Source organism: Vicia villosa, unplaced genomic scaffold, assembly GCF_029867415.1.
Source record: "Vicia villosa cultivar HV-30 ecotype Madison, WI unplaced genomic scaffold, Vvil1.0 ctg.000684F_1_1_3, whole genome shotgun sequence".
Classification (NCBI taxonomy): domain Eukaryota; kingdom Viridiplantae; phylum Streptophyta; class Magnoliopsida; order Fabales; family Fabaceae; genus Vicia; species Vicia villosa.
The window spans coordinates 302,377-374,465 of record NW_026705306.1 but is presented as its reverse complement, the minus strand read 5'-3'; the positions used below and the strand labels follow the sequence as shown (position 1 = coordinate 374,465).

Genomic DNA, 72,089 nt, shown 5'->3' with positions numbered 1-72,089 from the left:
GGGGGGGGGGGGGGGGGGGGGGGGGTGGAGGGGTTGGGAGAAAAATCTGAACTTTGATATGTAAAAATATCATTATATTTACTAAAACATCCTCAATTTTTTTTTTGTATTTTAAATTTATTCATTTTCTTCTGTTTACTACTTCTCTTTTGTGTGGTTTTTCGCTATTTCTTCAATCAATCTATTATAATTACCTTCAAATTATTTTTTTTCGTATTTTTATTATTTAATATAAATTATAATCACTTCATTTTTTATTTTTATGTTTATTAAGATTCAATTTTTTTTTCTAATTTTGTTATCCTATTATATTTTTTATATCAAATTTAAACCATTCATTTTATATTTTTGTCAATTATATTGTAATATATACAATATTTAGTAATAAATTATTTTATGTATTTTTTTATTCGATGATTCATCATGATTTAATTTTTTTTATCAACATATAATATAACTTGTGTCGAAGAATTATATTACCAATCAAATGTACTAATTTTTTTTAACATTATGTAGTAAGGAACTTTTTTAATCACTCAGTAATATATATATTTTCTATTTAGTTATTTATGCATATGTTATTACCAAAAAAAATATTTATGGAATTTTTACTTTTTGAATATCATTTGACTTATATAAGATCATAAGGACAAAAATGTAAATTACTAATAAAATCACTCAATTTCCCTTATGAATCAAACATATTTTGAATTAAAATATCTTTCTTCCTCTCCCTTCTTTTGAACCAAACATATATATATAATTTTAAAAAATTTCACCTCCCCACCCCTCCTCTCCCCCTTCCTTTATTAAAAACTCTCCCCTTCCTCCCCCTCCCCCCCCCCCCCCCTCTCTCATTTGAACCAAACAGACTCTTAGGAGCTAGTCAGGAGTCTCAACAAGGCATTGGTTGCGGTCAATGTGGTTGTATGTAATCATTTTGGTTATAGTAGATTAAGTCCTTATTGAGAATGCAAAATCACATTGGCGGGTGGACTGAAGTAACTTTATTAATAGTGAACCAAGTTCAAATAATTGTGTTCATCTATCTTTATTCACTTGTTAACCTTGTGTTTTGAGTTGCAAAAAGATTAAATTTAGTGCTACTAAATTCAAACTCCCCTTTCTTATGTTTCTCGCACCTTTAATTGACATTAGAGCTCCGATTCTGGTTTTATACACTTAACCGAGTCAGATAAAGATTCAGACAAGTTTTAGAAACACTATGGTTGATCCTACGCCACCACCGCCACCAGTTATCAATGAAATAAATCACTACAATGCTAAACCTCCAATCTTTGATGGAGAAAAATTTGACTATTGGAAATACATAAAAGAAAGTTTCTTTCTGGGCTATGATGTTGATCTACGGGATATGGCAGTTGATGACTACGTACATCCTCTCAATGCCAAAGGAAACAAAGTCGAAAGATGAAGAATGTAAGACCAACAAAAGAAGGAGTATAAGAATCATCACAAAGCTAGAACCATTCTGTTGAATATGGTCTCCTATAAAGAGTATGAAGAAATAACAAATAGAGACTATGTAGAGTCTATATTTGAATCCTTAAGAGTGAATCATGAAGGTAATGCACAAGTCAAAGAAACCAAGGCCCTTGCCTTGATTCAAAAATATGAAGCCTTCAAGATAGAGGATGATGAAACAGTTGAGACAATGTTCTCAAGGTTTCAAACCTTAGTTGTTGGACTGAGTGTTCTGATCAAGGTTTAATCAACTTCATATCACATGAAGAAGATTATCATAAGCTTGCCATATAAATGGAGGCCTATGGTAACTGCACTCAAGCTTGCAAATGATCTGAACAACACTTCTCTAGAGGAACTAGTAGTTCTCTAAGAAGTCGTGAGATTGAGCTAGAGCAAAATGAACCTCAGAAGAGAGGAAAATCTGTTGCGCTCAAATGTGTCAGAAGTTCTAAGAAGTCCAAAGCTCTTCAAGCTAAAGAGATTGAGGATTTAGAAGAAGATTCTGATGGAATCGAAAATGAGGTATCTCTACTGCCCAAATGGGTTAATCTCCTATGGAAGAGAAATAAAGTCAACAAGTTCAGAGGTACTAGAAGGAATTATGGTCGCTTCAAGTCTACTTTTAGCCAAAGGAAGTCTAGTGGCAAAGAGGTCAATTGTTATGAATGTAATGAGCCAAGACACTTCAAGTACGACTATCCTAAGTTGCAAAAGGGCAAGAAGAAATGGTTGATGACAAATTGGGAAGATTTTGATTCCTTAGAAGATAAGTTTCAAGAAGAACAGGCCAACGTAGCTCTAATGGCTTGTGTAGGGACTTTAGAAGCAAAGATCCCTTCAGAAGGCAAAGCAGGCTTAGAATCAAGTGCAGAAGAGGTAATCTTCAAAGAGGTATTCTCTAACTTTTCTCATTTAGAATTATCTTCTTCCTTAACTGAAATTCTGGAAAGACATGAGTTACTCAAGATTGAATTCAAGGAACTTAAAAAATCTCATGAATTTATATCCTCTGAAAACAACAAGCTCAAGGAAGATCTTTTCATTCTAAATGAAGAAATTTTCTTTTTAAAAGATGAGAACTATGTCCTTAATGGCACAAGGGCTCTTCTAGAAGCTTATAAGAGTATTGATGATATCATTAAAAAATTGATAAAGCTTTTCAGAAGTTTCTAGCCAGAAGCATAGGGAGAAGCACAATGGCTTCTATGATCTATGGAGTGAGCAGAAATGTGACAGATGGTATTGGCTATAACTCCTATGACGAATCTATTTCTGATAAGGAAGACAAACCTAATACCCTTCATTCTTATCTTGTTTCTGTTGGGTCGGTGCCAAAAGACAAAGGAAAAGAAAAGGAGAAATCATATTCTAATCTTAAGGCAAAACCTTCTTGTTTCAAATCCTGTAAACATGACTATTTTACGGGTAAACCAAAAGTTAGTAAAATCTCTCGAAAAGCTACCATAGACATCCTTACCTTAAGTGCTTGTGGTGGGATTTAATGGAACACAAATATGGACCATTTGAGAAGTTTTAACTTTAACATTGACTTACGGAATGTCTTTCAAGTCGAGCTTACTAGTGCTATGTATGCGGTGGAGTTTGACGTTCATAAAATTGGAGGAATATTTGGTTAGAATCTAATTCTATGTTGGCAGTGCAAGCTTTCTTAATTCCTTCTTTGGTGCCTTGGCAACATAAATCTAGATCGCTCAACTACATCCATCACACTACCACCATGAGTTTCATAGTCTCTTGCATATTTAGAGAAATGAACTATTATATTGACAAACTAGTTAGCTTAGGCCTTATAATTAGGAATTTTACTTGGTTGGATACCTTGCATGATACTCTTACTATAGATTTCTTGATAAACAAGTAAGGGTTACCAAACGAGACCGACCTACCGAGCATGCGTGTTTGCCCATATTTTTTGCAAGCAGTGCCAAGGTTTTAGGCCCTTGCGCTTTAATGTGTATTACTATCCATTTTTTAGCAGGTTTTTGCGAGCAAGGGCTTAAAATATTTTTTTTTGTTGCAATTTTTAAGTTTTAGGAGTATATGATCCGCCATGTCCGACCCATCCCATCTTTATTTTTTGTGGAACAAAGCAAGATTTTGAACTTGTACTCTCTATTATGTCCACTCCGTCATTTTTTTTCTTCAGAATTTTATAAATCGAGATTGACATATCCATTTATCACTCATAAGTCTTTATTTTAGGGTTAGATTCTAGTTTGGGTTCTGGCATATCCCTTCTTCGTCCTCTTGTGTGTTTGATTCTTTTGTATTTAATTTATTCTTCGCCTTGAACTTTTGTATTTAATATACTGGATTAGCCATTAATTAAAGTTTTCTAGTGCGTTACATGCTCAGTTACCTATCTTGTGATGGTTTTGATTGAGTAATCAAGCTTCATTATAACATATGGGCATGCGGTGCTACAATTCTATTAGTCATAACTTATATAAATAAATAAATTATCCATGTGATGATACAAAACACCAACTAGAATATTTTATCATAAAATAATTTGCATTTCATCATAAAAACACCAACTAGAGTGTACAACAATTTTTTATCATGAAAATAATTTATATAGTTACAAAATTAGTCGTGTACGAATTGGTACTACGGCAAGAACTAATAGTTAATGTACAACATGAATGAATATAAGGATAATATATAGTTTTATAGATTGATAAAAAAATAGTACGGAATTCGTTCTCTAACTTCTATACATAGAAATTTTTAAATCTAAAGAGAATAACTAATTTTATATGTTGCACACAATGTTTTAAAAACCAGAACCCGTCATCAAACCCGTGAGGGTACTGGGTTACTGGTTCCCACTGAGTCACTAGTCGAACCGCATGACCAAACCGGACTAAACCGGATTAAACCGGATTAAACTAGTCATTATAATAAAACTATATAATTCATTAAACCAATATAAAACCGGTCGAACCGGATCATTCGATCTCTAAAAAAATTATAACTAGCACTTTAAAGCTGATCTATTCAACAAAAAAATTTATGTATTCATTATTTAATTTTTTTTATACACATTTTGAATATTATTTTATATTCTATTTAAAATTGGTACAATTTCAGTATTTATTTTAAATAATAGAATATGATTTTATATAAAGAAAATAAAAAAAGTAAATTTGTTTTAAAATAAAAAGAAGTTTTTTTCTAAGAATCTTGATTGGTTTTATAAAAATTATTTAGAATCACGTTTTCTTTTTTATAAAATATTTAGAATCAAGATTTATTTTAAAAAATGAAGAGTAATTTAATCATTAGAAAAAGTAGGAGAGATCTTTTTAATTTTATGTGAAAAATAAATTATGATTTGATAAAATAAAAAATTATTTATTACCAAAAATAGGAGGAAATTATTTTAAGAAACAATGATGAGTCACTAAGTGGTGTAATTTGATCCCTCCTCATATATATATATATATATATGAGGAGGGATCAAATTACACCACTTAGTGACTCATCATTGTTTCTTAAAATAATTTCCTCCTATTTTTGGTAATAAATAATTTTTATTTTATCAAATCATAATTTATTTTTCACATAAAATTAAAAAGATCTCTCCTACTTTTTCTAATGATTAAATTACTCTTCATTTTTTAAAATAAATCTTGATTCTAAATATTTTATAAAAAAGAAAACGTGATTCTAAATAATTTTTATAAAACCAATCAAGATTCTTAGAAAAAAACTTCTTTTTATTTTAAAACAAATTTACTTTTTTATTTTCTTTATATAAAATCATATTCTATTATTTAAAATAAATACTGAAATTGTACCAATTTTAAATAGAATATAAAATAATATTCAAAATGTGTATAAAAAAAATTAAATAATGAATACATAAATTTTTTGTTGAGAATTAAAAAATTTATAAAATGAAATTGTTTAAAAATAATAGAAAATTTATTTGTTTTATTATTCTCTTCATATATATTTTTTCGGGTTAATAGTTACTCATTATTTGTTAATTATTTTTCTATTATACGATTTTGAATGATTTTTAAAAATATATCAATTTTGTAATGTAAAATAAGTAAATACAATATAATTTTATTTAAATAAAATAGTAAAATTTGTTTAAAGTTAAGAAAAAAATATTTGTTTTTAATTTATAAATAAATTTTTTTATTAATAAATATTAAAAATCACATTATTATTTTTTAAATTAATAAAATTAAGTGAATTGAATGTAATTTTATTTTATTAATAAATTTGAAAAATCACATCAAGTTTTTTTAATCAACACGTTTTATTTTAAATAATGAGGAGTAATTTAATTGTTAGAAAAAGTAGGAGAAATCTTTTTAATTTCATGTGAAAAATAAATTATGACTTGATAAAATAAAAAATTATTTATTACCAAAAATAGGAGGAAACTATTTTAAGAAACAATGATGAGTCACTAAGTGGTCATTTTTAACCATTAGATTAAAATCATATCAAGGGTCATAAATTAAGTGTAACTATTAGTGTAACATATTGGTGTAATTTGATCCCTCCTCTATATATATATATATATATATATATATATATATATATATATATATATATATATATATATATATATATATATATATAATATATATATATATATATATATATATATATATATATATATATATATATATATATATATATATATATATGAGGAGGGATCAAATTACACCCCGAAGAGTTACACCACGAGTTACACTCGTTCCATAACTACATCTCGAAATAATATTTTTTAAATTCAACCGTTGGATTGAAACATAATATCATATAGATCATTCCTATAAAGTTTGAGCTTAATCTATAATGATTTACTATGTCATTGAATAACATCAAAATTAACGTTATAGGAAAGCTCATTTTGACGTTAATCTTTGGATATCTTGATGATATAGTAAATCATTATAGATTAAGCTCAAACTTTATAGGTATGATCTATATGATATTATGTTTCAATCCAACGGTTGAATTTAAAAAATATTATTTCGAGATGTAGTTATTGAACGAGTGTAACTCGTGGTGTAACTCTTCGGGTGTAATTTGATCCCTCCTCTATATATATATATATATATATATATATATATATATATAATATATATATATATATATATATATATATATATATATATATATACAGGGTCGGTCCTTTGAATTTGGGTGCCCTGGGCGAATTAAAAGCGTCCCAAAAATTGTTTTTAACAATAAATACAAAAGGATAAAAGAAATAATTGGATAAAAACACTTTTTCATTTGACATTGTGCAAAATGAATACAAGTATGGATCTTTAAATCAATGTTTATACTACATCAAAACATAAATCACTATAAAGAGACTTATTCTTCTTCTTCCTTATCCGATCTTTTTTTCTATAAAAAAGTTTACCAAACCTTTAAAATTATTTAAATATCATCCTCTTAGTATTTTTTATTGCAAAATCATTAATAATTTGCTCATACTCAATGTTCTTCAAAAAATTATTTTCAATTGAAATCAACGCAAGACTATTTAATCTAATCTTGTGACATAGTATATCTCAAATAAGATTTTAATAATTTTAATTCAGAAAAACTTCTTTCAGCAGATGCAACACTGATAGGAATAGTCAATATTATTCTATAAGTTATGCGTGCATTAGGAAAACAATTAAATGTATTTAAAGAACTCAATATCATATAGCTTGATTTTGATTCAATTGTTAAAACTTTTCTAATAACTTAAATTCTTCAAACAAAATTCCACCATCATTATCAAAAGAATCGCCATGTTTTAAACAAGTTTCACGATGTTTACAACATGCTTTCAAGTCCCTACCAGATAATGATCTAAGCCTTTCGATACTAAACAAGAATTCAAAAATATTTTCATATGTACTATACTACTCAAATCTTCTATCAAGTGAACCAATTGTTTGATCTACAATATATAACAAATAGTTATTTCGAAAAGACTCTTCAGCGGACTCAAGATTCAGTTGCGTGAGTTTAGACGGATTTTCATCATAGTGTTGTTTTTAGGGGATTTTCATCATAATATTAATTAATTTTATTTTAGGTGAATTAATTGATTTAATTCTACTTTATATTTTATTTATGGGAAATTACATTCTTTTATTAATTTTAACATTGTAGTGCCCCTATAATTTTGCTAGTCAGTATTTTTCAAATATAAAATTCTAACAAGTATTTTTATAATAGAGATAAAAAAAAATTTGGTGCCCATAAAATTATGGGGCCCTGGGCTCCCGCCCCACGAGCCCGTGCTCAGGGCCACCCCTATATATATATATATATATATATATATATATATATATATATATATGTATATATATATATATATATATATATATATATATATATATATATATATATATATATATATATATATATATATATATATATAGTATCTGTTTTCTATTGTTTTCTATGAACATATTATAAATACCAAGTAAAAATGAGAAAGAAAAAAGTGACAATGAATGCCAGCTTATTTTCTTTCTCTCACCGTCACGGCACCAACCAACAACATATAGTCTATGAACAAAAAAAAAAACCATGTTTACCGTGAAAGAAGCCAACAAGGCCGGAGATAAGGGCTGTGTAGTCTATCGACGGCGGGAAGAGTTGACGGCGCGGCGCTGCGGCGAAACGGCGAGGCGAGGAGGAAAACGGCGAAGCTTTTATTTAGGGACTAGGGTTGCTCGTCCAAACTTGAATCTAAGGGTACTGGTCTGAGAGTGAAGACTGAAGAGAATGAATGAATTTTGTTTTTAATTTTTAAAACTAATATGCAAAACGACGTCGTTTTGCTTTAATTAAAAAAAAACATTTCAACCACCGGTTTGCAGGAACCGCCGGTTCAGCGGTCTGACCCGGTTTTTAACGTTCCACACTGGTTTAGCAACGAAAGCGATCCAAGCATTAGACCGGGACCGGCCGGTCCAGTCCGGTTTTTGCACATATTGTTTGTTTAATATGAGAGAGAAAAATATAACACGCAATATAAAATATTTTTATACCGTTAATAATTAATCATAAATGTATATTCAACTAAATTACATTTTTAATTTAAAAATATTAATATGATATTATACAATATTATAATTTTATTGAATGGTAATGTAAATCTAATTTACACTAATAATACATTATTTTTAACCTCTTAATATCATAGCAAAGAAATTTATCTAATACAAAAAGTCCAACTTTATTACTCTATTAAATATTTTTTGATAATTTTACTCAAAAGATTCGTCTTATTTAAAATGTCTTATTTATAATAGGGAGACTAAATCGATAAATTGGATAAATTTTGATTGAATTATTCTAAAATAATATTTTATTTTTATTTTATGTTAATTTAAATATATATAACTATTTTTTTTTAAAAATAACTCACATTTAATTTATTGTTGTTTTAAAAAGTTAATGCGATTATAGTCCAACAAAATAGCCACAAATATATCTTTAGCTTATCTTAGAATAGACGATAATATTGCATATAATACTAAAATTAAATAGAAAATTAAGAGTTAAATAAGTTTTTAGTTCTTTAAAATATTTCAACCTTCATTTTTAAAGAATGATTTTTTTAATATTTTTCGTGCACACTTTTGATCTCTCCATTATCAAAAGTTGATGTAGTACACCATGTGGCAGTGATAGCGTGGCAACATGCTGACGTGTCATGTCACATGGTTAAATTCAACATCATACTTAAACTCATAAAAATTCATAGTTAATCCCAATTTAAAATTGTAACTAATCTCTAACAAATTCATTATAAAAATTTTGATATGAAAAAATGCATAAAAATGCATTGCGGAATTTCTGGTTATATTTCCTAACCTCAATTATATTTTAAAGAATACAACATTCAAATTAAAACTGATTTATAACCAGAATTTCAAAAAACTTGTAGAATAATTTCAAAAAAGCATATAGAGAATAGAGAATATGGCAGCTCTATAGCACTATGGCATAGTGGAATTTTAACAAACCACTATTATTCAGCTAGACATGATCTAATAATAGAAAGTGTTGTCATATAGCGGCATTAGCATTTTAGTATAGCAAAATTCGAACAAATCAATAATTTTCGCAATTGCAAGTGACAGCATGGGAAAGGCTGCAAACTTGTTTGTTATGGTCCTAAGAGTTTACTTAATACAAAAAGAATATTTGGCGATGAGCACGACCAGCATCCTACAAAATACAATATAATCAAACTGCTAGATTCAACAGTCATGAAGTAACAAAAAAAAAACTTGTAGAACAATTTTTACTTATTAGCCAATTCCTTCAAAGCAGCTCCTGAATCCGACATATTTCCATTTTTCATATAGAAAGCTAATCACAGACGTGAAAGAATTGTAACAAAGGGGACAAAGTGAACATACATTTATATTAAAAAAAAAACATTTAACCTTTGAAATTGTCCAATATTCATACCAAAAACCTATTTAACGAGAAAATTAATGAACACTTAGTATTAGGGGGCAAACGGGTATGTCCGCCCCGTTTAGGCCTGTCCCGCGAAAAAACGGGGCGGGACGGGAATGTTTGAGAGTGCGGATCTAAAACCTTATCCCGTCCCGCAAAAAAAATAAGTGTGGGGTGGAGAATGCCCGCGGGCATTGAATCTTTTAGGTCTAAAAATAGTAAAATTGTATGAAAAAACTCATGTCCGCAAAAAAAAAGGGACGGGGCGGACACATTAAAGGGAGTGGGCCTAAAACCTTTTCCGACCCCAAAAAAATACGGGCAAAATGGGCTTTCCCCGCAGGCCGAGCCCGTTTTGCCACCCCTACTTAATACATATGGATTGTAAAAAGAAAGAAAGTGAAAGAAGGTAAATTAGGAGTGGTGTGGATAGCGATAGTGTGAATAACACGGTGTGGAACATTAAATCCTTGATTTGGAAGTGGTCTTTTATATGAGAAATTACTCATCCCATTTGTAGCTTTTACGAATTTAACAAAAATCCTTTGTTATTTCTTTCGTAATTTTAATTAGTCTGTAATTGTTTTTTTGTTGGCGGGTTAATCCTATTTTATGTGTAATCAGATTTTGAGAACATTTAGTTCTCCGTTATATTGATATTTTGCTTAAAAAAAAAACAAAGATCTTTAAAATCAAAAAATATTTTAACGAGATGGTAATAGTCTCTTTTAACTTAATTAAAAATCATTACTTCAAAATTATTTTATATAAAGGTAAAAAATTTGAGAGAAGTTTTGTTGTCTATTATAATCTATATGAATTTAAAAGAATTGTCTCTATATTTACACAACATAAACTTGTTTAAAACGCGTTTGGATACAATTTCTTTATGGAATAGAGAACTAAAATTTATCATGATGCGAAGAAGAACATTTAATTTTTTTAATATTATTACGCACATCAACACTTTTTACAACCTATCTATTTATACATTTTTACAAGTTTATACAATTACTTTTTCATATTGTTTCAATAAATAAATTAACAGTACATATATATATATATATATATATATATATATATATATATATATATATATATATATATATATATATATATATATATATATATATATATATATATATATATATATATATATTGATACCAAGATCTTAATCGTTAAAAGAATTGATTAAACGATGATACTAAATGTAATAAAAATATGTGTAGCATATTTTTCTCCTAAAAATAGGCTATTTAGTATCACCGTTTGATCAATTCTTTTAACGGTTGAGATTTTGTGTCAAATTAAACTTTGACACCTTGATGTCATTTGATCCCATCCCTATATATATATATATATATATATATATATATATATATATATATATATATATATATAATTGACTAAATATCTACTGCACAAGAATAAAATTTTAAAGATATGTAAGAAAATGATGGAAGAAAAGATGAAATTTTGCAGCACAAGAAAGATATGACTCTTGAAGACTTATTAATAGTCATAAATGACTTATCTCGGACAAAAAGAGAAGGGAATTAACCCATATTGAATGACCTCAAGGAGAAAGAGTGACACATGCATTTATGACTCATAAAACAAATTTACAAAAGTTGAACTTACAAAGTAGTATATAAACAAATTATATTCTAACAGTTAGAACATCTAAACATACATCACTCACAACAGAATAACCTTGCGACCCTGACCGACTAGCTCTGACAGGGTTATTGAATACTGCATTCTACATGTCGATTCGGCACCCACCATGAGCTTCGGTAAAAACTTGTCTGAGCCACACTCTCTCATTCCAACGACAATCCAACCTCATTTCACGATGACGATGGCTGCCACTAATGGAAATAACCACAACCACAATAATGCCAAACTTCCATAGAAGAAACGTTGGCTGTTATGGAAGAACTATGTCGCCAAAATGAAACACTGCAAGATAACGTGCGAGATCTGCAACAACAACAAATGCAACCCATAATAGACGATCAAGAAGACCTACTAAACTGCTAACCCCTGTCTGTAGAGATTTAGGTTGTACATATGTCATTGACAAAATTAAAATTTGATTAATAAGTCTCTAGAGGTAACGACTCCCTAAAATGGTAAGTTCATGGAAGGAACACTGAAAGTGGCGGTCCTTCGATGGTACATGAGTGTCCAGAGGTTCTCTATCACCAATTCACGTCTCTCTGCTACATCAAGAGAGAGACAATTCACGTCTCTATTAAATGGTTTTGTAGCATATCCTTTAAGCTTTGGTTTGGTTTTAATTTATACCATTGAATATCCTCTTCAATTGCACTTTTTTTAATCGAGTTTTAGATTTGTATATTTTAGTATGCATAATTCAAATTGTTTGAGTTTGAGTATGGCCAATGTACTTTAAGTCGATTAGTTGATTTTTTTGGATCAAGACCCATATTTGAGATCGATTCCAGTATTACATCAGTGGAATCTAAAAATAACTTTAAAAATTGAAAATTTTAGATTTTAGGTGTGTGGTTCGAACCACACACCCTGTGAGTCGAATCACAAGTTATATATGAATCGAATCATGAAACACTATGACTCGAATTACAAGTTGTTCGTGAGTCGAATCATGAAAAGTTGGTTTGCCATTACCTTGCTTGAGTGGAATCGTAGTTTGTTCTTGACTCGAATCAAGCTATGCATGACTGAAATCATAGATTTTGCTTTGACTCACATAATAATGAAATGGATTTCTCATATGTATAGATCTTGATCCAAACTACTTTGCCACTTGACTCAAATCACTCAAGTGCTTATGATTCAAATCGAGCATGTTTTTTTCACTTTTTTTTGCTTAATCTCTAACACCTATAAAATCATTTTTCTCTCAAAATCTTTCACAATGTTAAAAAACACACATTTCCATTTCTGATTTGTAAACTCACAAATCACTTATTGTTTCATCTTTCAAAAGAATTTTGGATATTTTGTGAACACTTGCAAACGGTTTCTTTCATCTGCTACCTTATTTTTTTTTTTTGCATTTTTGCATGTATTTGAATATAATCTTTAAAGATTCGTGATTGTTGAGGAGATTCATTTTTAAATTTAATGTTTATTTAAATATTTGATTAAGATTTTAGAAGTTTGGAAGGTGTATGGTCCTGTGACCTGTTTCTGACAATTCCAGTGGAAAAAAAAGAGGTTCTTCTCTCCAGGTAGACCTTGGTAGTGCGGTGTGGAAGCCTACAAACAGGGTAGAAGTTCTTCTAAATTATTAGAAAGATTAACACTCAAGATAATGGTAAAATAGAGTAAATATTATCATAGCACAGAGACTTAGGATGTGTTTGGTTCAGGGTAGATTGAGGAGAAGGGAAAGGAGAGAATATTTCTAATTAAATGTATTTGGTTCAAATTTTATGAGGAAAAGGGAGGGGAAAGAAAGGGAGCAAAACCCCTCCAAAACACATTTTTTGCGTCCCCCCAAATCGGGGGGGGGGGGGGGGGGGGGGATTTGGAGGGGTTGGGAGAAAATCTGAACTTTGATATATAAAAAAATCATTATATTTACTAAAACATCCTCAATTTTATTTTAGTATTTTAAATTTATTCATTTTCTTCTGTTTACTACTTCTCTTTTGTGTGGTTTTTCTCTATTTCTTCAATCAATCTATTATAATTACCTTCAAATTATTTTTTTCGTATTTTTATTCTTTAATATAAATTATAATGACTTCATTTTTTTATAATTTTTTATTTTTATGTTTATTAATATTCAATTTTTTTTCTAATTTTGTTATCCTATTATATTTTTTATATTAAATTTAAACCATTCGTTTTGTATTTTTGTCAATTATATTATAATATATACAATATTTAGTAATAAGTTATTTTATATATTTTTTTATTCGATGATTCATCATGATTTAATTTTTTTTATCAACATATAATATAACTTGTGTAATACCCGGTATTATATTTATTCGATCATTATTATTACTAATGTGATTGGTATTAAAGAAGATGGATAAATATGATACATATTTCTACTAATTGGTCTATTGTGCTAACTAAACCTATTAGTGGCAATGGGAGGGGTATAATAGTACTTTCACCCTTAAATAGGAATTGGGACATGTTTGGTTGCTCATTCTCTTCTTTCCCCAAAATCAGAATTTTGTTTTAGTAGAGGAAGAAGAACAAAACGTGGAAGGAGAGGAAGAGAGGAGATAGAGTCCCAACTTGGTCCAAGCCCTATTCTTGCATGCAGCAGAATCCATCCAAAGCTTCAACTCAATCATCTTCATCTGCTCTCAGCTTCATCATCATCACCTTCTTCATTTCTAAGGTGAGTCCCTAGTTAGCAACCATGGGGTTTTGCATGTGGGGATTTAATTGGGGTTTAGGGATTGTGAGTAAATTATGAATCAATGATGCTAACTATGTTTGTTCTGCTATAATCCTTGCATGCCGATGTTCCTAAATGTGTTTATATGATGCAATTTCGTTGGGACTGTATTGAGAGTGAAGGGAATCAATTATAGGATGTTTGGGACTGGTTTAGAGCTCTTAGAACGCAGAAAATTGATTCTGCTTCAGAGTAATCGGTTACTGGATCCTGAGTAACCGGTTACCCTGTGTAAATTTGCGTGGCTGGGCATTTTTCATGCCAGTAATCGGTTACTGGTTCCAGAGTAACCGATTACCCTGGGTGCAGAGGGAAAAATCATCAATCTTTGAAAATTCGTAACTCCCGTTTCGTGTATCTGTTTGACGCGTGCCATATACCGTTAGAAAGCTAATAAAGTGTACTATCTAGGAAAATTAGCCTTGATGCTTAAATAATATTTCTCGATATATCTGACGCACCTTCAGTTAAGTGCGACACTTATAGCATGTGGATTATGTATAAGTTAGACTGAATTTACTTCATTATTCTTAACTGCTATGTTATGCCATTATGTGTTATACACAAAATAATAAAATCTATGAACACCATCGTTTTGGTTAAACGATTGGAATTGATTGTATTGTGTGTGATTCTGACCTTATGTCATATTTCCGTATGCTTGAATCGAAGTGGCCGGAGGGCTAGGTTGGGATGCTACTCCGACTATATGGTCAATGAGTCTTCCCGGACCGTGCGGTCCAATGGAATAGCCCGATCATGTGTATTGTTCGATAAGGCGTGCATCTGAGCTACCGTTGCAATGTGCTCGTGAGTGTCGTACGGGGCTTTTTACTCACTTGGCGTTGACACACTTGCGTGCTCGGTATGGTGGGGTTATGTAGCCATGTAGTCTAATACATAGTGATGCAACTCACCTCTAGTGAATTCATGTAGACTAATACTAGGCTTTCGCCCGATGGGCTCATGCGTCAAGGTGGCGGTTTGTACTCGGCGTAACTCACTTGCGTGAAGAAGGTTAATGGGACAATGACGCCAATTAGGCTAAGGTCATCTCGCAGCCATCTAGGCTTGTGCGAACCCGTTTAACCGTCTTGCAGTGTGCTTGTACAAGTCTCTTGACAATAGGCATGGGGTTACTCATCGAGGATGCATTTATTCCATAATCTAGTCGAGGTATTATTACACTTCTGGATTCCCCGTATATGGATGCGGGTTTGCATACTTGTTTGTTATTCAATGTGTATTTGTTTAAGGCAAGTCCAATGGCGGACGAGTCACTTTGTTTGCTCCGTGTTTGTACCGGAAGTGAGAATAACCCCGAATCAATGGTGGATTCGTTCATTTTTGTATGTTCCTTTTAGATCCGAGTGGACTAATAGGTTAGGCGGACTCACTGAGATTTAGTAATCTCATCTCATTCCAATTATATTTTTTCAGGTGGTTCGAGACAAAATCGTGGTAAGGGAAAGATGGATTAGATCTTTTGGAGATGCTTGGATGTCCCTCTTAATCCTTTATCGTGCTTATTAGTTCTTGTGTTTTGGACATGTACTCTTATGATGTACTTATATTTTGGCCATGATACATTCGGCTTATGTATTCGTGTACTTCTATTTCTGCTGCAAACATTATGTAATTGTTATCTTATGAACCATATTTAATACTTTATGCATATTATTCTAGACATATATGTGTGGGGTGTTACAGTTGGTATCAGAGCAGGTCGATCCTCGGCTTTGCTAAGACGCATCATAATGTAGTACAATTCTGCCTCATATGTGTATAGTCAGCATGATTCCTTATGTCTTATTTATGGCATTGAGCCTGATCAACTTGATTCCATGCGTAGGACAGACATGGAGATGACTGAGCAACGTAGAGGTCCCGGAAGGCCCAGAACTAGGAATGTGGAGCCCGAGCAAGAAACCGGAGGTGCAGGCGTGCCTTAGCAACAGATGATGCAGCAGATGCTACAGCAAAATCAGATGATGGCTCAAATGATACAAGGCATGCAGGGACAACAACCTCCTACTCAAGTTCCCGTACCTCAAGCTGCAGCTGGACCAGACTTTCGTGCCTTCTTCAGGATGGATCCTCCAGAGTTTGTTGGTGGTCTTGATTCTCTTTTGGCTCATGATTGGTTAGCTGGTATGGAAAGAGTGTTTCAAGCTATTCAGTGTACTAAAGAAGAAAAGGTGATTTTTGCTACTCAGAAGATGAAGGGACCGACTCTTAGGTGGTGGAACACTGCATCTACTTATTTCACCACACAAGATATTCCTAAGGATTGGCAACATTTCAAAGTAGCATTCTTGGAGAAGTATTTCCCTAACAGTGTGAGGACTCAGAAGGAGCGAGAATTCCAGAACTTCAAGCAAGGAAACATGTCTGTTTTAGAATATGCAGAGAAGTTCGAGGACTTAGCTGATTATTCCCGATAAGCTGTTTATGCTCCGGATGAACTATGGAAGATTGACTAGTTCATGATGGGTTTAAGGGCCGACATTGCTCATAGTGTATCCCAAAGAGAGTTCACTACTTATGCTGAATGTTTAAGGCAATGTTATGTTGCTGAATACAGTTTGAAGAGGGTTCAAGAAGAGAGGAACCAGAACAGGACTAATTTTAGGGAGCAAGGAAGATCTACTCAACACTTGAGGCCCCGTAACCCTCCATCAAAGAAGAAGCAGGTTTATGGTGACCAATCAGTTCAACCGCCTTATTGTCACAAGTGTAAGAAGAAGCATACCGGGGAGTGCAAGTACGCCTCAGTGACTTGTTTTGGATGTGGTGAGCAGGGCCACATAGCCCTACAATGTCCACAGAAGAAGATTCCTGAGAAGACTGCAGGTCGTGTCTACACCTTGGATTCAAGAAAGGCAAAAGGGAACCACAATCTAATTGCAGGTACGTGTTATGTTAACAACCAACCTTTATGTGTTTTAGTCGATTGTGGAGCTACTCATTCTTTTGTCTCTACCGAGTGTGTTTACCGACTTGGTTTGGAGGCTGTTCCATTACCTGAACCCATGATTATTTCTTCGGCGACGGATGATAGCGTGGAAGCTCGACTAATTTGTAAGGGTTGTTCGGTGTCTTTTAATGGTCGTGACTTCCCGATTGATCTAATTTGCTTACCCCTCAAGAGGCTTGACGTTATTCTAGGGATGGATTGGTTGTCTCTTAATTCGGTGTATATTGGTTGCAAGGAGAAGGCCATATTCATTTATGCAGAAGAGACTTCTTCTGATGATGCAATTACCAAGTTGATAGAAGGTACGATCAGCGCAGTCAATTATCTCTTTTCTCAAGAAAAATCCTTTCTTCTAGTTCTTTCTAAGGAACCTTCTGTAAGGGTGGAATTGTCTGAGATTCCGGTGGTGTGCGAATTTCCTGATGTGTTTCCTGAGGATATCACTTCTCTTCCTCCGAAGAGGGAAGCGGAATTCTCAATTGATCTTGTTCCTGGAACTGCCCCAGTTTCTATCACTCCTTATAGGATGTCTCCTATTGAACTCAGAGAATTAAAGAGTCAGTTAGAAGAGCTTCTCACTAAGCATTTTATTCAACCCAGTGTTTCTCTATGGGGAGCTCCTGTTCTTTTGGTAAAGAAGAAAGACGGAAGTATGCGCTTGTGCATCGATTATCGTCAGCTGAACAAAGTTACCATAAAGAACAAATATCCATTACCACGGATTGATGACCTCCTAGATCAGTTGAAAGGAGCCAGTGTGTTCTCAAAGATTGATCTTAGGTCAGGATACCATCAGATCCGAGTGAAGAGCTCAGATGTACCTAAGACTGCATTCAGGACCCGATATGGTCATTACGAGTTTTTAGTTATGTCGTTTGGTGTGACTAATGCTCCGGCAGTTTTCATGGACTACATGAATCGAATTTTTCAACCATATCTGGACCAGTCTGTAGTGATCTTCATTGATGACATTCTGGTGTATTCCCGTACTTCCGAAGATCACGAAGAGCATTTGCGGATTGTGTTGTCTACTCTTCGAGAGAAACGATTGTATTCCAAGTTCAGTAAGTGTGAATTTTGGCTATCCGAAGTAAGTTTTCTTGGTCACGTCATCTCTGGTGGAGGCGTGGCAGTAGATCCTTCTAAAGTAGAAGCGGTGGTGAATTGGGATCGACCAAAGAGTGTGACTGAAGTCAGGAGCTCCCTAGGTTTGGCAGGTTATTACCGGAGATTTATTATGGGGTTTGCTAAGTTAGCCTTACCGTTGACGAAGCTTACACGGAAGGAGGTTGCTTTTGAATGGAATTCCGAGTGTGAGTAGAGTTTTCAGAAACTTAAGAAGAAGCTGACTACTGCACCTGTGTTAGTGATTCTGGATCCAAACCGATCCTATGAAGTGTTCTACGACGCTTCTAAGAAAAGTTTAGGCGGAGTATTGATGCAAGATGGTCAGGTGGTAGCTTATGCGTCTCGGCAGTTGAGACCTCATGAAGAGAATTACCCGACCTACGATCTTGAGCTTGCTGCAATAGTTTTTGCACTCAAGGTGTGGCGACATTACCTGTATGGCATTCACTTTGAGATGTTCAGTGATCATAAAAGCTTTAGATATCTTTTCAATTAGAAGGAGTTGAATATGCAACAAAGGAGATGGATGGAGTACCTTAAAGATTATGACTTTTAATTGAAGTATCATCCAGGAAAGGCTAATAAAGTAGCAGACGCCTTAAGTAGGAAGGAATTTTCGAGTTGCGGAGTTGATGATGTTAGAGCATGGATTATTAGAAAGGTTTCGAAATCTTAACCTCCAGTTTGAATGGACGCCCAATGGTGTGTTGATTAGTAACTTGAGCATCCAGAATGAGCTACGAGAAAGAATTCGGATATCACAAGGACATGATGAACAATTACAAGCGAACGAAGGCATGTCTAATTTCGTGAGAGCACCTGATGGAGTTATCTTGTTTAAGCAGAGAATGTGCATACTGAATGATTCTGAGTTGAAGCGTTTGGTTCTTGATGAAGCACACAAGAGTAGATTTTCTATTCATCCTGGATCGACCAAAATGTACCAAGACTTGAAGAAAGACTTTTGGTGGCCAGGAATGAAGAAGGAGATTGCACAATATGTGGCACAATGTTCCGTTTGCCAACAAGATAAGATTGAACATCAGAGACCAGGAGGAATGTTACAACCACTGGAGATACCAATGTGGAAATGGGATTCTATCTCCATGGATTTCATTGTGGGACTACCTCATGCTCGAGGTGGGTATGATTATATATGGGTGATAGTGGACAGGTTGACTAAGTCTGCTCACTTTTTACCTATAAAGACAACTCACAAGGTGATTCATCCCGCAAGGCTTTTCATAGCAGGGATTGTAAGATTGCATGGCGTGCCATCTAGTATAGTGTCCGATCGTGATCCAAAGTTCACTTCGAGATTTTGGAAGATGTTTCATAAGGAATTGGGGACTAGACGGGATATGAATACATCTAACCATCCTCAATCCGATGGGCAGACGGAGAGGACAATCCAGACGATAGAAGATATGTTGAGAGCCTGCATTCTAGAAGAAGGTGGGAGTTGGAAGGATCATTTGCCGTTGGTAGAGTTTGCATATAATAACAGTTATCATGCTAGTTTGGGTATGGCTCCCTATGAGGCTCTATACGGGAGAAAATGTCGATCACCACTATGTTGGGCCGAAGTAGGGGAGAAGAGTATTCTTGGACCGGAGATTATACAAGAAACTACCGAGAAAGTCAATATGATCCAAGATAATCTTAAGAAAGCCCAAGACCGACAAACGAATTATGCGGACAAACGAAGGAGACCCTTAGAATTTGAAGTTGGTGATCACGTGTATTTGAAGGTCATTCCAAGATTGAGGTTGGGAGGACTGTTCAAAACGCGTAAGCTCAGTCCGAGATATGTGGGACCATATTAGATTATGAGTCGGGTAGGCGAAGTGGCTTATCAGTTAGCATTACCACCTTCACTATCTGGGCTGCATGACGTGTTTCATGTATCTCAGCTCCGAAAGTTTGTGCCCGATACTTTTCATCCCATTCTCCCAGATTCTGTTGATGTAGAACCAGATCTTTCCTATGATCCTCAACCTTACCGTATCTTGGAGCGTACTAGCAAGTCTCTACGGAGTAAATAGATACCTATCGTGAAAGTGATGTGGGATGAGACGCGTCCTGAGGAAGCTACGTGGGAGCTTGAGTCAGAGATGCGGGAATCCTATCCTCACTTGTTTTGGTAAGTTTTTGAATTCGAGGACGAATTCAATTTAAGGGGGGAGAATGTAATACCCGATATTATATTTATTCGTTCATTATTATTACTAATGTGATTGGTATAAAAGAAGATGGATAAATATGATACATATTTCTACTAATTGGTCTATTGTGCTAACTAAACCTATTAATGGCAATGGGAGGGGTATAATAGTACTTTCACCCTTAAATAGGAATTGAGACATGTTTGGTTGCTCATTCTCTTCTTTCCCCAAAACCAGAATTTTGTTTTAGTAGAGGAAGAAGAACAAAACGTGGAAGGAGAGGAAGAGAGGAGATAAAGTCCCAACTTGGTCTAAGCCCTATTCTTGCATGCAACAGAATCCATCCAAAGCTTCATCTCAATCATCTTCATCTGCTCTCAGCTCCATCATCATCATCTTCTTTATTTCTAAGGTGAGTCCCTAGTTAGAAACCATGGGGTTTTGCATGTGGGGATTTAATTGGGGTTTAGGGATTGTGAGTAAATTATGAATCAATGATACTAACTATGTTTGTTCTGCTATAATCCTTGCATGCCGATGTTCCTAAATGTGTTTATATGATGCAATTTCGTTGGGACTGTATTGAGAGTGCAGGGAATCAATTATAGGATGTTTGGGACTAGTTTAGAGCTCTTAGAACGCAGAAAATTGATTCTGCTTCAGAGTAATCAGTTACTGGATCCTGAGTAACCGGTTACCCTGTGTAAATTTGCGTGGCTGGGCATTTTTCATGCCAGTAATCGGTTACTGGTTCCAGAGTAACCGATTACCCTGGGTGCAGAGGGAAAAATCATCAATCTTTGAAAATTCGTAACTCCCGTTTCGTGTATCTGTTTGACGCGTGCCATATACCGTTAGAAAGCTAATAAAGTGTACTATCTAGGAAAATTAGCCTTGATGCTTAAATAATATTTCTCGATATATCTGACGCACCTTCAGTTAAGTGCGACACTTATAGCATGTGGATTATGTATAAGTTAGACTGAATTTACTTCATTATTCTTAACTGCTATGTTATGCCATTATGTGTTATACACAAAATAATAAAATCTATGAACACCATCGTTTTGGTTAAACGATTGGAATTGATTGTATTGTGTGTGATTCTGACCTTATGTCATATTTCCGTATGCTTGAATCGAAGTGGCCGGAGGACTAGGTTGGGATGCTACTCCGACTATATGGTCAATGAGTCTTCCCGGACCGTGCGGTCCAATGGAATAGCCCGATCATGTGTATTGTTCGATAAGGCGTGCATCTGAGCTACCGTTGCAGTGTGCTCGTGAGTGCCGTACGGGGCTTTTTACTCACTTGGCGTTGACACACTTGCGTGCTCGGTATGGTGGGGTTATGTAGCCATGTAGGCTAATACATAGTGATGCAACTCACCTCTAGTGAATTCATGTAGACTAATACTAGGCTTTCGCCCGATGGGCTCATGCGTCAAGGTGGCGGTTTGTACTCGGCGTAACTCACTTGCGTGAAGAAGGTTAATGGGACAATGACGCCAATTAGGCTAAGGTCATCTCGCAGCCATCTAGGCTTGTGCGAACCCGTTTAACCGTCTTGCAGTGTGTTTGTACAAGTCTCTTGACAATAGGCATGGGGTTACTCATCGAGGATGCATTTATTCCATAATCTAGTCGAGATATTATTACACTTCTGGATTCCCCGTATATGGATGCGGGTTTGCATACTTGTTTGTTATTCAATGTGTATTTGTTTAAGGCAAGTCCAATGGCGGACGAGTCACTTTGTTTGCTCCGTGTTTGTACCGGAAGTGAGAATAACCCCGAATCAATGGTGGATTCGTTCATTTTTGTATGTTCCCTTTAGATCCGAGTGGACTAATAGGTTAGGCGGACTCACTGAGATTTAGTAATCTCATCCCATTCCAATTATATATTTTCAGGTGGTTCGAGACAAGACCGTGGTAAGGGAAAGATGGATTAGATCTTTTGGAGATGCTTGGATGTCCCTCTTAGTCCTTTATCGTGCTTATTAGTTCTTGTGTTTTGGACATGTACTCTTATGATGTATCTATATTTTGGCCATGATACATTCGGCTTATGTATTCGTGTACTTCTATTTCCGCTGCAAACATTATGTAATTGTTGTCTTATGAACCATATTTAATACTTCATGCATATTATTCTAGACATATATGTGTGGGGTGTTACAACTTGTGTCGAAGAAATATATTACCAATCAAATGTACTAATTTTTTTTAACATTATGTAAAAGTAACTTTTTTAATCATTCAACAATATATATTTTCTATTTAGTCATTTATGCATATGTTATTACCAAAAAAAATATTTATGGAATTTTCACTTTTTGAATATCATTTGACTTATATAAGATCATAAGGACAAAAATGTAAATTACTAATAAAATCACTCCCTTTCCCTTATGAATCAAACATATTTTGAATTAAAATCTCTCTCTTCCCTTCTCTTTTTTTGAACCAAACACACACATATATATATATATATATATATATATATATATATATATATATATATATATATATATATATATATATATATATATATATATATATATATATATATATATATATATATATATATAATAATTTTAAAAAATCTCTCACCTCCCTACCCCTCCTTTCCCCTTTCCTTTATTAAAAACTCTCCCCATCCCCCTTCATTTGAACCAAACAGACTCTTAGGAGCAGATTTTTAGGGTTGGAAGATTCTAGAAGCAAATTCGAGTAAATATTTCACATAGAGTTCAGTTCGTGAACTCCATTCAAGTCAAAGATCCAGAAATAAAAAATTTACTTTTTATCGTTTAGTTTGAATATTGTGATTGTACAAACTCTTGTAATTTTCTCACAAAGATAATTGGATGACTAACAATTTTCAATGGGCACCCATTGAAGAATGGATTAGGAACAAAGCAAGAACGAACGTGATAAACCATTATAAATCATGGTGTACTCTCTTCTCTCTCTCTCTCTCTATCTATCTATCTAACTCCTTTTTAATTTACATAGAACATTACCTGATAAGCTTAAGAGACTTTTTTATTGCCTGAGGCCTAGCCTTTTTAACTAAACAGGCTTATAAAAAGCTCAGGCCTTTTCTATTTAAAAAAAGTCTGGCCTGTGTAGGCTAGGTCTTAGGCCTCTGTTGGTCAATCTGGCATATTCCCACCCATACGTGTAACTGAATGTGTGTTGTTGATTTGTGTATAAATTATATCCTTGCTTCTTTACACTATTAATATATTTAAGTGTATTCTAACCCTTTTCTTGTTTGTTTTTTGTGGCCTTATACAATATTGTACAATTACTCAAGAGAAGTAAGTATTGAAGTGAGTTGGAAGATGACTTTGAAGTTCTTTTTATTTATTTATTTATTTATCTATTTATATGTTTTCTCTATTAGATGAATTTTTCTATGATTTGTAACATCGAGGAACGAGACATTTAACTGTTTTGAGTTGATGTTGAATTTTGTTAATTTAAGAATTTTAATTAAAGAGATATTGAAAATTTATGTTATTTATTTGATTTTCGATGCAAGTTTTGAAATTATCCAGAAAGTGTGCATGTGTGTTTGAGTAGCATGCTAAAATAATGATTTTATTCTTTTAAATTAAGAGTCGGGATTTTAGGGTGTTACACCCCGCTCCTGGAGCCGCAGTTGTGAACCACCATCGACGATATAGGTGGCAAAACGGACCGACCACCCCGCCTTAAGCCCGCCAAAAAAAGAGCGCCGACGGACAGGTCCGCCAAGTGGAAATGAGAATGAAAATCTAGCCCACCCCACAAGGTGGCAGGTTGGCGGACAACTTTTTACCTTTCAATTAGATTTTTCACTTATTTTTTAGAATAATTTTTTATAAAGTGTTTTTTAAACAAATTTTACTTTAAAAACTATTGCATATATTTACAAATAAATGTATATAATAAAACTATAAAAAATTGGAATGACTAGAATTAACTGAAAAATGGCGGGTTTAAGGCAGGACGGGTTGAACGAATAAGCGAAGCGGGCTTTGGCGGGTGGCGGGTTTTTGCAGGGCAAGCTTCGACGGACGACGATCCTAAAATTCCAACCCAATTCTTCATTTTTTGGCGGATGTGCGCGGCCCGCCATGCCACGACTCATTTTACCACCCCTAACCGATGCAGCCCCGTCGCACAACCCTCTTACTTGATTTTTCTGGTTTTTCAATTTATCTTATTTTTGACTTTTTGACTTTTTGACCTTTTTATTATTTTCGCCTTATTGAACATATTTATAACTCAGTGACAAACAGCCATAACAAACATGGTACAATTATTTTAATTTTATATTTTTGTCTTATGGCACCACCACTGGTCATCAATCAATACCAAGGCATCAACAAGGCAAACCTGTTTACGAATTATACAATTTCATATGATCTCGCCTTATGGTGTCCGCAACTATCGATACTCAAACAACTCTGTCTTATCAAAGACATCAATTCATAAACACACCAGTATACTTAGTCAATGATAAACCATAACTCAACAATAACAATAACATATCACTTCATACTAAAAAAAGGAAAATATTATCATTGATCACCTGAAAGGTTTTGCCTAAACCTTTTTGGTCAGAAACATCAAACACAAGTAAAGGAAGGAAGAAGGCAGGAGGGTAAGAACCCCTCATTATCCCTCTATTTAGTCACTCATACATGAATCATTCCCCCTTACCTCGAATTTGCAGATCAACAAAACTTTTAGATTTTTCCTCATTCTCCAAGGTTTCTCGTATGTCTGTCTCTTTTTCCAAGTTTTGCACGTATGGTACAAAACTATACCTCACTCTCTATATTTATTTACCCTAACATATCCTAATTTCTTCCCAACCCTCAATTCTCTTACACCCCTAACTTTCTAATTTTAATAAAAAAATTATTTTTCTCCCAACTCTAAAATATCTCTAATTTTCTATTATTATTATTTAAATAATTCAATTAAAATTAATATTAATTTTAATTATATCTTTACCCCTCCTCAAATAATTAAATAAATCAATCTAAATTAATAACCCACAATTTTTCACTTCTACATTAATTTTAATATCATAAAACTTTAGTAAAAAAATTTAAATTAATTAATTAAACTAAAATACTCAAAACTCTATTAAAAATAAAATATTAAAGTTAGAGTGTTATAGAAACAATCAAACAGTTGAAAACTCCTAATATAATATCTCATCCACTATTATCCTAAGATCTTAATCTATCAATTTAAGAGATCTTTTTATTGGATCAAAATTTGTGACTTTAGCGAGATCTTGATGTTTATCTCAAATTGCTAAATCTATTTTTTACCGTCTTATTTATTATTGATGATTTTTTATTGGACGACATGGTAAAACTATTTTTACACTTTCTATGTTCATTAAACTCCTAATATTAAAGAGAATGTTAAAAGTAAAATCTATAGTTGTCATTCTAAGTGTATATTTGGTTACTCTCATATAAAATAATTGTTATATAAACAAACTACAAAATTTTCCTTATTTCAAAATTAAATTTGAATCCATAACCATCCAAGTTGTCAAAATCAATTTTAATGTTTTTGGTGTACCATATATTGGTTTCTTGGGCATGATCATTATTCTTAACTTGTTATGTATCTGTCTCAATGTCTGTCCCTAACTTGGCTTGGCATTTTCCATTTAATGGACGTGGTTCTGATACAAATCTACAATAAACAATAGTAGTAGGGCATCAATTTTGTATAAATGCTACCATAGTGGGAGTCCTGAAAAAGTGTCAGTATATGTATTTTAAAGGGGTGTGTGATTGTGATATGTCAGGCACAATCTCCCGTTAATGCCCAACAACACATGTAGTATGTACCATTGGTAACCTTATATTGCTTTGGACACTTTTTCCTATTTCTAGTGCTGCCACTTTCCATAGACTTAATTGGAAGCATCCTAGCAATAAATTAAATTCTACCTCCATTATGGAGGAAAGGTATCATCATGGGGTCCCCTTACAAATTGTTGAATATGTCCTCACCTTTTATAGTGGTTGTTCTTGAAGAAATGTTTATATTTTAATGAAAAATGTAGTACTTCAAGTATTTTGAATTGGATGAAGTAAGTAAATGTAATTGAGTGTTGAGATAATGTTCATAGAGGATTGAAAAGCACTTGAAAAGATGTGGGATGTGTGATGAAACAAAGAACAATTTATTTCTTTATAGTGGCAGAATCGTGTATGTTGGATCACCTTGAGTCTTCTTAATCGTAGTGTGATGGACTGTGTGGCAGCCTAGGATAAGGCCATAGTGTAGGCAAGGACAAACACAAGTCTAGATGTATGGGGACACGTGCCTCACTATGTTTCAAACTAAATTCGACTGGTTGTATTATCCCTACGCCGTCTATAATATTACTCCCATCCTATTTATAATTTTTTTTTTGAATAATATAGTATATATATATTTTAAGTCTTTAGATATATTAATTATTCAGAAAAATTATAAAATAAATTCTTGTTTATAAATAGAATCAAAGAAGGTATTATCTTAATTGTTATTAATATTCATGAAAACAGAGAATGCATTATGTGTATCATACAAAATTAGGAAGATATTTTTTAAATTCATAACAGATAAATAATAATAGAACTCTCGGCATTAATATAAAAAAAAAAAATCTTAAATCTTGATCATTATATAAGTAAAAATTATTATTACATTTGTCCATAAATATAAGATTCCATAGAATAAATTGTGAGAATTGAAAAACAATTGTGAGAGTAATAAATTTATTGATTATTGAATATAATTTTATAAATTTATCTTTAGGAGAAAGAAATAGTTAATGTGTATGTAAATATATTTATTATATATTGCAGAAAAATATGTAATATTATTAAGGATATGTTTAAAAAAAATTAATTAATTCACTTTAAAAGTTTAAAAGTTGAAGATTGTATCATAAAAAAAGGACACACGAATTTTTTTTAGATGATCTTATAATTAATGACAGGGTAGTAATTTTTAGACTAATTAATTCTTGTATTACTATTCTATTCTTAATTTAATTCAAAAGTATTTAAAATTGTTAGTGATTCATCAAAAATAATTATGTTAGTTTATAATTGTGATCGAAGGGAATATTTTATTACATGACAATATTTAAAAATATTTTAACCGCTAAAATATGTCTATTAAATTCTTCTTATTAGAGTAATAATATTTTTTTATTAATATATATATCTTCTTCCTTAAATAAGAGATTCTATAAAAAAAATTATTGAAATTAAAAAGGTTGATTGTAAAAATAAATAAATTTAATAACTATTTTCATAATTTTATAAAATTACTGATTTTTAGGAAAGAGAATCATTTATTATTTCCTATTTATTAATTGTATACAAATATTTAATACAAATTGTAAAAAATACACAAATTTACAAAGATATATGGCTACAAAAATTATTAATATAATTTGAAATTTAAAAAGCATCTCTTGTAACCAAAAAAATAAAGAAATTTAAAAAGAATCTTATTAAAAGCGACAGAGAAATATTCAAAGTGATATATTTAAGAACAGAGTATATGGTAAGTGTTAACCTATTTAAATTTTCAATTAATTAACTTTAGGATTAAAATCAATAAACTGTTACAGTACTATTTTTTCAAAAGTATTGCGCACTGATAATAAAACCGTGTGGAATATGAAAAATTATCAAACCGTGTGGATTATGAAAAGAAAAAAAATCCAAAAACGACAGAGACTAGTACTAGCAAAAAGAAAGACGCAAGCGGAGAAAGCATCCCTTTAATGGGCGCAGCGGCACAAGAAACAAAACGGTGCGATAGCTTACTAGTATGGGCATTAAAAACTTTTTATCCATCGATGCTCGTGTTATGATGTTTACACATCTCACCAATCTGCAACAATCAACACAGACTTATGTTGAGTTTTCTTTTTCCTATGTTTTGCTTTCACTTTACGAGGATTTTAGGTCTGTCCCAACTCAACTTTAAACACTTTTCATTATGAAAACAAACAAAAGGAAAACCACTCATCACTATCACACCCGTTTCCTCAATGGATGCCTCATGCCTCTTCATAGCCATTTCTTTTCCTATCACCTCTTCTGCTCTCTTGTTCCCTTTTCATTCATATCCTCCACCCTTTATTCCATTGGACAATAAGGATCCTCTCTTCTTTCTCTTCCTAAAGTGGGAGACACGTCTCTCTTGCTTCCTGCTTTGTTTTTGTTTCCCATTCTATCTAACTTTTTTACTGCATCACTATTATTCTCCTACATTTTTTCTATAAAAATATCACTCTTCTCCTTTACTATAATGCTTAAATTTTTATTCTAAATGAACTAACACACCAAATATAAGTTCAAATATAATTATATAGAAATATTAAACGGTAAATATAAGTTCAAATTTTCCGTATCCATTTTTGAATGGTAATAAAATAAAATACCAAATTCAACTTTTTCCGAGCATTATGCTTCAATGTAAGCCTATCAATTTTGAATAGGACAAAATCTAAGTAAATCAACAACAAATAATAACAAATACCGTATCAAATATTTCGGTGGAGTTATGAATAAATCATCAATAAATAACAATAACCGTTTTTTTTTTTAATAAACAACTCACCACAACCGTTTTTACCAAATCCAATTTCAACAATTTTATGCTAATCCATTTTTAACCATTATTTATGCTAATATTTGCTGGCACCGGTTATTAAGTAATTAAATTGCATCAATGAATCAAAATAAAAGACTACAAAATCAAAATCATGAATTCAAAATTCAAAGTTTCCCTAACAAAAAAAGTTGATACTAAAGTATATTGAATAAAGTCATTAACAGAAATTAACCTGAACACTAGCATTAACAGCAGAAGCACAAAGAGGGCAATTGAGAATCCCGGACCCACAAACTGTACACAGACACAAATGCCTACAAGGAAGTAAAAGCAATTCTGACCTATTTACCCCACATTGCTTGCACATCCATTTTCCCGCCACTTTTTTCTCAACCTCCACGTGGCAGTTACTCCTGCAACTAGATTCCGCTTCTTCCGCATCATCGCAACCGTTACGCTGCTGGTGGCTCTCGCTATCTTGCATCACTTTTTCCAATTCGATACGTAACGAATTTACAGTAGTTTCGTTCGTCATCGCCATCTCCCTCCAAATCTGATTCTCCGATATTAACGTTTTCACTCTTTCTTGAAGCATTAACTGCACGTTTGCAAGGTCCTCGATCGCTTCGTCTTTCTGCTTCAGTTTCTTCACCATTGAATCGTGGATCACGCACTGTAGCATTCTTGCTTGCTTCATTGTTAGCTTGTGTATTTCCGTTCGCAAATTCTCCGTCTGTTATTCAAAAAATTCGTGTCAGTTGTTGTAACTTCCTGTGAACAGTTACTACAAAAAATTTTAAAAATTAAAAAAAGAAAAAAAAGAAAAAGAAAGAAGGATTACATGTTGTGCGATTAAAGAGTTGATTTCGGATTGCTGTGAATTGTGAAGATGGAGAATGGATTGGTCAAGAAAATTTGATTGATTTGGGAGTTGAAATTTCTGTTGTGGTTGAGGTTGAGGTTGAAGAGTGTTTGATTCGGTTGTGGAGTTTCTGAGTCGTTTCCTAGAATCGTGAATATGGAAGGTAAGAGTAGAATCAGGTTTATAGGTTGAGATTTGTTGATAGAAAGGAAATTGATGAAAAGGTGAGAAAGATTCATACATTGTTGAAGGCTGCATAGGCATGGCCATATCGTAGAAAGGTTGATTGGATCTCATGGTAGGTAACTTCTTATCTCTCTGAAGAAAAAAAAAGATGAAAAGTTTAAACCATGTAACAGAAACTTGAAGAAGATGAAGAAGAAGAAGGTAAAGAATGCGTTGTAGAATGATAACTAACCGTTGGCTGGTAACTGTGGAGGAAGAGATTCTGAATGAAAGGGGTTTGTTGTGTTGTATTTAAGAGTTTGTTGGAGGAGTTTTTGGTGACTATAGAGACAATTTTGCAGGAAAAGAAGAGAATTAGAATATGAAAGGGTGAGTATACTCGTGAACCACGGAATGAATGAGTCTAGTTTATTTAAGGCTTTGGCTCTTGTTAGAGATGGACAGAAAAGGTCAAAACTTGTGAAAATTTCTTTTTTCCTTGATTTGTGAGAAACCTAATCTATATTTACTCTTTTATTTTATGCTATCATAATGTACTTTTATTTCATATCATTATATAGGCCTGTTGTTTTTTGTTTTTATGGAGTAATAATGAATCAATTTATACAATTTTTTTAAACATAATCAAGGGCATTGATTTCAGATAACATAAAATAACGTATTTTTTTAAAAGATATTTTTCAAAAATAGTTTTTATAGAAAGTTATTTAAAATAGATATAAATTTCAGTGATTTTTTTTAAATAATATAAAAAACTATAACAAAAGGATATAAATATAATATCCAAAATAATATTTTATATAGTATTATTTAAACTAAATTTGTATTTATTATTTTATTAATTTTTAGTTTTTTTACTAAAAATATAAAATACTATAAAAATTAGTTTTAAAAAACAAATGTGGAACAAACTGACGTATATTTTAACAATAAATTAGTGTAAATGTTAAGGGATTTAGAGCTTTAAATAAGTAGTTACCTATTTAATCTAGGGATTTTACATTTTAAAAATAACGGATTTCAAACATGTGGACATGTGGGGTCCACGTTATTTTTTTATAAATTCTTAATCGTTACTCTTTCCAAATATTATTATAATAAAAACTTAATATTTTTATTTATTGAATAAAAAATCTATATACAAATTAGATATATTAATTATTATAAGATTTTATTATAATATATTTTTATAGATATTTTTTTGTAGTTTTGAAATTTTGAAATTAACAAAATTTGTTTGTTTATTTAATTTTACAAAATTATTTCATTTACAAAATTTGTTTGATTAATGGTAGTATAATTTTATTTAATGACATATTTGTAACGTTGTGCAACTTTATAAATATATATAGGGGACGACTCAAGTGAAAACTTGGTTAACGTAAAAAATGAGAACAATTAATCTTAGCCAATAAATTTCGATTCATTGAAATTGATGGATAAGATTGATTTTTCTTTCCATAGTCCTCTTTACTAGTAATATATATAATCTTCAAAGAAATTAATTCACATTTATATTTTAAGAAACAAAATATTTAATTTATTATTTTTTGGAAATAATGAAAATTGATAGAAAATAATTCTAAAGATGATATATTTTATTTAATAATTAATCTTTGAATAAATATTATCATACTATTACAAATTTAATAATAATAATAATAATATATTCATCCAACAAATTATTTACGGCTAATATAGTTATAAATATATAATTTATTTATATTTTAAAAATAAAAATTAATATAATTATGAATCAATAAAATTAAAAATATTATCATATATTAATTTGCATATTAATAATATTGTTATATATTTATTATAATCCTTGGTATATTTATATGAATTGTTTCTTTATAGAAGAGTGAAGTCCTATTTTAGTCCCTTACAAAAACTGTAGAGGTCAGATTAGTCCCTGAGAAAAAAAAAGTCTCTGTTAAATCCTTTACAAAATTTAACCAAGCCATATTAGTCTCTCAACTAACATTTTTTTAAAATTGGTTTTTTTTGTTACCTTTGAACCGTTACTGGACTGCTAATAAAGACTCATTTTAGTTCTTCACAAAAAAAGGAAGAGTCCAAATTAGTCCTTAAGAAAAAAATGTCTATATTTAATCCCTTACAAAACTTAATCAAGCCATGTTAGTCCCTCTTTTAGAATTTTTCTCAAATCATTTTTTTAAATTGTGACTGGACTCCTATTTTACAACTGTTGAATTGAAATTATTTATGAAGGGATTGTGGATAAATCATCGCGATACCACTACGTTCTTTTCTTTGTTTGGTTTATTATCAGTCTTATGGGTGGGTGACTATGGTTTTTGATGTTATGTATTCTTGTGTATTAGGTGTCGTTAATGTTTTAGTTGTTAATGATCTTTTAGGAAGGTTTAGTTTTGTTACTAAGGTGATTTAGGATAATTTCTTGCTTTTCTAAATAATACTTGTGGCGAAAATAATACACATGGTATGTTGAAAGAAAATTGGTTTATACCATATCACTTAGGTTTTCATGATAACAAAGTATTTAATGAAGGTACTAACATATGTTTAAGTGTGCAAGATCATTAAGTCAAAGAATTTATGGGACTCTAACTCTGATAGGAACATATGAAGAGAAGCTTGAGACTCGGATTATGAAATATCAGAATATGATGACTCAAATTTTGAATGATAAGATTTTAATGTCTCACATCTAGGGAACCCAGCTTCTGGTGGAAACTTAGACTCTGAAGACCATGTGCAAAGGAACTCAACCTCTGACCTGTACTCAATTTTTGAAAGCAAGTCTATTTTGTCAAGTCCAATCATAGTTTAAAAATACGAAAAAAATCGTTTGAAAAAAATATTAAAAGAGGGACTTACATGGCTCAATTAAATTTTGTAAGGGATTAAATAGAGATTTTTTTCTCAGGGACTAATTTGGACTCTCCCTTTTTTGTGAGGGATAAAATGGGTCTTCACTGGTTGTACAGTCACGGTTCAAAAGTAAAAAAAAAGATCGGTTTGAAAAAAATATTAGTAGAGAGACTAACATGGCTCGGTTAAATTTTGTAAGGGATTTAATATGGATTTTTTTTTTCTCAGGGACTAATCTGACGTCTACAGTTTTTGTGAGGGACTAAAAGGGGACTTTACGCTTTATAGAAATACTAATTATTTTCAATCGTATATCATTATTTTAAAAATACAACAATTCAAATATTTTCAGGACCGGTCCCGACTTTTTAGAGGTCCAGGACAAATAAATAGATGGACCCCTAACTAAAAAAAATTAATGTTTTACTCTCCTCTAAAATAAAGAAGAATCTCGGAGACAAGATCAAAAATACGAAGTCTTGGTTGTTTCTAACCATAAAAGGAATTTCAATGCAAATAAGTAGTCATATGCAAATCATTAAAGAATTTAAAATCGAAATATGATTAACTGAATTAAGAATGAGAATTTTTTAAGTGTCTTAATTGCTCTAATTTCTAAGCAACATCCACATCTCAAAGAAATAAAAGTGGCGTTTTTTCTTGCTTTAATTGTAGAAAATCAAATGCTAGAAAATATAGGAATAAACTTAAATCATATTGTGGTCCTAATATGCAAGTTTACCTAATTGATAAAAAGATTATTTCTATGATAAAAAAATAATAAATCAAAGCATAAGTGATAATAAATTTGATTTCATCATAAAAATTTGATAACAAATGAGTTAATTGATGACAAATATATTTAATTATAAATATAAATAGTTTCTGAATTTTACACTAAAGTAAATTAAAATAAAATTATAAGAGTTACAATAAACAACTATGAAAAATAAAATTTGATTATAAATTTAATTGATTATATATAAAAAATTTAATTAAAATTTAAGAAATGTTTATTGTCACAAAAATTATATCTTTTTAAAAGGATGACTTTACCTCTCTATTATTTCTAAATGATCCGTAATCAAATATTAATTAAAATTATATCTTTTTAAAAGGATGACTTTACCTCTCTATTGAAATGAGAATTTGCATTCTCTTATTTTGTTTTTTTTTGTGTAAGCAAGAATTTAATTAATGAGAGAACTAATTTGTGAAAAGAGAGTATTTATGTAAAAAATCAACGTTTTTAAAATATGAAAGTTATACAAGTTATGAAAGAGAGTATTCTAAGTGAAAATTTCTTTATCCATTTTCCTATCTTTTTGGTCATTTCTGGCGAAAAACCCAAAATACCCCTAACTTCGGAAATGCATTTCCGAAGTCACTTATTTTATGAGAAAAAATGTGGTTTCGGAAATGTACTTCCGAAAATATATATTTTTTTTTATGAAAAAAATTGATTTCGGAAATGTACATCCGAAATAATGTTTTTTTTCCAGAAAATAGGTGAACTCGGAAGTGCATATCCGAATTCACCCCCTTGGAAGAATTCGGAAATGTACTTCCGGAATAAGGTCTGATACAGAAGAAAAATAACAAACAACAACGATTCGATTTATTTAAAGGATTAAGATTACAAAGATCACATTACATAAAATTAAAATTACATAAAATTAAAATTGCATATTGTTAAACACGGGTAGGTGAGGATGAGTCAACATTTTGATAACGTCGGCCCCCGATCTTTGAAGTTTCGCATCCGACTCGATCGAACCCTTCGATGAAAATCGGTCGAAAGTTGACCACAAAACCTCTAGATCCTCGTCGTTCTTGACTTCAAATGGGGTGAACTCAACGTCTCCCTCGTCGTTAAGCGAAGGCGAGCGGTACTCAAGCTTGAAAACCTTCCGATTTTCCGGATATTGCAATAGCGTGTTGAGCGAAGTTACCAGTTTCGCAAACGGCGTGTCACGCGATAAATCCGAAATAACATTCTTCTCTTCGCGGGAAAACCGACACGCCATTGGATGCCCATGTAGCTTGGCATCCAAGGCATGATTATGAATTCCACAAATGACGCTTAAACGCCACAAATCATCAACCCTCCGAGTCACGCGCAACTTAAACGGACACCCACACTTTCTCGATCCCGTGTCTTTGTGTTTTAGCAACCGGTTTGTTGGTACATGCCTCTCACCCCTCTCACAATTCAAAACGATAAAAGCTTTCCGTCTACTATTTCCATTGTCGAACCTTAAAATAACAATGCCAAATCCAAGTTTACTAGCTTCGCTACGAACCCAATCAAGCAATTGTTCACGACAAGCGAAGCTCCGATCATTTGTAAATTGTTGTCGTACATCTACCGCATCGATCATGGATTTAACATCGTTAACCAGATCGTTATTAACGTTTACATATTCCGGGACTACTAAGTCATCGTCGACAATGTTGTCCGGATGCACCATACCTAACATATGCAAAAATTAGCGAAATTGGCCAAAACTATTTTTTTTACTGCCAGACATAATTTCGGAAGTACATTTCCGAAATTTGTTAGGTAAGTTATTTTGGAAATGAACTTCCGAACCATCGCAGTTTTCTTCACAGAATGCACAATCAATGTAGTGAAATAGGGGATGAAATGAAAGATGTTTACCTTAAATTGTAGCTTTCTATGCTCCCTTTAACGTGATCAACGGTTTGAAACTTGATTTTGAGACGAAAAATGGATTAATATTGATGGAAGTTTTGGAGAGGGTTTGGGTTTGTTTTGGAGAAAAATGATGAAATAGTGAATGAAGGAAAATGGTATATCAACACTTTATTTCGGAAGTGCACTTCCGAAATAATACCTGACTGTTAAAACCAACGTATTTTTGAATTTTCATGCATTTCAAAAATGCATCTCCGAAAACACCAATTTTTTGTGTTTTCGGAGATGCATTTCCGAAGTCTGAAAAAATTATAAAAAAAATTACTTCGGAGATACATCTCCGAAGCAGGGGCAAATTGGGGTTTTCGCTGGGGGTCAGCCCCATAGGGAGGTGGATAAAGAAATTTCCTTCTAAGTTTCGAACCGATACCACTAGGATTCTAAGAAAAGTGTAAGTCGCTAGGCTACAGGCCACGAGATGTTAGATATTTACGCTAGCCATTATATATTTTATTATTTCAGTGTTATATTTTTTTAACTACACCTCTTAAATTTGAGGCCCCCTATTTTTTGAGGCCCTAGACTGTGGGCCTGCTTGCTCGGGCCCAGGGTCAGCCCTGGATATTTCATTTCTTAAAGGCTTAATTACACTTTTGGTCCTCGTGTTTTAACCAACTCACGAAAATGGTCCTGCCTTTTTGAAATCCACGAATTTGGTCCTAACCTCCACTTCCCCCTCCCAAAATGTTGATTTGTCATTAAAAAGGCTTATGTGGCATGGCTGACATGGTTATTTACAATTTAAATCACTTTTTATCATTTGTAAAAATTCTGAAATTTATTTTAATTGAATTAAATTAAGTAACCACTAAGCCCTAATCCCTAACAAATTAAACCATTTCATTGCACTTCTTCTTTTCATTCTCTTCACTCCAACCAAGAACACAGAACATCGTCTTCTTCACTTAAATGGTTTAATTTGTTAGGGATTAGGGCTTAGTGGTTACTTAATTTAATTCAATTAAAATAAATTTCAGAATTTTTACAAATGATAAAAAGTGATTTAAATTGTAAATAACCATGTCAGCCATGCCACATATGCCTTTTTAATGACACATCAGCGTTTTGGGAGGGGGGAGTGGAGGTTAGGACCAAATTCGTGGATTTCAAAGAGGCAGGACCATTTTCGTGAGTTGGTTAAAACACGAGGACCAAAAGTGTAATTAAGCATTTCTTAAAATATAACATATATATCTTAAATTATAGAAAAGTTATATAAATTACAAATATAAAAGACATTAGAAAGAGAAATCAACAATTACGTTTTTAATTTCTTAAAAAAATTGTGATTTTTATCTAAAAATTACTAATATAATTATATGATAATTAAAATATTATATATTTAGTTTTATATAAAAAACAATTAATATAATTATATATTAATCATTGGTTCGATAACAACAGTTTCATCGATGCCAGTGCAAGGGGCTATACTTTCACCATAACATGGGGTTCACCTTTCAACTCTTCTAGGTCACTTTTTAAATTAGGTTCGATGCCACCTCCATGGTATTATCAATATGGCATGCCACAGTCAATGATGGTTGGCCTTCAGTCAAACTTGTCAACATATGGTGATAATACAATGGTTAGGGTGTAACACCCGTATATTTTTAATTTTAATTTAATTTGGAAATTTAATTAAAAATTAGAAGTATTATGAGTTTTATGAAAATAATTGGAGAAAGATGATTTATGGCATTTGGGCCATGCGAGAGGTTAGCAAGGGAGGGGGTGTTGTGTAGTAAAGCCCGTTACAAAATTAAAATATTACTTTTCATAAAATAATAAGGAATTGGGAACAAAAGAGCAGAACGTGAAAAAGAAGAAGTTGAAGGGAAGAGCTGAAGAACGTAAAGAGGAACGGAAGAGGAAGAGACCAAAATCAAGTATTTTGCTAAGGTAAGGGGGGGACTCTCCAGTTAACATTTTTTATCGTGTTTGGATAGTAACATGGATTAGGGATATTGTCTAGGTTAATTGGATTATATGTTAGGTTTAGGGAGGTTATAATTGATGAATTGCATAGGTTATTGGTTAATAATGTGTTGTTTTGATGTGTGATGATGAATAATGACGCAATTGATGATTAGCTGTCTGTAAATGATGTTTAGAATCGATTTTGGACCTAGTAGGTGTGAGATCGCAGGGTCTGTCGCAGACCTGAAAATTGGTAAGATCGTAGGTCCGCTAAGCGGAGGGGGTCCGCTAAGCGGAGGACATGGCATAGCTAGTTTCTGTTCAGGGTCGCTAGTGGTCTACTGAGCGGAGGTCTGAAGGAAGTTCGCTTCTGTCTAACGTAGCTAGTGGTCCGCTGAGCGGACCTTGCTGTGTAGAAAATTGTCCAAACTAGACAATGATGTATCTTTTGAACCGTTGGTCTGTTTTTAGTGTCGTTTCGAATACGGTGAACCTCATGAGATGACCTATGTGTATAAATGATGAAATGAGGTGTAACTCGAATTATTTTGAAACATGATTTATTTCTTGACGAATGATGTATTATACATATATGTGATGAGATATGTTAATTACATGCTATGTTTGAAGTAATATTCGTGTGATGACTTATGAATTGTATGATGATGATAATTGGATGATATTTGAATGATGCTAATATATATTTAAACATACTTGATGATGATGATGATCATGAGAGGATTCAGTGAAGGGCATAATTCCCATTGTGTGGAATTTGTGCTGGCAGGGCCGTATCTTGAAGATGTTGGATCGGTTAGTGGGTTATTCCCATTGATGATGTTTGGTACCACATGCATAGTGTCAGTTCATTCATATGCGTGATTTTCTTAACATGATTGAATGCGTTTCAGTGTTATAAAGTGATGATGTGTTGGTTGTGTATTTGTGGAGTTGTCTGAAATATAATGCAATTGGGTGATTAATATAACTATGATGTGTTATTATTTAAGATGCAATATTATCTGTTAATTGCGATGAGACTCACCCTTACACACTATTTTTCAGATTAAGGATAACGGCTTCGACTTGGTGAGGATTAGCTCATGAGTCTTTGTTTAGTTAGCGTCAGGTATCATGCTCTGATAGATGTAACACTGGGGAACGTTATGTTTTTGAAATTGATTTAATAACTTTGTTTGTAATGTTTTGGCTCATATCTCCCAAATGAAGCATTTCTGGCCTTGGCTTTAGAGAGACAAAGTTGTAGAGAATTCAATTTCCTTCAAAATAGGCTTTGGTCGGGAAATTTATGATGTTCCATGTGAAAATTATGGTTGGTCAAAGTTCAGTTGACTTTTAGGTCAAAAACCCTAATTTAGAAACTTTGGATTTTGTTGATTTCTGAACTTTCCTTGATGAATCATGATCAATCCTTGATCAAATGATGAATGAAACTTCAAAATGTCGATGTTGACCAAAAATCAGGAATTTTGGCTGTGGTTTGACCATGGTTGGCTTTTAGGTCAAATAGATCGACTGTTGACCATCTGAGCAATTGACTGAGCAATCTTATGAATCAGAGCTTGAAACTTGGCACGAGGATCCTTTGAAGCATATGAGAGGTCATGGGATCCATGTGAGGTCTTAGAACTTGATTTGATCTTGAGAGAAGCAAAATCCTAGTTGGAGGCTTGTTGCTTAGGAGAGAGATAGTCAGACTTATTTCTTAGTGATTAAGCCAAAATATTTTAAAATATGATGGGCAAATTTTGGGGTATGACACCAGGACCAATGTAAAAGTACTTTATGCACTAGTGAATCTAAATATAACTCCTTTTTTAGTAGAGGATATTACACCTTCTTAGAGTAGGCAACCCTAGTTAAATCTGTAATTTCATATAGAAAAGAAAGGTATTAGTAATTGAATTGTCACATTCATGGAATCAAACAATGAATTCAAGGACCACCATAAAACCTTCAACCCTAGTGGAACCTACATTATCATATTCTTCACACATAAAAATCGATATCATTTGTATGATATCACAAAAAATATTAAAAATGTCAATACTAAGATAAGGATGGGTGTAAAGACCGTCGAGGCTCACTCAAGATACTTGGGCTTACCGGCCTTTTTTGGTAGATCCAAGAAAGCTATTTTCTCTCAGGTGATCGAAAGGGTGTGGAAAAAGGTGAAAGGATGGAAGGAGAAGTTCTTGTCAAGGGCTGGGAAAGAAGTGCTGATAAAATCCGTGGCTCAAGCAATTCCGACATACGTCATGAGCTGCTTCAGACTGCCAGTGGACTGTTGCAAGGAGATTGAAGCTCTTATGGCTAGGTTCTGGTGGGGATCCTCAGTAGAAGAGAAGAAGATTCACTGGTTGAGCTGGTCCAAATTGTCGAAAGCTAAAGGCGAAGGTGGATTGGGTTTCAGGGGCATTAGTGATTTTAATTTGAGCCTCTTGGGAAAACACTATTGGAGACTGTCAGTTGGAGGAGATTCCTTACTGAAGAGAGTGTTTAAAAGTAGGTATTATCCAAGGACTTCCATTAGTGAGGCAAAGTTGGGCTTTGCTCCTAGTTACGCCTGGCGGAGCATCCTAGAATCTAAGGAAATTGTTGAGTATGGTTCAGGTTGGAGAATTGGGAATGGAAGAAAAGTCAGAGTGTTGAAAGACAAATGGATTCCTACAGGAGGAGGCTTTAAGACTGCTGAACTGTCAAGTGGAGTTGGAGATGATGTCTTAGTTAGTGACCTTATTGATCCTATCGCCGGATGCTGGGATCATAATTTTCTTAAATCCTGTTTCAGCCCTCTGATTTGTTCTCAAATTGCAAACATCCCTATTTCCTGGAGCCAACCAGAAGATAAACTCATTTGGCACAGTGAGAAAGATGGCAATTACTCCGTTAGGTCGGCGTACCATCTCATTGCAAGGAAGAGAGATAGTTCTGCCCCTGGTCCATCGCGGCGTGTTAATGATAACTTGTGGAAATTGTTGTGGAATGCTCCTATCCATAATAGAGTGAGGAACTTCCTTTGGAGAATGGCCAAGAATATTCTTCCCACTCGGATGAATTTGGTTCGTAAAGGTGTCAAAACAATACCGGATTGTCCGCTATGCAACAAAAGTCCTGAAAACAATGAGCATTTGTTTATGCAGTGTGATTTCTCCAAACAGGTTTGGTTTGCCTCCCCCCTTGGTCTAAGTGATTTCCACATCAATGATCTCAATTCTTGGCTGGAACTGTTTTTAAATGCAAAGGATCCTTATGGCTCTCAACTGGTGTGTGCAACTCTGTGGAAAATTTGGGATGCCAGGAATAAGGTTGTGTTCAAGGAGGCCCCTGTTGATCCGAAAGATGTGGCGGACATTGCTAGAGAGTGGGTTGAAGATTTTAACTTGGCTAATCCGAAGACAAAAAAACGAAATCAAAATCAACATCTCGCTATTGAAAATGTATGTCCTCAAGACATTAATATCATTCATGTGGATGCAGGTTGTTTTCCCGATGGTTCCGTAGGCATGGGCTGTGTTTTCCAAAATCAGAATGGAATTGTCAAGCTTGCTGCAACAAACAAGATGATCATGGATACGACTCCCGCTGTCGCAGAAACTCTGGCTATTCGTTGGGCCCTCAAGCTAGCAGAACAACTCAGCATAAAGAAGTTGATCTTGTATTCGGATGCGCTCTCGGTGATTGACTGTTTAAATGGTGTGTCAAAAGTGGCTGAGTTGGAGCCCTTGGTGTTAGATTGTCTGTCATTAGCTATTTCCTGTAATGTTTTATCTTTTGCTTTTGTCGGTAGAAATCAAAACCAAACAGCCCATAATTTAGTTGGTTTAGGCCATAGGATTGGTGCTAGGACTTGGAATGGGATTATTCCCTCTGCCAATTTTTCATTTGCTGTACAAGACTCTTTATCTATCTAATGAGTGAGTCTTTCCATCAAAAAAAAAAAAAAAAAAAAAAGATAAGGAAAGGCAGGTTGAATAAAATGGAACAATTGATTGCCCCATCTTGTCCCAAGTCATCCATCATACATGCACTATATCCGTTTTAAATTCCCTCACAAACACGCACAAACATATGAAAAGGTATGTATAGGAAAAGCAAAAAGTAACGTGTGGTGTGGCATATAGTAAAGAAAATGTTAACGCAAAAAAGTAAAGTGGCATATAATATAGTAAAGAAAATATTAATGTGACATATAGATTCTTATTTTATTCACCTCTCATTTCCACTGCTGCGACTTTGTTATTATCGATTGTTTCCATTCTCAACATGTCACATATTCCTTTAAGTCACTCTTATCGATTGTTTCCAACCTTTTAAGAATATGAAATTTGGTTTTCCAACCTTGATCATATCGACAACTCCATAACCTTACCATATAAACAAAATGTGGTTGCTTATTTTCTTTTGCATGTGGGTTTGAAATTCGTATGGAATCAAACAAAATTCCAAGTGTCCTAATCCAATAAGTATAAGTACTTTTACTACTTTGAATTGGATGTCAAGAATCCTTAACGTGGAAAGATCGCATACATCTTCTCAATTGGCATAAAATAGAGATTTTCCTTATAGCTTCCAAACAACATTTTAACTTCTACTTCTAGAATTATAATATAGTTTTTCTCTCTCAAGAAACATCAACTGCCACTAATCAATTGTTTGCTTTTATGTGAATGCGTGTGTGAAAGATAAAGTTGGATTTTTTTATGCCAACCAAATTGGAAAATTTATGTGGTGGTGATTCACAAAGTCCTTCAAGAATCCGTGTGTTGTACAGTGTGTATTAATTTGATGTTGAAATAAAGAAAGAGAAAGAGAATGGAATTTTCATTAATATAATTAGACAAAAAGGATGACTATGGCTCTTGGCAAAGATAACCATGCATGGTGTTTCATGTGAAAATAATTTTTAAAATATATATTTAAATTTTTTCGTTTAAATATATATAAAAATAAATAAATAATATTTTATTAATAAAGTGGTGACTGGATATAGAAAGAAGTATTTGGTTACAATTTTTATGACAAAAATATTTTAAATATTTAAAAATTGTCACCGTAGAAATTTATAAATAATATATAGATTTTATAGTCACCAAATACTTCTTTTTGTCATTATTAATATTATAAATAAAAAAGTGTTTAAAATTTTGGTGACTATGATAAATATAAATAACTATTTTTTATAATTTAATTCAAAAAAATTTAATACTCATAATTAATTGATTTTTTTAAAAATATTTTTTTTAGTAAATCAACATAAAATTGATTTAATAAATTAATTGTAGTTAACAATAGTTCTTAATCATTACAAGAAATAATTAATTTTATTTATAATTATTTTTACTTATAAATAATGATAGTTCTTAATTGTAGTTAACAATAGTTCTTAATCATCACAAGAAAAAACAATTATATTCTCAAAAATAAAAAATATATTTAATAATATTTTTATAAAAAATATTTTATTTTGAAAACATGAAAAATCAAGAAGATACTCTATTGCAATTTTCGTAAATATCATTTTAAAGCAAAAATTATTAAAAAAGAGAGAGAGTATACATCCTTAGCCGTTTCCATCAAGAAAAGATGAAATTCAAATAAAACCGCAATTAATTAAGCTGGCCTAGAAAATGGACCAAAAGAGAGAACAATAAAAGAGAACCGAACTGATGGCAATTGCTTTGTGTCACTTTGCTACAATTTTTCTTTTGTAGACAAGCCAGATGAGCACAATAGCTAAGAATTTGTGCATATTATACAGATAAGGTTAAGAAAAACAATACAAATTCCTAGTGTTGTCAAAAGGTGGACCAATCTCAACATCTATCTTTTATTGTGTGATGTAGATGGATGATTGCTAATTTTCTGTCTTTTTTCTGAGTTTGAATCTGCTTCTCAATTTATGATAGCGTATTTGATTGGCTTTAATGATGAAATTAATAAATTTAAATACATTTTGTTAGCTTAATACGTCCTGGTTTATGACACAGTTTGAATACTATATTATTGGATTCTTTCATAGACTAATCACATGGTTTAAGATAAATTATAAAAGTCGGAAACCTGTTTTGTTATAGTTTCAGATTGTATTGTTAGCGTGGGGATGGAAACAATATGACATATTTGCATGCAAGTGTCATAAGCTTAATAAACATTAATAAGTTATATAAAATAATGAAAGTAGGAGGGGCTTAAATCATCATGCATGTTCAAGACATTTTTATATTTATTTTACATGTGGTAAAGTACAGTGCAACATGCATATAGAAATTTTCAATTGTTAAAATTGCTATAATATTGTTAAAAAATTTCAATAGTATTTAAGGAGGCATTTCGCGATTGTTGGCAATGTTAAATTATAGAAACACATTCAAAAAGTATTTTAAGAAATATTTATAATTTTTTTTTTTTGTTTTAAGCAAGATATATGGATAGGAGTACAACGGATAATCAATCTTATTATAAAAAATTTAGAGATATCTTAAGAACGAAGAAATTATCAATCAATAAATTTAAGATAAATAAAACAAAGAATTTTTTGTTAAACTCGTATAACTTGCAATTGAGGTAAGTAATATTTTCTATAAAAGACCATCTTGTGTGTGAATTGTCTTGACAACAGATAACAATAAATTATTTTGTCTTGTTTTTTTTAGACAACAATATTTATATATTATATAAAAAAAGTATTTTCAAAAACAGTATTTGTAGTGAGGATGCAACTATTTAAAATTATAGTTGACCACAATTCGTCTGATGATGGGAAAGAGGAAGAAATCAATAGTGCAGATGATACGAATACTGATGTTGAAGTTGAAGTTGACACTGATACTGAAGCTAGTGATGACACTGCTCCTTAAGATCTTTTCTCGTTAAATGCCCTTGATATGTTTAACATTCTAACTATATGCTACTATTGGTGGGGCTGTTTTTTTGTGTGTGGTTACTTACAAACCCTGATTTGTCCTATTATGGCTAAAAGGGGGAGTAATAGGTGTGTGTGATTTTACACTAACCACTGACTGAGGGAGAAAGAAATAGGTTCTTTTTGATGTGTTGCTGATTAATTGTTGTTGTTGAGGGGAGTGTTTTATTTGTCTTTAGCAGGTGTGAAGAGTTGGATTGGCATGTATGCAGTGATGTCGTATACCAACATGTCTTGATATCATACTGGTTGGTTGGGAAATTACATCTCTCAACTTCTGAGTAGATTCCACTAGACAACTAACATGTGGTTGCATGTTTGTTTCTGTTGCATCTTTGATTGTAGAACTGCTGGTGTGTATTCTCTACAGGGCTGAGAATTGTTTGGGTGTTTGATTTATTTTCATACACTAGTTTGATAAGTTGTTTTAGCCAAAATAAGCCAAAGGAGGAGATTGTTAATTTTCTGATTTTTTGTTGGCATTATGTTTGGTAAAACTAACTTATTTGAAGATGTTGAAAAAGATGCCCTATCTTCAACTAAGAAGACATGTCGAACAAAGATGTCCTATTCTGGATCATTCGACATTGCGTCCAAGACAGTTGGGCTGGGCTTTTTGGATATGTTCGTTACAGTTGCATAAGATTCAAGGAATATTATGCAATCATATGTGGCTCTTAATTTGAGGATAAAAGATTTTATCTGTTTTTAACATATTTGATTGGTTTCTAAATTTTGAGAAGATCTAGGAAACTAATATTTGAATCCCTATCTTGATGGAGAAGATTGTAGAAGATTTTATGGAGGGCCCTGCAGCTATTTGAAGCTCAAATCCAGACCAGAAGATTATTATATATAGCAAGCATCAAAACTATTACTTTGTGGAAACTTACATTGTAGTTTGTGTTAGGGTTTGTGCAGTCTTGTCTATTGTGAACCACTCCTATATCACATTGATAGAAGAGTTTGGTGTTTTCATCGAGTTGTAAGTTATGTGTTTATTCATAAGCTTTTAAGCATTGAATGACTGTGTTTTAAAAGTGAGTCTTCTAATATTTGTAATTGTATTGAGGGGGATTTGAGGTGGGCCTCATACCTAGGTGAGTCTTAGGTAGAAGTTAGCATGGGTAGTGATTAAGTGAAAAGTCAGTAAACCAGAGGTTTTTTACGTGTAAACTGGAGGTTGTTTGCATAGTACTTTGAATTGACATTATTATAATGGACTTATCCCTAGCTTAGTAGCCCCCATAGTAGATATTGTTGATACCGAACTGGGTGAACAATTACTTGGGTTCTTTAAAGTTTCTACACTTTTATACCTTGTCATTGTGTGTGTTTGGAAAACGATGTCTCGACATCTTTTAGGATATCTTTAATCAGAACGCCAAATGTTTAAAAGTGTCTACAACATTCCGAATCATTTGATCAACCATGGACTTTTGAAGATCAAAATCATGAATATGAGATTATTGAAGTCATTTGATCAAGAAAAATCAAGAAAACCGATCAAGGAATCAAAAGTCAAAGATTAAGGTTTTTACTTTTTTTCATAAAGAAATCACATGTTTGTTTGCTTAACTTTGAAAGTTCATAACTTCTTCAATAAGTAACCATTTTTTGTGCTCCAAAGCCTCAATTGAAGAGGAAGTCATGATCTATATCTTTGTCCATGTGAAGATTTTTCCAAAAATGAAAGGATTTCAAGTTATGAAGTTATAAAGTTGTTGACTTTTTGAAACACTTAGAAAAATTTTATGAAGGCAGGTTTGTTCTCTAAAAATAAGCAACTTTGAGGCCAATTTCCATCAAGATCCTTTGGGAATTTGAGAAAACACCAAACATGAAAGTTGTAGAGGATGTTTAGGGCTTTCTAAAAAGTATAAGAACTCCTCCACAACATGTTCTAAAATGGATTAGGCACATAATTGAACTTCAATTAAGCTTGCACAACAAGTTTAATTGAATTTGGTGTTTTAAAATTGGACATTTCTTCACATTCAAGCAACTTGCTTTAAACATAAGGTTCTTTCAATGCATGAAGCTTTTTGGAATGAGACCAAATGCATTTGAAAGAGGAAATTCCCAAATTTGTAATGTGACTTGAAAGTTTTCATTGGGCATGTTGAGCAAAATTTTATGTTCCTTCAAAGTTCAAAAAAAATAGTGTACAAAACACATAGCCATTTCAGCATTTTTTGACACTTCTAGGCAATCCTCCTCAACCTTAGGCCCCAAGCAATTGGTGTGTACGTTTTGAGGGATCTTTAGGCCATTAATTCTCCTCATTAAGATGAACATGATGCAAAAAGAATCACCTCCATAGGACTCGTGGATTAAGAGATATGAATTTGGCAACTTGGGCAAATATAAGGCAATTTTGCAAGGGCATTTCATCAAACACTTCTAGGTATGACTCAAATGAACACTTTAAAGCTTGAATTGATCAAAAGTCCCAACATGAAAGTTGTAGAGAATGGAAAAATAAGCTAGTAGCCAAAAGTTATGCGAGAGAAAGTTAAAATTCAGCAATTTAGTCCTATGTTAATTTTTTTGCACACAAGGCATGCTTTAGGCCTAGGCATCCAAAAAATGACTTGTAATGTTTTCCACTCTTGCATGATCCTCCACTCAAAATTGGCCATTGACCCTAAAATATGAATTGAATTAGACTCGTTCAAGATTACTATGCAAAAATAGTGGGCTTAAAATGATAAAATTTAAGCAAGTTATTATTCTTTGAAGTTGACACAAACTTATTTGAACTTTCAAAGGAGAACCTATAATGTTTTCAGATCTTTGATGACTTTCTTTACAAAATTTTCTCTTGAATTATGGAGAAAAGTTGTTGATGATGTCAAGGAGAGTCATTTGCAAAAATAAGCACTCAAAAATGTTAAAAATTGAAAGAGTTATGCCCTTTTGATCATAGGATCAAGAACTTGCCAAATTAGGTCAAACATCATAAATCAACTTTGCATATATTGAACTTTTCTTGAATTATAAGGCATGAAAATGTACATAGGACCTTGAAATGATGTTATCTTGGAGCATACTTGATGATAAGGCCCATAGCTAAATAAAACTAGTTGAAGAAGGCATGGAAATAAACACATGAACCTATGGAGTTTATTGAAGAATCAAGCCACATGATCTTGAGATGAAATTGATCAAATGAAGTTGGAATATACTCAAGACATGACACTTTTAGAATGAGAATGTTTCTTTGAATTTTAAGCCATTGAGATTCAATGGATAACCAGTTGATTGAGAGTAGATCCTCAAAACCCTTGTTTAGGAGAGGAGATGAATACACTTGGCTCAACACCTATAATGTATAGAGCTTTGAAGGCAACAAGATATCTTTTTGTATTTTGATTAGTATAACATAGAAAGAAGCATTCACAAGACAAAACTTGGGTGCTTGGTGATTCCCCCAAAGGTAAGATGAGCACAAAGCTAAAAGTGAAACTCAAGATTGTGATCTTGATATGTGGTAGGAATGAAAAATGATTGGAGAATCTTAGGGTCAAAAAATAGGGTATGACAGATGCCCCTACTTAAATTTCTTCTATCCGGGAATATGAAGATTGAAATCTTCGTCTCAACATGATCGAAGGAATTTAAATATAAAATGCATGATTTTTGGCTCTAAGATGCCATGTGATGCTCATGAATGTATTGGATATGGTTACCTTCAGAAGGAAACACAACACCACTGAGGAGAGAAGGATGGACTCCGTCGGGGAAAGAATACTCCACTAGGGAACACACCTTGCATAGATGTAAAAACTTAAAATTATCACCGAGTCGTAATCGATGTAAAAAATATAAAATGTTAAAAGAATAATAATCATCATCGAGTCGTAATCGATGACAAAAACTAACAACTTTCACTAAAGATAAGGAAACAAAGAATACACCACCTTTCACTGAAGGTGAACTGGTGACTTTCACTGAAGGTAGAGGAATATCTTCGTCTACATCAACTTTTCACTTGGAGATGCAAGAAGAACATAATAAGAACCTAAATACCCACTTTTCACCTGAAGGTAGAGGAATAACTTCATTTGAACATCAACTTTTCACTTGAAGATGCAGGAAAACTTCATCTGAACATCAACTTTTCACTTGAAGATGCAGGAGAAAATAATAAGACCCTGAATACACACTTTTCACTTATAGGTACAGGAAAAACTTCGTCTTAACATCAACTTTTCACTTGAAGATGCAAGAATAATGGGATAACTTCTTGTGAACATCAACTTTTCACTTGAATATGCAGGAAAACTTCATATGAACATCAATTTTTCACTTAAAGATGCAGGAAGAAAATAATAAGACCTTGAATACCCACTAATTCTAGTTTATTTTAATTAACATTTTTTTACAAATCTATAGACTTTCATATTTTCTAAATAATATAACGATATGAATTAACTTTATCAATAATTAAAATAATTTATGACATAATATTATGTTCTTACATATGTCAAAGAATAAACCAACCAATCAGGATTCCGAATGCATGTTTTGGATTAGTAATTTTTAAATAGTATTTAAAAATATAAACAAAAGTTATTTTGATATTTTGAACTCTATATTCGAACTTGATTAAGAAACATAAAAATTGGAATGGTGCTCCTAAACATGACAACACAACTTAATACCAAATCATTGACAATCCTTGTTTATGACGAGGGATAAGAATAATTCAGGTCGAACTACAGGGGTCTATAGTCTAAAATATTTAAGGTTAGTTCAAGTCAAGCCTATTTGATAAAAAAAGTCAAGTTTATATATATTTTTTAAAAAGCTCATTTAATTAAATAGGCCAGACTTAGGCTATTAAACAAACCTATAAAGTCTTATAAGCCGATATATATATATATATATATATATATATATATATATATTAAAAATAGTCTAAATATGTTGGCCTATATATGCATATATATTAGAAAAATGCTAAATAGATTGGTCTATATATGCATATGTATTAAAAAATGCTAAATAGGCCGGCCTAAATATTCATATATACGCCGACCTATAAGACTTCTTAAGTAATATGAATTAATTGAAAACCTTAATGAGAAAGATACTTTTAAATAGCCTTTCAGGCCAGGCTGAACTTTTGAAAAGGCCAGGTCAGGCTGGAAAAAAAGCCTATACTAGGCCATAGGCCAGACTCAGATCTTGTAAGTTTATCGTAGGCCAGACTCAGGTCTTCTAAAGCCTAGTCTAGCATAGCCTAATTCCACTCCTATTTATGACTAGCCCTCACTAAAGAAACAAAAACAGAGAAAACTAAACATGGCAAGTTCCATGAGCAACTCCCAACTTAGATACCTAAAAACCTTGTGCCATGCTAATATGGATAGATCACAAACTAGGTAGGACAACTTGACCCGTTTTCAATGAATACCCGTAAAAAATTATCTACAACGAATAAGATAAAAACTCAAAAAAGTGGGTACGAATATGGATACAAAAAATTATCACTAAAATAAGAGAGTATGGGCGAGGTATGTATCTTAGTATATATATTTTTATTTATGTTATTATATACACATTATGTTTATCAATTTTATTAAGTTCATCACTATTAAACTTGTACACATATTAATATATGTGTTTGTTTATTTTTTAAGTCAACTATAACATTCTTGACATTTTTTAATATTGTTAAAAAATTTAAATGACATGATAAATTGATCGACAATTTTTTATTATAAAAGTGGATAAATGAGTATGTGTATGGGTACTTAGCTACTTATAGGAAATGAGTGTTGGAACATACACAAAATTTATGGTGAATCAATGGAGGAAACATGGTCATTGGAGAAGATGAAGTGGGAAATTAGAGAGAGAGAGAGAGAGAGAGAGAGTAATCGAGATAAGAATATAATTTGGCATTAAACAATCAGTATTACAATTGAGGGATATTTTTGAAGAAAAAGACATGTTTGCACGATTTAGAGAGTGGATCTATATAGTGTGTACTTGATTATATAATGAGTCCATTTACTTGGTTTTTTGGTTTTATTTTCAATTTGGATTAAGCCTAAGGAGATCCTTGAATCATGATTTGAGCCATGGAATCATGTTTTGACCAAAAGTCAACTGCCTTAGAGAGTTGGGTCAAAAACCTTAATTGTGCACCATATAAATTTGAAAGTTGCTGATCTTGAATTGAACCATCCTTGGGCTTGGATATAGATGAGGGGAATCACATGAGAATATGAGAATACTTGAGCTCCTTTGTGAGCCTCAAAACCCTAATTTGCCTGAGCTCCTTGATCAGTCACCTATCTTGTGAAACAAGCAACAAGCAAACATAATATTTTTTGTATATTTTTTGTTAGCAAATGATGCATTTATGAATGATGGCAATGATGATAATGAAAATCACACCTTTTCAAAATGAGGTGGGATCTCAGGGTCAAAATGGGTGTACAACACGCACTTCATGATATCACCTTCATCTTGGGTAAAAAAACATGATTTGAAACCAAATCAAACATGCATGCAAACGATTAAAATATTCTTATTTTAAGAATGCATCAAATTAATTTTTCATAACTCTACAATATAAATAAATTTGTAACACAGAAATTAGTTGTTTTTTGTATACTTCTCTCTTCTCTTGCCAAATCCATACATGAGTCATATTCGAAACTCCTTGTAAACCAAGCTTTAATTGATGCTCATTGAGTGAACATTCAAAGGTGAATAGGGGGCCTGTACTTTGATCTTAATAGATTGAAATGTGGGGATGTGGATTCTTTCAAAAATAAACTAAGAGACTTTGTGTGCTCCCAAGTTCTCATGAAAGGTTATACAATAATTAAAACTATTAAAAATAATAAGAATGAATTCTGATGATGGATAAGTTTTCTAATTTATCTCCTAATTAAATGTATTAAATGGAAAAATACACAACGCATTGATGTTCCTAAAAGACATTTTATCATATTTAAAATTTAGGACTTATTTTTCTAAAACTCTATCATTCCAATACATCAATATAAATATCTATGACTGAAGCATGAAATTTTAATTATAAGCAATACAAGCTAATTCTATTTGAAACATACAAATGGGAAAAAATATCATTAAGATTTTCAAAATTGTTTATTTTGTGATTATTTTTATTTTTCTATTTCTTGATGCAAACGAAGGTTACGGTAAGCGATTTTCTAAAACTTTTTAAATTTATTCATTTATTTTCTACTGATTTAGTACATTAATCTTTCTCTCTCAGGTATTATTACAGTTACAAATGTTCCATGTAAAAGTCGTAAAGATTGTCCTATAACTGTGTGTATTTTTGGTTTAGCACGAAAATGTAATGGATCAGGTTTTTGTATATGTACTTCAAGGGCTTTCCAATAATTCAGTTTTTATTTAATTTTTATTATTTTATGAAACTTGTAGTTACTACTTGTACATTAGAATTATATAAATAAAATGAAATACAACATCAATGACTATTTTATCAATTGTCTTCGTTTCTCTTAATTTTGAGATATTATCACCACCATTTCTAATTGCCTTTTCACTTCCAATGCTTAATAGATTTAGTTTTGTAGCACTTTAAAAAATGTGATTATTATGTTTATTTTCAAATCAAATAGCCATTTCAAAAAATATGTGATTATTATGTTAATTTTCATTTAGTTTCTAATTAAATTTCTTCAATAAATTTCATAAAAAATGAAAAAAAGGTCAATTTAACCTTTAAATTTTAATTATCACTATATTTATTATTTTATTAATTTTTACTTTAAGATTTAAGTCCACTCTCCTTGATCCTCTCCCATGCCTCCTTTGCAGTAAAAGCATTCCCAAAATCACAAGCAACCTCTCTAAGATTAGATCAAAGTCTCCCAAGCATGCTTAAAGCTATGTACTTTGTTATGGAAAACCAAAATTCTTATTTCTTCACAATCAAGCAAAAAAGTACAACTATCACATGGGAGCCCAATTGATCAGATTTCTTCTCCCCAAATCCTAAATTGTGCCTATAAATAGAGGCCCTTGCCTCTTGGATCAAAAAAATCAGAATTCTCCAAGTCCCTACCTCACTTGAAAATCTCGTTTTTAACCATTTGCATTTTTTTAATGAATTTGAGTTTCAAAAGTTCTGGGTGTGAACCAATGGTTTAGACAAATTCTAAATATCATTTAGAAATTGTCCATACCTTCCCCAACCTCTCAAAGGACCCCTAACAAAAAATCACCATTTTCACTCTATTAAAGGTTCATTCAAGGTCGTAACTTACCAAAATTCAGATCATACACAAACCTACCAAACTACCACCCCAAATAGTTTCTATATACCTATTAGAAGCTATCCAAACCATTAAATTGGATCAGTAACCCCTCTAACACCAACTTCCATTTTTTCACACATCACTTGCACTTAGAGTTGAGTTGAGCCATACAGATCATTTCAAACCAAAACAAACACTCAAACACCTCATATATTAGTTATAGAAGCTATCCAGATCAGGAGATAGCATCTGCAACATCTTTTTCATCATTCACCATTTTTGTTTGTTCATGTTTTAGGTGGTAGTCGTGTTTGGAGTTGCAGGCATCCTCAGCTCATTCTAAGCATTCCATTAGCTTCAGGGAAGTCAAAGCAAGCTATCCAGGTCATCAAATCACTTCTGGAACTCCTCTAAGGCACTCTATGATTTTTCAGTTCATAGGTAAGAACTTCAAATTTTGCTTATAGACTCATAAATCTCCAAACATGAAATTTGTAGATCCTGATCAAACAAACAACTTATCACATTGCAACTTGTGGCTAAAAATGATTATTTTGAGAGATATGGAATTTGTAAGTGTTTTCACTTAGATTTTCCCTCACTTTATGGCCATTTTTCTCCATGATCCAAAAAGAGTTTGAGGAAACTTTTAACAAGTGGATTGAAGTATGTAGCAAGGGATTTTCAAAGATATCAATAGCATGGAATTTCATCACTTGAGCTAGGAGATATGATTTTGTCAATATGGCTCCATGAACACTTGAAAATGAAGAAGAATGTTAAGAACATGAAGAACCAACTTGCAATTTTGTTCAAATCTAAATAATCTTCCAAGTACAAGCACTCTAATTTGTTCAAGGCACCAAACTCAGAAGATTACACAATCTTTTAAGCTATGATCCAGATGTTCTAAGCATTATCCAAGCTTCATGCCATTTATGTACAAAAGTCACCACTTCCATTATAGAAAAGCATGGCTTTTGCAAAGTCCACTCTCCTTGATCCTCTCCCATGCCTCCTTTGCAGTAAAAGCATTCCCAAAATCACAAGCAACCTCTCTAAGATTAGATCAAAGTCTCCCAAGCATGCTTAATGCTATGTACTTTGTTATGGAAAACCAAAATTCTTATTTCTTCACAATCAAGCAAAAAAGTACAACTATCACATGGGAGCCCAATTGATCAGATTTCTTCTCCCCAAATCCTAAATTGTGCCTATAAATAGAGGCCCTTGCCTCTTGGATCAAAAAAACAGAATTCTCCAAGTCCCTACCTCACTTGAAAATCTCGTTTTTAACCATTTGCATTTTTTTAATGAATTTGAGTTTCAAAAGTTCTGGGTGTGAACCAATGGTTTAGACAAATTCTAAATATCATTTAGAAATTGTCCATACCTTCCCCAACCTCTCAAAGGACCCCTAACAAAAAATCACCATTTTCACTCTATTAAAGGTTCATTCAAGGTCGTAACTTACCAAAATTCAGATCATACACAAACCTACCAAACTACCACCCCAAATAGTTTCTATATACCTATTAGAAGCTATCCAAACCATTAAATTGGATCAGTAACCCCTCTAACACCAACTTCCATTTTTTCACACATCACTTGCACTTAGAGTTGAGTTGAGCCATACAGATCATTTCAAACCAAAACAAACACTCAAACACCTCATATATTAGTTATAGAAGCTATCCAGATCAGGAGATAGCATCTGCAACATCTTTTTCATCATTCACCATTTTTGTTTGTTCATGTTTTAGGTGGTAGTCGTGTTTGGAGTTGCAGGCATCCTCAGCTCATTCTAAGCATTCCATTAGCTTCAGGGAAGTCAAAGCAAGCTATCCAGGTCATCAAATCACTTCTGGAACTCCTCTAAGGCACTCTATGATTTTTCAGTTCATAGGTAAGAACTTCAAATTTTGCTTATAGACTCATAAATCTCCAAACATGAAATTTGTAGATCCTGATCAAACAAACAACTTATCACATTGCAACTTGTGGCTAAAAATGATTATTTTGAGAGATATGGAATTTGTAAGTGTTTTCACTTAGATTTTCCCTCACTTTATGGCCATTTTTCTCCATGATCCAAAAAGAGTTTGAGGAAACTTTTAACAAGTGGATTGAAGTATGTAGCAAGGGATTTTCAAAGATATCAATAGCATGGAATTTCATCACTTGAGCTAGGAGATATGATTTTGTCAATATGGCTCCATGAACACTTGAAAATGAAGAAGAATGTTAAGAACATGAAGAACCAACTTGCAATTTTGTTCAAATCTAAATAATCTTCCAAGTACAAGCACTCTAATTTGTTCAAGGCACCAAACTCAGAAGATTACACAATCTTTTAAGCTATGATCCAGATGTTCTAAGCATTATCCAAGCTTCATGCCATTTATGTACAAAAGTCACCACTTCCATTATAGAAAAGCATGGCTTTTGCAAAGTCCACTCTCCTTGAGCCTCTCCCATGCCTCCTTTGCAGTAAAAGCATTCCCAAAATCACAAGCAACCTCTCTAAGATTAGATCAAAGTCTCCCAAGCATGCTTAATGCTATGTACTTTGTTATGGAAAACCAAAATTCTTATTTCTTCACAATCAAGCAAAAAAGTACAACTATCACATGGGAGCCCAATTGATCAGATTTCTTCTCCCCAAATCCTAAATTGTGCCTATAAATAGAGGCCCTTGCCTCTTGGATCAAAAAAATCAGAATTCTCCAAGTCCCTACCTCACTTGAAAATCTCGTTTTTAACCATTTGCATTTTTTTAATGAATTTGAGTTTCAAAAGTTCTGGGTGTGAACCAATGGTTTAGACAAATTCTAAATATCATTTAGAAATTGTCCATACCTTCCCCAACCTCTCAAAGGACCCCTAACAAAAAATCACCATTTTCACTCTATTAAAGGTTCATTCAAGGTCGTAACTTACCAAAATTCAGATCATACACAAACCTACCAAACTACCACCCCAAATAGTTTCTATATACCTATTAGAAGCTATCCAAACCATTAAATTGGATCAGTAACCCCTCTAACACCAACTTCCATTTTTTCACACATCACTTGCACTTAGAGTTGAGTTGAGCCATACAGATCATTTCAAACCAAAACAAACACTCAAACACCTCATATATTAGTTATAGAAGCTATCCAGATCAGGAGATAGCATCTGCAACATCTTTTTCATCATTCACCATTTTTGTTTGTTCATGTTTTAGGTGGTAGTCGTGTTTGGAGTTGCAGGCATCCTCAGCTCATTCTAAGCATTCCATTAGCTTCAGGGAAGTCAAAGCAAGCTATCCAGGTCATCAAATCACTTCTGGAACTCCTCTAAGGCACTCTATGATTTTTCAGTTCATAGGTAAGAACTTCAAATTTTGCTTATAGACTCATAAATCTCCAAACATGAAATTTGTAGATCCTGATCAAACAAACAACTTATCACATTGCAACTTGTGGCTAAAAATGATTATTTTGAGAGATATGGAATTTGTAAGTGTTTTCACTTAGATTTTCCCTCACTTTATGGCCATTTTTCTCCATGATCCAAAAAGAGTTTGAGGAAACTTTTAACAAGTGGATTGAAGTATGTAGCAAGGGATTTTCAAAGATATCAATAGCATGGAATTTCATCACTTGAGCTAGGAGATATGATTTTGTCAATATGGCTCCATGAACACTTGAAAATGAAGAAGAATGTTAAGAACATGAAGAACCAACTTGCAATTTTGTTCAAATCTAAATAATCTTCCAAGTACAAGCACTCTAATTTGTTCAAGGCACCAAACTCAGAAGATTACACAATCTTTTAAGCTATGATCCAGATGTTCTAAGCATTATCCAAGCTTCATGCCATTTATGTACAAAAGTCACCACTTCCATTATAGAAAAGCATGGCTTTTGCAAAGTCCACTCTCCTTGAGCCTCTCCCATGCCTCCTTTGCAGTAAAAGCATTCCCAAAATCACAAGCAACCTCTCTAAGATTAGATCAAAGTCTCCCAAGCATGCTTAATGCTATGTACTTTGTTATGGAAAACCAAAATTCTTATTTCTTCACAATCAAGCAAAAAAGTACAACTATCACATGGGAGCCCAATTGATCAGATTTCTTCTCCCCAAATCCTAAATTGTGCCTATAAATAGAGGCCCTTGCCTCTTGGATCGAGAAAACCAGAATTCTCCAAGTCACTACCTCACTTGAAATTCTCGTTTTTAACCATTTGCATTTTTTAAATGAATTTGAGTTTCAAAAGTTCTGGGTGTGTACCAATGGTTTAGACAAATTCTAAATATCATTTAGAAATTGTCTATACCTTCCTCAACCTCTCAAAGGACCCCTAACAAAAAATCACCATTTTCACTCTATTAAAGGTTCATTCAAGGTCGTAACTTACCAAAATTCAGATCATACACAAACCTACCAAACTACCACCCCAAATAGTTTCTATATACCTATTAGAAGCTATCCAAACCATTAAATTGGATCAGTAACCCCTCTAACACCAACTTCCATTTTTTCACTCATCACTTGCACTTAGAGTTGAGTTGAGCCATACAGATCATTTCAAACCAAAACAAACACTCAAACACCTCATATATTAGTTATAAAAGCTATCCAGATCAGGAGATAGCATCTGCAACATCTTTTTCATCATTCACCATTTTTGTTTGTTCAAGTTTTAGGTGGTAGTCGTGTTTGGAGTTGCAGGCATCCTCAGCTTATTCTAAGCATTCCATTAGCTTCAGGGAAGTCAAAGTAAGCTATCCAGGTCATCAAATCACTTCTGGAACTCCGCTAAGGCACTCTATGATTTTTCAGTTCATAGGTAAGAACTTCAAACACTAACTCTCTGATTTAAGCATCATTTTCAAAAAAAGCTCGATACCATTGTGTTCAGAATCACGTAGGGACAAAAAGCCCTCAATCAATTGTCATTTATCATGTATATATGTCATTTAATTTGATTTTGAAATTCTAGGGTTCTTAACATTTTCTGAAAAATTCTTGCTCTATAGTTAAAATAAATCTACATAAGGCACATATCTGAGCTCGTGATTAAATTTCGCACAACTTTCATGTTTATAACTTTTGAAATGGTTGAGAATTGGTGACTCACGATTTGAATAGCCATGGATGTTGTTGTTGTGTTCACGTTGCTGGGTTGAAGAAGATGAGTTGAAAATTTAAAATATGGCGCGTGTTTTTAAAATATATTAATTGGTTTTCATTTCATTAACGAATAACCGTTCTAGCACAGTTGGTAATGTGAGTTTGTGTGTTGCACGTGCCTAAGGTCTGGGGTTCGAATCTCCCTCGCCCCAGACCTTTTTGCTATTTTTATTTTTTAGGTTTTTACAACTTGTTATGTGTTAAAACCAATTGGGACACGTTTCTAGTCACCACACGCGCGCAGCTCAGTTGGCCATGGTTTTGTGCATTGAGTGCAAGGGCGTGGGTTCAAACCCTAGTGACTACACTCCTTTTTTTATCACTTGCCTGTTTTAGTTTTTTTATAAAACTTCAAAAATTCATAAAAAATAGAAAATAGGTCTTTTTAACTCCTTCTTTTTTTGTGTGATTTATTTATCTTGTCTATTTTCACGCCATGTTAAAAAATACCAAAAATATTTAATATTTTATCATTTAAAAATTAAATCAAAAACACGTCTTTTTATTGAAAAATCAACTAAAAATCTTTTGTTTTGATTATTTCCTTAATAGAACTTTATGCATGTTTTGTAAATATTTGTTTAGGGATAGAATAGGATGTCTTTGAGTTCTTCATGTACCCTTATACCATTTCTCTTAAAGAAATTTATATTTAACAATTAAAATTAATTAGGTTTAGGTGTTTATGATTAAACCCTAAATTGAAATCCCTAATTCAAAAACCCTAGGTTTTAAACCCTAACCCAAAAAGAAACATGTTGGTCTTTGTTTATCCACGATTAATTAATTTTGTTATCTTGTGCATACTTGTTGATTTTAATCCTTCTCTTGTACTTAATTTTTTATCTTAACCATTATCTTGTTAATTTCTTATCACATGTTATGTATATATGTTGTTTATCTAGCCCCATGTTTATTCATCATATCAATCATTCATATTTCATACATGAATTTTAATCCAAGGGTTTAGATAAATTCATCTCTCTTATTTATTGATTATCATAATCGCTTGTTTGTTTGTGTCACATGAAATCACACACACACACACACACACTTGAGGTGCCCATTGTTGAATGCTTAAGTTTGTTATTTTTATCCAAACGGATGGGAATGATATTGACTAAAATTTTCAAGGTACTCAAACTCCCTTTCCAATCTCTTTTATCTTATGTTTAAAGTATTGTTAAAGCTTTTTACCTTGTCTTTTAATTGGTTTAGTATTGTTAAAGCTTAACCCAATCCTTTTGTTTTTGAAACCTTGGTACTAAGAATAGAATTATTTTCGGTGAAACTATTCTTAGTCCATTGACCTTGTATTTTAAAGCTTGGTCCTCTTGTTTTGAAACCTTGGTATTGAGAATAGAATTATTCCTGGTGAAACTATTCTTACTCCATTGACCTTGCATTTTAAAGCTAGGTCCCTTTTTTTTTATGTTTTTAAAAATTGTTAAATATTTTAAATCTTAACCTTTTAAAACTTGTTAGGTATTTTAAAGCCTAATCCTTTTTCAAAATATTTTGCTAAGTTAAAGCTTAACACCAAAAAAAATTTGGGCACTTTGGCCCCCTTTTATTTTCCTTTTTAAGAGGAACTACAAAAGCTCTGACTTCCCTTTTTTTTAAAAAGGTATGTAGGCCTAAGATGCGATGTCTTATCGAGCTTACTTTCAAAAAAACTTATTTTCCCATCCCTACCCTCTATTTTAAACAAGTTTCACATATGATTTACAAAATACATGACAAACAAAATAATAAAATTTTCAAAGAGGTTCCCATGGAGTACCATGAATATGAGGGGTGCTTAAAACTTTCCCCTTGTATAACAAACCCCCTTACCTAAATCTCTGATAAGTTTATTAGTTTTGATTTTAAAAACTTATGTGGGTTTTATTCGCTCTTTCTCCCATTCCTTTTGGAAATAATAAATCGCGGTGGCGACTCTGTTTAAAACAAATGAGCTAAGTCTTTCCCATGACTTTAGTCTCACCAATTTCACCGCTACAGAAAAGTGGCGACTCTGCTAGGGATACTGATCAAATTATTAGGGTATCTTTGGAAGGGTTGACTCTTCCTTTTTTTTTTTTGTTATTGTTTGCTTTTTACTTTTTGTATATATACATTTGTCTTTTATTGGGTTGTATTGGGAAAGGCCTTATTCCCCTTGTGGTGAGATAAATCCTGATCCGGATTAGAGTGAAAACTTATGATAGGAGATGGTATAGTCATTTTGATCTCGCGGGAGTAGTCCCAAAACCTTAATTGTGTCTCAAATAAATTTGAAAGTTGCTGATCTTGAATTGAACCACCCTTGGGCTTGGATATGGATGAGGGGAAACACATGAGAATATAAGAATACTTGAACTCCTTTGTGAGCCTCAAAACCTTAATTTTCCTGAGCTCCTTGATCAGTCACCTATCTTGTGAAACAAGCAACAAGCAAACATAATCTTTTTTGTATATTTTTGGTTATCAAATGATGCATTTATGAATGATGGCAATGATGATAATGAAAATCACACATTTTCAAAATGAGGTGGTATCTCAGGGTCAAAATAGGTGTACAACATGCACTTCATGATATCACCTTCATCTTGGGTAAAAAAACATGATTTGAAACCAAATCAAACATGCATGCAAACAATTAAACTATTCTTATTTTAAGAATGCATCAAATTAATTTTTCATAACTCTACATTATAAATAAATTTGTAACACAGAAATCAGTTGTTTTTTGTATACTTCTCTCTTCTCTTGCCAAATCCATACATGAGTCATATTCGAAACTCCTTGTAAACCAAACTTTATCTGATGCTCGTTGAGTTAACATTCAAAGGTGAATAGGGGGACCTGTACTGTACTTTAGTCTTAATAGATTAAAATGTGGGGATGTCGAATCTTTCAAAAATAAACTAAGTGACTTTGTGTGCTCTCAAGTTCTCATGAAAGGTTATACAATAATTAAAACTATTAAAAATAATAAGAATGAATTCTGATGATGGATAAGTTTTCTAATTTATCTCCTTATTAAATTTAATATATGAAAAAATACACAACACATTGGTGTTCCTAAAAGACATTTTATTCATATTTAAAATTTAGGACTTATTTTTCTAAAACTCTATCATTCCAATACATCAATATAAATATCTATAACTGAAGCATGGAATTTTAATTATAAGTAATACAAGCTAATTCTATTTGAAACATACAAATGGGAAAAAATATCATTAAGGTTTTCAAAATTGTTTATATTGTGATTATTTTTATTTTTCTACTTCTTGATACAAACGAAGGTAACGGTAAGTGATTTTCTAAAACTTTTTAAATTTATTCATTTATTTTCTATTGATTTTGTATATTAATCTTTCTCTCACAGGTATTGTTACAGTTACAGATGTTCCATGTAAAAGACGTAAAGATTGTCCTAAAACTGTGTGTATTCTTGGTTTAACACGAAGATGTAATGGAGCGGGTTTTTGTATATGTGTTTCAAGAGCTTTCCAATAATTCAGTTTTTATTTAATTTTTATTATTTTATGCAACTTGTAGTTACTACTTGTACATTAGAATTATATAAATAAAATGAAATACAACATCAATGACTATTTTATCAATTGTCTTTGATTCTCTTAATTTTGAGATATTATCACCACCATTTCAAATTTCCTTTTCACTTCCAAAGCTTAATAGATTTAGTTTTGTAGCACTTTAAAAAATGTGATTATTATGTTTATTTTCAAATCAAATAGCCATTTCAAAAAATATGTGATTATTATGTTAATTTTCATTTAATTTCTAATTAAATTTTTTTAATAAATTTCATAAAAAATGAAAAAAAAAGGTCAATTTAACCTTTAATTTTTAATTATCACTATATTTATTATATTATTAATTTTTACTTAAAGATTTAAAAAAATTCAAAAAAATATTTTTAATTAAAGAAAACAATAGAAGAAAGAAAAAAAAAGAAAAAGATAGTCTTATAACCTCAGTTCTATTTATAAAATATATGTAATGAATAAAAACTTAATATGGAATCCACTCATTTATAAACAACCACAATAATGTCATTTATAATAACTCCTCTTGGATGTCCATCAAAAATATTTTTGTTGGACCCTAATTTTTCATCCTAAGATTCCACCTCATTTGCATTGAATCTTAAAGAGTGTGATCATCATTATCATCATTCATTCATGCATCATTTATTAACCAAAATATACAAAGAAAATTGTGCTTGCTTGTTGCTTGTTTAACAAGGTAGGTGACTGATCAAGGAGCTCAGGAATATTAGGGCATTGAGACCCACAAAGGAGCTCAAGCTTTCTAATTTTCTCAAGTGATTCCCCTCGCCAATATCCAAGCCCAAGTATGGTTCAAATCAAGATCAACAACTTTCAAATTCTTCTGGTACATAATTAGGGTTTTTGACCCAATCCTTTGGAAGTTGACTTTTTATCAAGACAAGGTCTTATAGCTTAAAAAATGATTCAAGGATCTCCAATACCTCATACTTCAATTAGTTTGTTCTTTTTCTCACACTTTGGTTTTAAATCTTATATTTTGACATAAAACTTACATTTTTCTCTAACATATTTGAAAACGTGACACCAACACAATATGAAATAGGCTTGAGGAAAACTTTGTCAACATTATTCATCAAAGCATTATATTGGTCAATCAAAATTAACATGGTAAACGTTTTTGGAGATTTCCAAACAATCACGAGACATCTTTAATGCTAAAATGACATTTTCTTCCTTCTCAAACACCGTATAAGCAAATGAAATTGAGTATTTCATCTTAGTAGAAGTGGCACTTATAAACTTTACAATTGTAGAAGATTCAAGGAATATAATGCAATCCTAAGTAGCACTTAATTTAAGGATAAAGTATTTTATCTGTTTTCAACATATTTGATTGGTTTCTAAATTTAGAGAAGATTTAAGAAACTAATATTTGAAGCCCTATCTTGATGGAGAAGATTGTAGAAGATTTTATGAAGTACCCTACAGTGATTTGAAGCCCAAATCCAGACCAGAAGATCATTATTATATAGCAAGCATCGAAACTATTATTTTGTGGGAACTTACATCGTAGTATGTGTTAGGGTTTGTGCTGTCATGTCTATTGTGAACCACTTCTATATCACATTGATAGAAGAGTTTGGTGTTTCTATCGAGTTGTAAGTTATGAGTTCATTCATAAGATTTTAAGCATTGAATGACTGTGTTTTAAGAGTGAATCTTCTAATATTTGTAATTGTATTGAGGGGGATTTGTGGTGGGCCTCATACATAGGCGGGTCTTAGGTAAACGTTAGCACGGGTAGTGATTAAGTGAGAAGTCAATAAATAAGAGGTTGTTTACGTGTGAACTGGAGGTTGTTTGTATAATACTTTGAAATGAAACTATCGTAGTGGACTTATGCCTAGCTTGGTAGCCCCCATAGTAGGTATTGTTGATTCCGAATTGGGTAAATAATTACTTGTGTTGTTTAAAGTTTCCGCACTTTTATACCTTGTCATTGCGTGTATCTGGAAAACGGTGTCTCGACATCCTTTAGGACATCATTAATTTGAATGCCAAAATTTCACATAGTGTTTCACAAAAAAAGGATCTTTATCTGACATAGTTAAGTGTTTGATAAATAATCAATACCAGAATTAGAGCTCTTTTTGATGAGGGACAAGGTCCCAAACGCCATTCCTTTCAAATTGATTTAATTCAACTTGAGATATGAATGCAAAGTGATAACAAGAACTACTTATCTTAGAGAGAGTAGTTACTCCTTTGGTGATGTCTCTAAGAATGTTTTCGATTGGATGGTCCTTGGATGTTCTCCACTCAAGGGGAAGATCATCCTTGTTATTTTGACTTTCATCCTTATCCATTTCATGGTCGTCATCTTCCTCCTCCTCCTCCTCCTCCTCCTCCTCAAATTTTACCGATTTAGATGATCAATTCCTTCTCCAGTACTGTCCTTGAGTATGTCTTTTGTAAATGAATCTATATCATAAAAATAAATACCTTTCCCAACAATTCTTAGAAAAGACTCATCAAAAGTAACATGTACCAACTCTTCAACAATAAATAATCTTTTATTATACACTCTATACACTTTACTTGATTAAGAGTATCCAAGAAAAACATGTAGATACTATTTAACTATTAATTAACACATATAAATGGCCCATGCATTAATGGTTATGACATGCACATGTAAATGGACATTTTTTTATGATTTCACATCAATAAGCATGCATACACACATATGCAAACATAAGATATTAATAGTAAGGTATACATGTGAGGATATTAAAGTGAGGTCACTACAAACGTATAAGTTGAACCACACTTTGGTAATCAATTGAAATTTTGGAAAATGAACACTCATAACATTTATCACACATCAAGTAAATCACATACTTTTTTAGGAATAAACAAGTGAAAGAAATGACTTGCGCACAAAGCTAAAATTAAAATGATATAACCTCATCGTACGAAAGATGGAGTATGCACAAGCATTTCATAAGGAACTCTCGAACGAAATTTGAAACAAATGAAAACAGTTACAAAAAAGCTTTTAGACATCAACATTTTCACAACTTTTCTCTTTGTCGAAGTACCATATATCTTTTACCAATTTATGGATACTTGTTGTTGCTTCCTAGATCACAAATTCCTTCTTAATTGCCACAAAGTAAATGGATAGGGAGATGTTACCCATCGTATGCCTTGATCTACCATAAATGAGAATCCATATTCTCTTATAGAGCCAAAACATTTTTTCTGCAAAATCAACAAGAAATACTAGGTACCCAATTTTCATTGGGTCCTTGAGGGTAAGTGAAATTGTGGTTGTATTTAGGAAACCATTGATAAATGCCCTTAGGGACTAAAAACCTCATGAGTTTGTGTTTAGCAATGATATGGCCTTTCATACAACAATTGTGATAAGTAAAATTGTGAGAAGAATGGTCTTTGCACTTTGGATTCTTTTCAACCAAAATTATACTTTTTCACAAACAGCCCTGTTTCTTCATCATACAAATTCTCATTGTCACTTGTTTTAAGATCACTTTGCTCATTTCTTGAGGACCTCGACCTAGAAGCCTATAGAGCAATACACTTCTTTTCTACCTCATTGTCTTTACTTTTCTCTTTCCTAAGCTTATTCTCATGCTTTTTTTCTTGTTTCTCTAAGCAAGTGAGTTCTTGCTCATGTTCTTCAAGCTTTGCTAAAACAATATAGTGGGGTCAAGTATGTTGAGATTATTTACTTCCTTGATCGTCGTAACCTTTGGTTGCAAATCCTTAGTAAGACACCTTAAAACTTTTTTAGTAGCAATTGCATTGGAATTTGGATTCCCAAGTTCATTTAAACAGTTATGAGATGAGTGAACCTCTTTTACATTTCGAAAATGGTTTCACCATACTTAATACGAAGTAGTTCAAACTATTGATTCAATATGTTAACTCTAACTTGTTTGACTACATCAGCTTCCTTATGGGCAACTTGTAATGTGTCCCACATAGCTTTAGCGGTTTCACAATGAGAAACATGATAAAATTCATCAACATCGAGAGCAGATACGAGAATATTTTGTGCTTTCCAATCATAACCCACTTCTCGTGACCATTGTCATCTCATCGTGCTTCCGATTTAGGTATGACAATTCCATAACCATCAGTCATAGTAATTTGAGTTGGACCGTTTATAATAGCGTCCCATACACCCTTATCATAGGAACTTATATTAATGTGCATATAAGCTTTTCAAGAACCATAGTTCTCACTAGTGAAAATAGGCGCTCTATTATACGCCCCTTTAGGTTAGGTTGCCATTATCTTATAAGTGTTTCAAGCACGAAATGAACTAGAGCTCTTGATGTCACTTGTTAGACTATGATACCTTATCTATAGGGGATGAATAGATCCCCTAATTCAAAATTTAAGTTTTAAGATTTTTGAAAAGAGTTTAAACTTTGCCTAGCGGAAGTTTTGTGTTTAGATAGAAAGTCGTCTAAATCAAAAAAATTATTGGAACTCGGATATGCACAACCGTGTATGGTATGAAAATGAGACAATCAACGTTAAAAATTGAATTCTCAAATTAACTGTTCAAGTAGGCACAAGCGAATCAATTTCCAACCAATTAAAACACAAATCTATAAAGTGTCAAATTATCCAACACTTGGTGTGCGGTTGATTTTTCAGAAATTTCTTTCAAGTTTTTTGATTGCAAAACTTTCAAGCTTTTACAATCAAAGTGATTGAAAGACTATCAACAACTCAACAATGATCAAAACAATTTCCTAAAATTTATTACTAATCAATCTCTCAATCTACGTGCTTAATAATTTGATAATGGAAATTTAAATGCAATATATAAAGATATATATATATATATATATATATATATATAGAGAGAGAGAGAGAGAGAGAGAGAGAGAGAGAGAGGACACGGGGAGTTGTTTAGGCAGTTCACCAATCATCCTTGCTAGGCTATATCTTCCTCCAGTTCCAATTTGGAATTAAGATAAATTCTTACTATGTAAATATATTGGTTTTACAAGAGATTTAAGCAACTCAAACCTACAAACTCTGAGTTTGTTGTTGACCCTTACAATGTCTCTCCCCTTGATCTTGACTCGATCAAGTCGCCCAACAATACCAATATGATTCACTGTCGTACACTATCCCTTTTCAAGAAACTACCATTCTTCAAAGATTTGACTCAGTCAAATACAAATTATGAATTGTTGTCACCCGATAATACCAATTAATTCACTGTCTCACGCCAATCCTTTGCAAGACACCATCGTTCTTAAAAGCTCTCACTCGGTCGAATCCAATTGCGAATTATCGTCACACAAGATTTACCAAATTAATTTACTGTCTTATGCTACTCCTTTACAAGAACCTCTCGTTTTTCAAATCCTTTCACTCGATCCAATCCAATTTACATGGTCATGTCCAAAACCTTCAAATCCCATTGATATTGAAGAAAAACCCTGGCTTGGTTTTCTCGGTGAAATAACCCCAAAATCCAAAACTATCTTGGAGGACAGACACTTGCTTTTTCCGGATGAAACCCCTTATGATTTTCAACCCAAACTTAAGTTACAACCAACCTAAATTGAATGTTATCAACCAAGTCTAGATGGCACCCAAACAATAAATGATTATGTATACTTTGTTTATATGTATGCATAGATGAGAGGATGAAGATGATGAGCAAACTTAGTATGTGTTTAAAGTTCCATCAAGTTAAAAATGATGCATGTATGATTTATTTATAGTGGTGCAAGTTGGAGGCAAAAGGGAGACCCAAAAATATGAAAAATAATGCAAATTTTCTAAAAAAACAACAGCATGTGTCGACACATGTAAGTCATGTGCTGACACATATAATTCATGTATCGACCTATGTAATTCCATGAGTCAACTTATAACAGGTTATGTGTCAAATTTCTTTTACAAAAGCTACATGCTTTAAAACTACAACACACGTGTCGACCTGAAAATCGTATGCGTCAACACTTAGAAGCAATATCTTCAGTATGTCTCAACCTAAAATGTTGCTTGTGTCGACACATAGTTACAGAAGCCACATGCTTAAATACAACAGTACATGTGTCGGCTTGTACCCTGTATGTGTCAACCTGTACACCTGCTTTTTGAGTGAAAATTGATTTTTCAACTTATTTTTGATGCTATGTAATTCATTTTTAATGCATGATATCTTTTTCAAACATGTTTTAGACGCATTCTAAGATCCCTAATGCATAGGAACACATAATGACTTGGAGATACCGTTCAATGTATATAAATGCTAATTGTGTCCTAAATTTTGACATCATGTAAAATATCTAATGGGTAAGTGCACTCATAGGATATTTATTTCCAATGAAATAGATTTTCCTTGTATAAGAAGTTTCCTCAAGCCAGACGTCCTTTCCCAAACTCAACAAGGCCAGTCATCCAAAGCTACAAACTTGATGTTGTCCTTACCTAATGTAAGTTCTTTGGGTTTTAGGATTGACAACAATTTTGCTAAAACATGTATCACTGCCAGATGTTGGACACAATATCGTGATATCTTGAACAACGATCATAGCAGGAACTGAACTACTGTTACTTTCTTGGCTGATTTGATTTGATTATGTGAGATTCTCTATGGTTATATCTCATTGATTTCCGTAGGCCAAGAAGATTTTATTTGAAATATTTGATTTAATCTCCAAATGTGCATAAGTTTCTAAAATTGGATATTGAGATAATTTAGGAAACATGTGATGTTTTGTTCCAAGATTCAAGAAGATTTTCTACATAATTGGTGCAACCCTCAACTTGTGGATCAATAAAAATTTGGGTAAAGAAGTCGAAGCCAATGGACAACGAGGAGTATATAAATGAAGACTTAATCCTAATGCGATTTGTCTCTTCACAACTTTGTAAAAGAAAAAGGGAGTTTAGAGTCTTATGTTTTGAGAGTCATTTTAGTGTGATGTGTTTTGTGTGTGTCACTCATGTATCTCTTGATGCATTGAGCTTTTAAGCAAGGAGTGAATTGTGTGTAATATGAAGTATGTTCTTTTGTTTTTGTCCTTTGTTATTTGTCAATGAGGTGATTGGAAGTGAGAGCGTATCTCATATCTAGGAGAGTCCTAGGTAGAAGTTACACAAGGTAGTGATTAGGCGAGAAGTTGTAAAATAGGGTTGTTTATCTTTGAATTAATACTATCATGGTGAATTTCCTTCCTGGATTGGATGCCCCAGAGTAAGTGATGTTGCACCGAACTGGGTTAACAATTGACTATGTTTTTTTATCTTCTGCAATTTAACTCTTCATACTTTATAGGTTGGTAAAATTGTCCTGTCAAACAGATAATGTCTTAACATTTGTCTTGATAACGTGTTTTAATATTAAGACATCAGTTTTGACATCTATTGTAAAGTGCCATAATTTCACCTAAGTCTAAATATGATTCACTCTTAAGCTAAGCCACACCTATTGATGTGTCTCCAAATCTCGTAACACCAATAAACCTTATAGACACAATTTTTTCATCTAAAGACAACAACCTATCAGTGGCTATGGGCTTTCACCAAAAACATGGTTTTGACTTCCATGATACATTTTCACTAGTGGTGAAATCCACTACCATTTGAATCACACTCACTCAAGCAATAACTTGTAATTGGAAGATGCAACAAATAGATATTAACAACCATTTCCTCTACGTGACCTCCAAAAGGAGGTATACATGCAACAACCATCGGGGTTCCTTGAAACAGACGCCACCTTATTTAATCAACTGAAGAAATCTATCTATGGTTTAAAATAGGTGTCTCATGCATGGTATGAAAAGCTTCATCACGCTTTGATCCAGTTTGGCTTCATCTCAAGTCAATATTATCATTCTCTCTTTATATATCGTCCATCATCTTAATATCAAAATGTATGCAATGGTTTTTGTAGATGATATATTACTTAAAGTGTCATGATCATCTCTACTCCATAAACTCATTAATCGCTTGCATACTGCATTTGATCATAAAAAGCTAGGGATTCTTCAATATTTTCTTGGAATTAAAGTTTCCTATCATACTAGCGGATCCATCATTCTCCCACAAGAAAAATACATCATGGATTCTCTTGCTAAGGTCAACATGATTGAAGCAAATAATGCAAGTACTCTAATGTTTAGCACCTCTAAGCTAAGCAAGCATGGAGATGATAACTACCTGATTATTTCCTTTAGAGATCAACAATTGATGTGTTACAATATGTTACATTAACTCGTCCAAACATTGCTTTTAGTGTCTAAAAAGCATGTCAATATATGTGTGAACTAACCTTTTTTGGGGTTCTAGATACAAACTCAAGATAACTTCTTTCAAACCACCATGCGTTTGAGGGGGAGTATTAGGTAATAAAAGTTAGTTAGGAAGTTAGTTATGATAGTTTCAATAACATAACTAACTTCTGTCCATAAAAAGTATAAATATGAATGCCTTAACCTTCATTCATGTAGTAAGAAATATTCATTCAATAACAAGCAAAGCTTGATTTCTCTCATCACCCTTCACCACTTTATAGGTCAAAAAATATAGGTGTGTATGTTACCACTGCAAGGGCAGGGGCATTTAGAGGCCTTAGTAGGTGTATAATAAATATTTGTGGTTAGGGCTTGCCCACGACGGCGAGAAGCACTATATGGTGGTGTTTATGATGGTGTAGAGTACCTGCTCACGTGAGGTGAGAGGCTCTGTATTTATGTTGAGTGCTTAGGTATAGGCGTATGAGTTAGGATTTGTCCTTTCTCCTGTTGGGGGAAAGGTATTTATAGAGACTTGAATCTAGGGTTTCCTTGAAAAAGATCATCTCCCACCTAGTCAATACTGGACCGTTGAATCCTTATTTTCAAGAGGACTCCCCTCTAGGCGATAACGGAATATTTAGAAGGAGAGGCAGTACCTCAGGTGAAATATGATCGCCGCTTTTTCTATAGACGGCTTATGGTCATTACTCTAACTAGATCCTTTATAAATATAACACTACAACCATAAATGCTCTTCTCCATTGTATCATGAGTTATTTCTCATTAAACACTATGAGTATGTGTATGAGATACAACCATAAATGCTTTTAGTTAATTATATAGTTAGTTGAATTTTGTTATAACTTAGTTACTTTGTTAATGTCTTATAAATTCCATATAATTTTTAATTTTTTCAATGATGTAATACCTTTTTTTTTTAAATATAAATTTTTTGATGATTTTTTTTCATTTATAAATTATCAAACTTCTAAAACTACTTTATATCATGATTTTATAAATTTTTATAAAATATTAGGGGAACTAAAAAATTATTATTTTTAAATATAAAAATTAAAAAAAATAAAAAAACTATAATAGATGATAAAAAATAGGGTTAAATATGTTTTTGGTCCCTATAAAGATTTGATACATGCAGTTTTAGTCTTTGCTATTTTTTAAAATTTTGAAAACTGTTTAATTACTCTTAAACTTTTAAATTTTTTATTTTGTTTTTTCATACGTGTTTAAAATACCATAAAATATTTCTTTATTAAATTATAGAATTTTTTAAAATGAGAAGAATTAAATATGATTTATTTAAATTTCAAAAGATAATGACGAAAGTAATGCAAATTTCAACTTAGAAATCCAATTTTGAGTTTTTTTTTTTCGAAAAACTTTTTATAACCTTCTAAACATGTTTGTAAAATAATCATTCAAAAATACACATCAATTTAACGACAGAGACTAAAACTACGTGTATCATAATTTTGTGGGACCAAAATATGTCATTTTTTAATAGAGATCAAAAATATAATTTATTAATTTTATAAGGACAAAAAAATATATTTAACTCTAAAAAATAATAGATTTAAGCTGATAGACTAATTGTGCTACGTGCTTAGTATTAAAGTGAAAATGTAAAAAAGATTTATCATCATCTCATCTTTATATTCTTGAATGTTGTATAATAAAAACTATAATATATTATGTTTAGAAACAAATAAGTTTGCTGATGCACTTGTGAATATTGATTACATTATATTTTACAATTTAGCGTTTGTCTTCTTAATCAGTTGGAGTAATTTTATTTTTTTGGGTTAAATGCAATTCCCCCTGCCATTAGGGCGTGTTTCAGAATTGCCCCCCTGAATATTTTTTTTAAAGATCACACCCTTATAAAAATGAAAACCCAGTTTCACCACACCCTTTTACTACCAGTGCTGACTGGGCATTTGACCATTGGATGACGTGGCAAAGAACCAACTCTGACTGTGTTTTCTTCCTCGTC

The 72,089-nt window shown here is 32.4% G+C and overlaps 1 protein-coding gene and 2 long non-coding RNA genes across 4 annotated transcripts; 2 read left to right on the top strand and 1 right to left on the bottom strand.

The window, feature by feature from the left end:
- Positions 1–28,212: 28,212 nt before the first annotated feature.
- LOC131630446 (E3 ubiquitin-protein ligase BOI-like) lies at positions 28,213–30,815 on the bottom strand. 2 transcript variants are annotated; one of them, XM_058901218.1, is made up of 4 exons: positions 30,582–30,815; positions 30,405–30,481; positions 30,143–30,305; positions 28,213–30,034 (listed from the first exon to the last, which is right to left on the bottom strand). In XM_058901218.1, the coding sequence occupies exons 2-4, from the start codon at positions 30,458–30,460 to the stop codon at positions 29,519–29,521; spliced, it is 735 nt and encodes a 244-aa protein (XP_058757201.1). In that variant the 5' UTR covers positions 30,461–30,481; positions 30,582–30,815; the 3' UTR covers positions 28,213–29,518. The 2 variants fall into 2 exon arrangements, with proteins under 2 accessions (XP_058757201.1, XP_058757200.1); XM_058901217.1 differs by having other exon boundaries at positions 28,216–30,034; positions 30,143–30,814.
- A 21,004-nt stretch (positions 30,816–51,819) lies between these two features.
- LOC131630456 (uncharacterized) lies at positions 51,820–52,292 on the top strand. The gene is made up of 2 exons (XR_009292353.1): positions 51,820–51,977; positions 52,055–52,292. It is a non-coding gene; the product is annotated as an uncharacterized LOC131630456 (long non-coding RNA).
- A 9,090-nt stretch (positions 52,293–61,382) lies between these two features.
- Positions 61,383–61,889, top strand: LOC131630455 (uncharacterized). The gene is made up of 2 exons (XR_009292352.1): positions 61,383–61,547; positions 61,625–61,889. It is a non-coding gene; the product is annotated as an uncharacterized LOC131630455 (long non-coding RNA).
- The last annotated feature ends 10,200 nt before the right edge of the window (positions 61,890–72,089 follow it).

Excerpts from the sequence above, each read along its gene's own strand:
- LOC131630446 (XM_058901217.1), bottom strand. The coding sequence starts at position 30,460 with ATGAGATCCAATCAACCTTTCTACGATATGGCCATGCCTATGCAGCCT. Across the intron at positions 30,035-30,142 it reads ACTCTTTAATCGCACAACAT|ACGGAGAATTTGCGAACGGA; the intron begins GTAATCCTTCTT and ends TTTGAATAACAG.